The following is a 72,089-nucleotide window of genomic DNA, read 5'->3' on the forward strand; positions in this document are numbered from 1 at the left end:
GACAAGTGTTGTCATCTGAAGATATCCAGAAATATATCTCCTCATAACCATTTCTCCCTGGTATCTCCATCAGTGGGGATTCATTTCTGATGCCTACTGTAAAATAGAGAAGATTAGATTTGTAATATTTTTTTACAAATGTGTAATCAGAATTTAACCATGAGGAAACGTCAGACAAGCTCCACTTAAAGAAAATTCTTTCCATTGGCTAGTCAATAGTCTTTAAAATAACATTATCATGAAAGACTAAAGAAAGGCTGAAGGCTTATTCTAGATTAAAATGATTTAAAGTATATGGCAACTAAAAGTAATCCATGATACTGGACTGTTCTCAGAAGGAAAATGTTAATAGGCTTGGGTTGCTCAAACCCTGCACATTTCAAAGAACCCCCATCTTTAGGATTGGCCCTTGGTTGGTTCCTGAGCCCTTGGAATATTCTGATCCATCAAGGAGTTTTGTACATTAGATACTTTGAGACATATTGTATCATTCTCATCAGATAAATACATCCTTATGTGATTTATGATGAACATCTCTCTTTTGCTTGTATTAGGGTTAGGGACTGGAGCTCAGATAGAAGGGAAAAATGCCTATGTGACTGATTCCCAATCTAGACATTATGCTTGGGTGAACTCCCTGGTTAGCAATATTTCCATGTATTGCCAATATCATTGCTGGAAGAATTAAGTGCATCCCCATGTGACTCCAACAGATGGAAATGACTAAAAGCCTGTGTCTGGATTCTACTGGAGTTTGTCTGATGTGCCTTTCCCCTTGGTGATTTTAAGCTGTGTCCTCATGCGATAATAAATTATTATCATGAACATAACTGCATTTATACATCCTGTGAGTACTCTGAAATCATTGGGCTTAAAGATGGTCATTGGAACTTCTGACACAATTTGAAAAAAAAAATTGGTGTGAAGTATATTATTAGGACAAATGTTGAAACTAGAACATGTAGTGAAAATTAAATAAAGTTCATCAATATTAAAATTCTTGAATTTGACAATTATGTTTTAGTTGCAGAAGGTATTATCTTTGTTCATGGCAAGTGCACATGGAAGTATGTGGGGGCCAAGGGACCTAATGACCACAACCTCCCATGAAATGGCTCAAAAACATGAAGATACAGAAATAGTGAAGAAAATAAAGCAAATGTGTCAAAATATCAGAAATTGGTTAATTGGGGTAAAATGTATACATGAATTATTTGTTTTATTCTTGCTAATTTTCTGTAAGTTTAAAATGATATCAAAATAGAAATCTCAGTATAGCATTGAGTGTATGTGACCTTCATTTATAATTCAGTGTGAAATTCCTGAGTTAAATAGTCACCCCAAGAACTGCATTTAATAAGTAAATATCAGATAAATAAATAATTCAATAATTCAACAAAGTCAAATTATTGTGCAGCTGTGTTACTGCTTCAAGGTGAGAACAGTCACTAAAATGGCCAATGAAAGAATGGAGAATAAAGATGTCACTTATCCAAATGGGTTCCTAGTCTCTCATGTGGTTGGCCAAAGCTAAATTGGGAAGCACTGGGATAGAAACAAGACTCACAGACTAAGCTGGCAGAATACAATGGTGACAATTCAACTATCTAGTGATGCAAACATGCACATAGGTGTTTGGGGGACAAGGACAAGATTACAGAGAAGCAGTGAGTCATAGCGAAGGGGAGTCAGAACAGGTAATTCCAGGGCTCCAAACAAGTTTTAAGCATTTTATAAATCTGTCATACATTAATATACTTAGCAGATATCCAAAGGTGATGAAAGTCAAGGCAAGCCAAGCTTAAAAAAAAATGAGGAAGAAAAAGGTGGGAGATCCCAGAAATTCCAGAAGTATTATAAAAAGCAGTCACTAGCATACCTCAGACACCAAACAATAAGATACAGGGAAGGGAACCTAAGTCAATTCAGTAAACTAAGCTTAGAAAGATACAGAAACCCAGAAGGATTAACAAAATAAGATGTAGAATAAACCTTTAACCTAGACCTTTCTAATGAGAAGTTCACAGCTGCCTAGAGGAGACAGAGGTTGCAGGTAGAAACTGAATGATGGCAGCTGGGAAATCTGGAGTGGTTGAAGAAGAGAATGCCAGCAAGTCATTGCAGTGGTTTTCCTCCAAAATTTGCTAGTGATGCCAAATAAAAGATGTGTGAAGAAAAGTGTGAAAGAAACAAAGAATTGGGATTCATATAAATTGCATTCAAAATTTCTCTCTTCCACTACAACCTATGTGACTTCCATCAGCCCTCATAATAATGCTATTTCAGGGGACTCACTTTAGAATTAAAATTAATTAAGTAAATATGTGAAGTTTTTGGTTCAATCATTATGCATGAAGTAAAATATTGCATTATGTTCTCTCTCTTTTGCTACCACAAATAAAGGATGAGGGGATCCCCTCCCAACTGATAGATGACAGAGGTAGCAGATTGATTTCCAGCTTTATTAGTTAAAATTAAAATCATTTGTGAGAAAGCTTTTTTTATTATTATTTAATGATTTGAAAACTCTGCCTAGTACTAGACTACGTGTGAAGTTTACTTTCCCAGTGAGAGATGGATATACTTATACTAGTGACTTTAAAGCCTACCAGGTGGATTGAATGTAAAAATCGGTTAATGACTCGACTATTGTGCAGAGACTTAAATGTACATTGAGGCTTACACTGTGCAAATTTGAATGCCATAAACTGCTAGGAAGAAACCAAGGTGGAGCTTTCAGCTGTGAGTGCCAAAGAAGGTTATTTATACTTACGCTGGACCATGTTCAGCAAGTTAGGAATCTGACAGAAATGTGAATTGTCTGTTACTTGAATATGTAAACTGCAGACTGAAGTGAGAGAGCAGATAAATAATCATTAAATTAATCTAATCAAAACTGCATTGTCACAGGCAAGATGACAGATGCCTATAGTCCTAGTGGCTCAGCAGGCTGAGGCAGGAAGATGTCAAGTTCAAACCAGCCTCAGCAATTTAGTGAAGCCCTAAGCAGCTCAGCTAGACACTGTCTCTAAATAAAAAAAATTAAAATAAGAAAAGAAAGGACTGAGGATGTGGCTCAGTGCTTAAATATCCCTGGCTTAATTTCCAGTACCAAAACCAAAAAACTGCATTATTATATAAACAAGGTTTTATTGAAATTTTATTTTTCTTATTCTTCCTTAACTCTTCTTTCCATAATTGTGTATTTATAGTCATAAGAAAAATAATAATCCATTATTATTGAAAAACAGTTCTGTGTTGATAAGTTACATTTGTCCAAAGTGTATCATTTGTTTTTGCAGCAACCAAAAAACAAGACCATGTGATGTGTTTATTTTATGGATAATGAACCTGAAGTTAAGTCATGTGAACTGTTAAAGATCACACACCTGATAAGCAAATATCTACATCCTTTTTTCTTTAAAAATTTCGTGGTTCTACTTCATTATTCTATAGTGTAAATGGGTGTGTGTGTGTATGTGTCTGTGTGTGTGTGTGTGTGTGTGTGTGTGTGTTTAATGCTAACAATGTTCCTTAGTCCTGAAATGAATAGAGCCATAAGCTCACATCAAGATTCTAAGAGTACCTGGCATTTGAAGAAAAAAAAAAAGCTTATAAATAAAAGGTTTAGACAGGAGGTAAGGAAAAAAATATTTTCATTTAAAAATTCTCTATTCAATAATAAAATGTTTTTTTTTGCCTTGAACAATTTAGTATCAGTGTATAAAAAGTGAAACTTGTTAATCTGAGGAAAATTTTACAAAATTTAATTGTATCAAGAGAACGTAACAGAACTACTAGGTACGAATATGAAAGGCTGAAAGTAATTAATATTCTTGGTTGAATGCACTTATTAGGAATAAACAAAGGCAAAGAACCTTCCACTCAGGAATTTATGAGAACAATAAAATATTCAAAACATGTTAGAAGAAAGTAACTGGTGAAAATAAAATTAGAAATAATTAACTTGTCAAAACCATTTGTTATGGTTTGGATGTGAGATGTCCCCCAAAAGCTTACTTGTAAGACAATGCAAGAGGGTTCAAAGGAGAAATAATTGGGTTGTTAGAGTCTTAACCCAATCAGTAATTCATCCCCTGATAGGGATTAACTGAGTGGTCACTTGAAGTGGTAGGGAGTAGCTGGAGGAGGTGGGAATTGGGGATGTGGCTTTGAGATATACACATATATATATATATATATATATATATATGTGTATACATACATACATAATTAATTAATTAGTTAATTAATTTTAGTTGTAGATGAACACAATGCCTTTAATTTATTTATTCATTTTATGTGGTGCTGAGGTCTGGCACACGTGAGGCAAGCGCTCTTCAACTGAGTCACAACCCCAGCCCCTGAGGTATATATTTTGTATCTGGTCAATGGAGTCTTTCTCTTACTACTTCTGATCATCATGTGAGCTGCTTCCCTCTGTCACACTCTTCCACCATGATGTTTTGCCTCACCTGGAGCCCTGAGAAATGGAGCCAGGCCTCTATGGACCAAGACCTCTGAAATCCTTAACCCACAAATAAAACCTTCCCTCCTCTACAAGTGTTCTGATCACATTCCTTTAGGCACAGCAGTGAAAAAGCTGACTTAAAACACCATCAAAACAACAAATGTGATCAATTAAACCAATAGTTGGTCTAACAAGTCAGATCATAAAATAATAGATATACACAGGTGGTGAAAGCAAAATAAGCAGTAAGAATTGTCACCGGAGGGGTTTCTGGAGAGGGCACCTGGGCTCAGGACAAATGGAGTCCTTGGCACACATGAGAGAAAACAGTATCAGCACCGGCCGGGCAGACACTGGAAACAGATACACAAATGCAGGCTATCTCAAGAGAGAGAAGTCTTTGGGGGCAAAGCAGGAAATACAGATTTAAGGGAGAATGTAGGTATCTTCAGAGAGATAGACAGCCAGCTCTTGGTCTGGGATGTTAATATTTATACTTGAGTTTTAATATTAAAGTCAGCATCTCCAGCCCATCTGTTTTGAGATTTCAGAAAGTTCACAATATCACTGGGGTAAAGGGTTTCTCCCTCTCCAGCTCCTCATCTCACCAGATATCTCCTCTCTGGGAAAGCTGAATAGGAAGAGTCTGTACTCAGGGAGAAAACCATGATTAAAATCAAGGGGCTTAACAAAAATGTGTCCTTAACCATGAAACTATGATTCTGGAGGAGGGATAAACTAAGAATTTCCTCTTCCCCCTTCACCTCCTCTTTCACCACAACTGTTAGTGAGCAGAAGACCTGAAGATCCATTTCAAACAAAACTGAACCACATAATAATATATGTACTGTTGGAGACCCTTCATGAAATAGCTCATCCAAGTGACCCTACAGAAAAGCTCACTAGCTGACCAGCTACTCATGTGCACAGAGATGGCAATAATGCTTTTCTCCTAAATGTAAGCCAGCACCCAAGTTACTGGACAGCTGAAGAGCTTTTCTAACATTAACAAATGAGATACAAATTTTTTAAAAATGTAAAAAAGGAACTCAAAGAAATTGAAAAAAAATAGGAAGATTTGATGATGGACAGGGGGAATATTGACCTATGCTTATTTTTCTTATCGTATAAATAAATATTAAAATAAACACATATTAAGAGTATTATATTTATATTTAACCCTGAATAAAAGAGTAGAACTAAACCCCCAAAATATCCAAATACTTTTTGCATTTAAACAGCATTTATAAATTTTAGTATTTGTTCATCCGGATGTTATTAATCCTACTTATGAAATATGTCATATTATGGAATATTAGTGGCTTTATATTCTACTTGCCTTAGATATTATTTTAGGTTATTTTATAGTTTATTAGTATTCTTACTCTCACACAATTATTTCTCACATTAGAAACTGATATTTGTCTATTATGTTCTTTTGAATTCCCATACCTATTTCAAGGGGCTCGGCCTTCTTATGTCTCAGTGATAAACTTTTTTGTAAATTTTCTTTAGTTTCTTATTGTAAATGACTTCCAGGATCGACCTTTTCAAGTCTCCAAAATGGTGTTTTCCTCTGCCTTGAAGAAATTCTTCATAAAACTGTTTCATGGTTTGTTTTGTATTTGTTCTTAATCCCTATGGAAAGAGAGTCAGCTGAACTCAGCATTTGCAGTCCTTCAAATTGTATGCGGGTTCCCTATTCAAGGTATTTTCCCCTCACAGGGGGCTCCTTTCTCCTGTTTAAGATTTGCATCTGGACAGCATACTGATTCCCACCAGTCCCAAGATGGCCATAATGATTCTCTTGCTTGATTAACAGGACTCTAGGCCCCTGGCCTCCCTTTTCTTGAAGCATTTACTTCAAAACCTTTAATTTTAAGTTTCTTCCTTCCACTTTGAGATGTAAAAATTTTAAAGGCTTCTTGCCTGTTTTACAACCCAGGCAGGTCTTTCTTAAGGACCTGGGAGCAATCTCTTTGAAATGCAATCATCAAGGAAGAGAGTGTGGTATCTGTTTCTCTGGGAGAGAGTAGGAGTCTAACACTGGGGGTAGAGAACCCTGCTTCATGCTGCACAAGTACCTGCTGACATGAAAAAAAAAAAAAAAAAAAAAAAAAAGAGAGAGAGAGAGAAAGCTTACTTTTCCTTAGAATAAAACCAAGCTTATTTTGTTCCTTAGAATAAAATCAATCCCTCCCCACTTCAGCTCTCGAAAGCTCACCAGACTTCTGTTTCTTAGAGTTGAGCTCTAACTGAGTTTTGGCCTCTCTCTTCTATTGTACTGATCCTGCATAAAGTAGTTTAGTTTTTGCCTTGAGGTGCTATAGCTCAATCCTCCTAAACTTTATTTAGAAAACTTGTGCTGACTTCAGATAAGATGGCAGCTGAATGTGTCTACCTCTCTCACCACTCTCTCACCAGAGCAACGTGCACTGGGCAACCCCTCATATGCACCATTATCAGGCTTTTAGTTTTTGTCTTCTTTTGTCTTTGTTTTCTTCTGGACCTGGGTAACTCAGGATGGAATGCAGGAAGCACTCCACTCCTGCCTCCCTGTCAGTGGGAGGCACAGTCTCTGACCAATTGTAGCCAGAGTGTCCCTGTAGTGACCCTCTTTATATTTAACCCTGAGTAAAAGAGTAGAAATAACCCCAAAATCATTTCTCCAACAGTTTTAGCCTTGCAGTAGAGGGAGGAAGCTCTTCAAGTTTCCTTTCTTCCTTTTTTATTTTTCATCTGTGGGGACACAGGGCATCTCTGAGACAAAGAACTGCATCTGTTTAGGCTCTAGGATGCGCTCAGACTTGGTATACACATTGTTTTTATTCTGTGCCCTTGTAAGCCAGAGGGTGTTTCCTTTCAAATTTTTAAGAAGTGAAAATAGTGTGCTCTTGAGAGGGGCAGCTGATTTACATTCAAATTTACATTAAAGCCAGCAGGAATATTTCAAAGAGGGAGGTGGCTGGAGATTGGAGGTCCCTGGATAGGGGCGGATAATTTCAGTCCCTGTTGAGAACACAGGAGTGGGATAACAAAGGCTTTAAGTAAAGACTGAAAGTGTAGATGAATAAAATGAGATGAATTCAAGAGGCTTTGAGAGACAGATTTGGTGAGGTTCTGTGATTAAGTTTGGTGGGTGAGGGAAAAGGTGGGAATAATTATGTCTACAATTTCTACCTTGGGTTAGGAACAAAACAAGAGCCAGTATGTGGTATATTAGAAAGTTAATTTGTTTCTAATCTTGGAACTGCCTTAACAAATTGTATGACTTTATACAAGTCTATTAAAATCTCAAGCCACTGTTGTTGTTTTTTTTTTTATCCAGTGTATATTGATATTCTCTTTTCAGCAATAAAGAGCAAGTATTGTTGAGGTAAATTAATCACCTTCACAGTGAATAATCTCCTTCAAATCATGGCTGTAAGCATTTATTCAGCACCTATTGTGTGGCCTTTGAGGCTTGAGAATCAAGAGAGACAATGAAAGATACTACATTTATCAAATCAGTGCAAGGTTAATATTTAATTTCCTGGTGCATTTGTAAAACTATAAAGCTAGAATTACTGAAGCTCACAATTTATGTTGTAAACACACAGATGCTGTAGGGAAAATTAACAAAGAATTCATCTTTTACATGAAATTTTCTTATAATACACATAAAAAGGCTTGTTTAAAACTTTTCCATTTATGAAGAGAGTACTTAAAAGATATTAAAAAGCAAACTGCAACAATTTTTCTAAGTTTCATAACTGGTAAAGAGAAGAGGCAGGTTTAAATTCAGATTTATTATATTCTAAAACACATGATCTTGATTGTCTGTACCTTATTAGATATTAGCATTATATAACTTCATTGTAGTTAAAACAGTTGTTGCCTTCCTACATATATATGTAGGAAAATATATATATATATATATATATATATATATATATATATATATATATGCGCCTAGTACCCAAGATTGTAGTAACTATATGCAATTAATATCGTTGAGCATATATTATATTATTATTTCAAGATATTGTTCTGCCATTAAAGTTGTTGAAACCCATACTAGTCCTAAGAAAAACCAAAATCACCCTTTGAAATATATTTTGGAAGAATTAAGTTATGCTGCCATCTAGTGTTCATTTAGCAGCAGCTATTCTTTAGTGTAAAAAAGTAAGTTAAAATTCTTCATTATGTACAAGATGTATAGTAACAAAGCTACTATAGATATAGATTTGTATCACAGAATCCACAAAAAATAAGATTATAGAATATATAATGAAAGAAATATAATAGTATAATTCATTATTTTTAACAGTAGAGTGGGCATCAATTTACATTAACAATGAACAAAATCCTTTAGTAGAATATTCACATCATTTATGTATTCCCAGGTTTTTGTCTTACTATTTAAAGTAACTATTCTTTATCATTAACATCTACTCTAAGTTTTGAAAGATTACTTTAGGCAAATTGGCAGCTGTCCACATATACTGGAGGTGAGAATAAGAGGTGAGAAAAAGAGTTAAGGACAACTGAAAGAAACAGAAAGATTTTCTTGTGAGAGTCATGGGCAGAAGAGGAAGAAGAACAAAAAGGGTTTGTTATTAAGGTCAACTGGATGAAGAATACAGGAGTATTTAACTGCATCTGGGGAAAACTGTGAGGGACAATTTGGTGGTACCCAAGTGATAGGGCACTGAAACTTGGTGTGTGTGTGTGTGTGTGTGTGTGTGTGTGTGTGTGTGATACATAATTTTACTTGCAAATAATCATATCTAAAAATCCTCCAGGCATACTGTATATTGATTCTGGTTTACATGTGACTCTTGTATGGTGTTAGAGATCCATAGTCTTAAAGGCTGGCATTTGATGAACCATACTAATAACACTAAAAACAGGGTGGAAGGATTCAGCCATGCCTTCAGGAACTTGTTTAGGGCATTGCAATTGCTGATAACATATAAGACACTAGGTATTGTGTTGGGTACTGTTCTGCACTCAGCTTCTCTCCTTAGAAGTTTATAATTGCCTGGCAGATAAAGACATGTACATTTTAGGGAATAAGCCAAACTGAAGATAACTCTTTTTTTCCAGAAACCTTCCATTGATTATGCCCCTACTCTGCTGGATCTCCCTGCTAACTTCTTAGCAACATTTTGGGAAAATTCAAAACTCTCTGGAATGTTGGAATATTACAATAAGAATACAATTATATTTATCAGGTTTAAACATTTACATCATAAAGAGACTATTTAAATTAAAACCTCACTTTCATTTAGTTCAAATCTCTTTTCCAAATTCAGTTTATGCTTTTCCTGAGGCACTGGAATGAAAGAGAAGGGGCATTGTGTTTGTTTTTCTCCTACTACCCTAGCTTGATTTTTTCTCCCACCACCTTACCTTGCATCAGCTTAATGAGAGGAGTGTTAGAAGGAATGATAGAAATGACAAACATTTTTCTGATTCGACACTTGTGTTGTTTGTCATTCTCTCTGTTGTGGTGGGTACTTGAGGGTGACTTTCAACCACAGTAAACTCCAGACACTTCACATACCCCCATTCCATATCCTGCTGCATGCAAAAACCCCATGTTTAATTTGTGACTTCAAATATGTCATAACTATTGCATATTCAGCTGTAAGAGAGCAGAAACCACATATTTTGTTACTGCTGAATTTTGAGCACTGACATAGAGCTGTGTGTTTGTGTGTGTGTGTTTGTGTGTGTGTGTGTGTGTGCGCGCGCGCGCGCGCGTAAACAAACACTGAGAATCAGAGATTCACGGAATTTCTTATTGAAAAGAACCTTCAAGTAAAGAACATATCAAATACATTCCAATTAATGTATAAGAAAACAGAATATTTTGATTAGAAAACTTGTAAGTAAGCACATGTTTTAAGACATATCTGGTTTCATATACACACACACACATATATGTGTATATATACATACATTTTTTTTTTGTGTGTGCACTAATTGGTCAAATCTATTTTCCACCACTGTGTGGAGCTTCACTTACAAAACATATCCTGTGGAGTGGGAAACTATCCTACAAGGAAAATTCACAAGGTTCACTGCTACAGTTGCCAAGGAAATATAACCCAAATTAAATTCAGCTTAAAGTTCAGGAACTCCTACAGACAACATACGTGTTGCTGAGATCTCATTTTGGCTTATTTTGATCTGGAAGTTTGCATCAATATATGGAAGGATTTAAAAACTGGACTCTTCCACATACAAGAGTTGAAAGACAGAAATGAAATAGGAGGCATGCAGGGTTGGTCATCATTCTATTGAATTGGCCTGTCTGGGTACAGGACAGCAGCCACAAAACACACAGGGCCATTGAGTGCAGGGATGTGGCTAATCCAAATTGAAATGTGATGTGAGTTTAAAATAGACTCTGAACTCTTCTCCAAAGAAATAGAAATGGCCAACAAATACATGAAAAAATCTGTTCAACATCCCTAGCAATCAGGGAACTGCAAATCCAAAGTACCTTGAGATTTCATCTTACTCCAGGTAAAATGGCAGTCAAGAATACAAATGCTGGTGAGGATGTGTGCAAAAGGGTACACTCATACTCTGCTGGTGAGGCTACAAGTTAGTACAAATAGTTTGGAAAGCAGGATGGAGATTCCTCAAAAGACTAGGAATAGAACTACCCTATTGATACCATTAATGAGTCCTGCCTCTTCACATGTTTAAGTATAACATTAGAGAAGAATACTAAGGTAAGCATATAAATCAGGGTTTATTTAAAAAGGAGTAAAATAGATTTGTCCCAGGAGGGAGAAGGGGCCATAGCTGCTAGGTATCCTGGTATCCCAAGGAGTGAGGTGTTCTGCCATTTTTTTATGTCCTAGGCTTCTTTTGTTCTCCTGCTCTCTTCCCCTTATCTTTCTCCTTCCTGCATGGGTGACTAGGCCCAGGAGATGTTCCGTGGGATGACCAAAAGGTGGGAAACAGGTGGGCTGGAGGGGTTGGAGAGGGGTGTACTTGACAACTCCCTAAAGGGAGTGACAATCTCTAGGATAGGTTACCTTAGCAAGAGGTTGGAGCAGGGGCAGGTTCTTGATAAAGGTGGAGGAAGGGCTCTGAAGGAATTAACATTTCATTTCCTACATTCTCTGAATCTGAACCTTGCTTATCAGCCCAGTTCTGGCTTCAATATGACCCAGCTATTCCACTCCTTGGTATTTATCCAAAAGAACTAAAATCAGCACACTATGGTGATACAGCCACATTATTGTTCATAGCAGGAAAATTCTCAATAGCCAAGTCATGGATCCAGCCCAGGTGACTGTCCACAGATGAATAGATAAAGAAAACACAGTATAGGGCTGGGGATGTGGCTCAAACGGTAGTGCGCTCGCCTGGCATGCGTGGGGCCCGGGTTCGATCCTCAGCACCACATACAAACAAAGATGTTGTGTCCGCCGAAAACGAAAAAAATAAAAAAAAATATTAAAATTCTCTCTCTCTCTCTCTCTCTCTCTCTCTCTCTCTCTCTCTCTCTCTCTCCATCCTCTCTATCTTTAAAAAAAAAAAAAAAAGAAAACACAGTATAGATACAAATGGAGTTTTACTCAGCCATATAAGAGAATGTAATTAATGGTATTTTCTGGTAAATGGATGGAACAGCAGAACATCACGTTAAGTGAAATAAACCGGACTCAAAAAGTCAAGGGTGGAAAGGTTTCTTATATGCGGAAACTACAGCAAAATAAGGCGGAAAACGGGGGATCTCATGAAAACAGAAGGAAGATCAGTGGAGTAGGAGAAAGAGATGGAGGGGAAGGGAGATGGGACCCATAAAAAGAGAAATTGAAGAATGAAATTGACCCAATTATGTTGTGTACGTAAATGAATATAGCACAGTGAATTTTACCTCTATGTATATCTGTAAGTCATTGTTAAAACTATAGATAAGTAGAAGAAAGGCCAGTATATAAGAGGAAGCAAAACAGGGAAGGACAGAGGGAAAGGAAAGACAAACCACTGTGGACTGGAGTAAAGTATATTCCATGTGTATGATCATGTCAAGATCAACATCAACATACGTACCACAATGATGTCCCAATGAAAACATTAGAAATAGATTTTGGATTGTAAACATATTTTCACAATCCAGTGATTATAATTTGAAATAGCATATATATATATATATATATATATATATATATATATATATTAAAATTAAAACCTTTTGTTAAGTTAGTTTTACCTGTTTCTTTTAACTCTTATTAAATAATATAGATTTGATTTTTATGTTCATTTTGGTTCACATTATTATTGCATTAATTGTAGAGACTTACATTACACTGTGTAATGATCAAGTCAGGGTAGCTATTATTTCCATCTCTTCAAACATTTTTAAAAAACTTGATCAACAAAGAATAATTGTACATATTTATAGGGTAAAATATGGAATTTCATTGCATGGATACAAAATGTACAGATCAAACCAAGGTAATTAAAATTATCATCTCTGTATAATTATTTTGTGTTTGGAGACACAGCTCCTCTTTTCTAATTTTTCATAAAATACAGGTTATTTTGTACTATTATCTCTCCACTGTGCTATAGAATGCTAGGAGCTATTATTTTTTGTCTTTTTGCTATTTTAATTGTATGAATTTAAGAACTACAATGTATAGATATATGCAGTGCATAATGATAAAATCAGGGTAGTTAATGTGTTCATCTCTTTAAATAAATAAAAAGTTTTTGATTAACAGGTAATAATTGTATGTGTTTATGGAATATAGAGTGGAATTTCAATACTTGTGTATAGGATATGCTCATCAAATCAGAAAGCATATTTGTTCATATTTTAAAATATGAAACATTAATAAAACTTGTTTTTACCTTTTCTCCTGTTCCATGCATCAATAAATTAATTGTGGCACTAATTACTTTAAATTGAAATTAATAATAATTAATAATTTAATAATAATTAACAATTTAAAAAAATAAACTTGGCCCTCCTCTTTCTTGGTGAGGAAGGGTCCTTGCTACCATTCTTGCATTTGGGTGCCAGATTTTTTAAAAATTGTTTTTATTTGTTCTTTTCAGATATACATGACAGTCGAGTGTATTTTGATATTTTATACATACAAAAAGTATAACTTATCCTAATTAGGATCCCAGTGTTGTGGCTATAAATAATGTGGAGTTTTACTGGTGGTGTATTCATATATGAACATAGGAAAGTATGTCTAACTCAATCTAATGTCTTTCCTAGTTCCATTCCCCACTTTTCCTTCATTCCCCTTTGTCTAATCCAATGATTTTTTTTTATTCTTCCCTCCCCTCTGACTCTATTGTGTATTAGTATCCATATATCAGAAAAAATACTTTGCCTTTGGTTTTTGGGCCTGGTTTATTTTATGTACCATGTCTCCAGTTTCATTCATTGACTGGCAAATGCCATAATTTCATCTTCTTTATGGCTGAGTAATATTTCATTATGTATATATAATCACATTTTCTTTATCCATTCATCTGTTGAAGGGCAACTAGGTTGGATCCATAGTTTGGTATTGTCATTTAAGTTGCTATAAATATTCAGGTGCTGCATCAGTGTAGTATGCTGATTTTAAGTCATTTGCATATATTCCAAGGAGTGGGATAACTGGGTCAAAAGGTGATTCCATTCAAAGTTTTCTGAGGAATCTTCATACTGCTTTCCAGAATGGTTGCACAAATTTGCAGCCCCTCCAGCAATGTATGAATGTACTTCCCCCACCCCATCACCAACATGTATTGTTATTTGGATTTTTGATATTTGTCATTTTGACTGGAATGAGATGAAAATCTCAATGTAGTTTTAATGTACATTTCTCTAATTGCTAGAAATGTTGAACATTTTTCATATATTTTTGATCATTCATATTTCTTCTTCTGTGAATAAGTGCCTGTTCAATTCTTTTGCCCATTTATTGATTGGTTACATTTTCTGAATTATTTGTATAACCTGTGGATGAATGCTGTATCTGAGGTGTAAGTGGTTAAAATCCCTCCCATTCTGTATGCTCTCTGTTCATGTTCTTGAGTGTTTTCTTCACTGTGAAGAATGTTTTAGTTTGATACAATCCAATTTGTTGATTCTTTTTTATTGATTTTTTTAAAAACAAATGACAGCAGAATGCATTACAATTCTCATTACATGTATACAGCACAATTTTTCATATCTCTGGTTGTATATAACGTATGTTGACATCAATTCATGTCTTCACACATGTACTTTGGTTGATGATGTCTATCACATTCCACCATCCTTGCTAATCTCCTGACCCCTCCATTTCCCTCCCACCCATCTTGATTTCACTTCTTGTTCTTTAGGAATCTTGTTGAGGAAGTCTCTTTCTAGACCAACATGATATAGAGTTGGGCCTATATTTTCTTCTAATAGGCACAAGTTCTTTAGTCTAATGGCTAAGACCTTGATCCACTTTGATTTGAATTTAATGCAGGGTGAGAGATAGGGTTTAAATTTAATTCTGCTATATATGGATTTTTAGTTTTCCCACACAATTTGTTGAAGAGGCTCTTTTTTCTCCAATGTATGTTTATGGTGCCTTTGTCTAGAATGTCATAACTGTATATATGCTTGTGGGTCTTTGTTGTCTTCTATTTCATTCTGTTTTCCTTCTTGCCAGTTTATTTGCCGGTTTTGAGATTCCTCAATGCTGGTTTTGTTACTGAAACTCTGAAATATAATTTAAGATCTGGTCTGGTATTGTGATGCCTTCTGCTTCAATTTTTTTTTAAACTAAGGATTGATTTGGCTACTCTGGGCTCCTTATTTTTCCAAATAAATTTCCTGACTGCTTTTTCTATTTTTATGAAAAATACCATTGGAATTTTAATAGGAGTTGCATTAAATCTGTATAGTGTTTTTGGTATTGTGGCCATTTGTCAATATTAATTATGCTTATCCAATAACATGGGGGGATCTTTCCATCTTCTAAGAATTTCGATCTTCCAAAGAATTTCTTTTTTAGTGTGCTTTAGTTATTGTAGAAGTTGATCACCTCTTTTGTTAAATTGATTCCCAAGTATTTGACTTTACTTTTTTTGAGGCTTTTGTGAATGGGATAGTTTATCTCATTTCTCGTTCAGTTAATTCATCATTGTTGTATAGGAACACTACTGGTTTATGGGAGTTAATTTTGTATACTGCTACTTTACTGAATTAGTTTATGAGTCTAAAAGTTTTCTGATGTAGTTTTTTGGGTTTTCTAAATATTGAGTCATATCATTGGCAAATAGGGATAATTTGAGCTCTTCTCTTTCAATTTGTATCCATTTAAGTTTTTTCTTTAGTCTAATTGCTCTGGCTAGGATTTCAGACTTATTTTGAATAGAAGTGGTGAAATAGGGCAACCTTGTCTTGTTGTAGTTATCAGAGAGAATGCTTTCAATTTTTTTCCATTTAGTATGATATTGGCCTTGGGTTTAGCATATATAGCTTTCACAATGTTGAGGTATGTTCCTACTATCCTAGTTTTTCTACTGTTTTGAGCATGAATGGATGCTATTTTTTTTTAAGAGAGAGAGAGAGAGAGAGAGAGAGAGAGAGAGAGAGAGAGAATTTTTTAAAAATTATTTATTTATTTTTTTTTTTCGTTTTCGGGGGACACAACATCTTTGTTTGTATGTGGTGCTGAGGATCAAACCAGGCCGCACGCATGCCAGGCGAGCACGCTACCGCTTGAGCCACATCCCCAGCCCATGGATGCTAAATTTTGTCAAATTTTTTTTTCTGTATCTATTGAGATGATCATGTGAATTCTTGTCTTTGAGTCTACTGATGTGATAAATTACATTTTTTGATTTCTGTATGTTGCACCAACCTTGCACCCCTGGAATGAATCCCACTTAATAATGATGTGTGTGTGTGTGTATATATATATATATATATATATATATATAGAGAGAGAGAGAGAGAGAGAGAGAGAGAGAGAATTTTTTTAATATTTATTTTTTAGTTTTCGGCGGACACAACATCTTTGTTTGTATGTGGTGCTGAGATGCATGACAGGTGAGCACGCTACGGCTTGAGCCACATCCCCAGCCGCTGATGCATATATTTTTAATATCTTTTTGTAGATGGTTTGCTAGGATTTTAAGAATTTTTGCATCAATGTTCATCAGGGAAAGAGTTATTACTTTTATCTAAATGTGTTTTGTTATATAGGATTCAACAAATAATTTGTTATCTCTCAATTCCCCTTCCTCCTACCCATCTCAGTCTCTAGTAATCACTCTTGTTTATTCCAATCAACTTTATTTTTTAAACATTGACATATGTCAGAGAGCATCAGTATTTGTCTTTGTGTATCTGACTTATTTTACTTAATGTCCTCCAGTCTCATCCATTTTACTACAGACAATAGAATATCATCAGTTTTGTTGTTGAATAATATTACACTGTGTTGTGTACGTGTGTGTGTGCATATGCACACATTTACAGTTTCCTTACTAACTCACAGTCAGATGGAACAAAACAGAATGCTCAAGAATAATTCCATGTGACAGTAGAGAATAGGATAGACAGCTGAATACATCAGACACTAGAATGGCAATATGTAAATCAATGGAAGTGTAACTGATGTGATACAGCAATCTGTATACGGGGTAAAAATGGGAGTTCATAACCCACTTGAATCAAACTGTGAAATATGATATATTAAGAACTGTGTAATGTTTTGAACTACCAACAATAAAAAAAAGAATAATTCCATGTATTTAAAGCCAACCTAGTCTCAACAAGGGCATCAGAAATATACACTGGAGAAAAGATGTCCTCTTCAATCAATGGTTACGGAAAAATTAGACATTCCCATGCAGAAGACTAAAACATGACACTATCTTTAACACTATGTAAAAATAAAAAAAATCAATCAAAGACTGAAATATCAGACCTGAAATTTTTAAAAGAACATAAGAAAATATAGGAAAAACACTTTTGAGAAGTCAGTATAGAAAATGATTGATTTTCCCCCTTTGGAAAAGGTCCCCAAAGTGCAGGAGGACAAATAGGAGTATATCAAAGTAACTAACTTCTGCAGAGCAAGGAAACAATCAATAGAGTGAGGAGACAATTAACAGAATGAGAAAAAAAGTTTAGGTTATTCATTTGACAAAAGATTAATATCCAGTATATATAAGGAACTTTAAATACTCCATAACCAAACAGCAAATAATCCCAGTAAGAATGGGAAAAGGATATGAATAGATATTTCTCAAAAGAAGAATTTTAAATAGTCAAAAAATTATGAAAAAAAAATCTGTACTTCATTGGTGGACAGGGATATGCAATGAAATATGAAAACAACAATGAAGTATCATCTCGTCAGTTAGAAGGTTCTTATCAATAAGTCAATGCAATATATTGTACTTATTAATGTTCACATGTGAAATAATCCATTCATCTCAGGGATAAATCCTGTTTGATTATGATGAGTAATCTTTTTGTATATTGTTGGATTCAATTTGCTAGCAACTTGTTCAGAATTTTTGTGTTTGTGTTCATTAGAGGTATTGGTTCATGGTTTTCTTTTGTTGTTGTTGTTGTTGTGTCTTTGTTTGGCTTTAGTATCAGTGTAATGCTGGGTTCATAGAATGAGCTTTGAAGAACTCCCTCCCTTTCAATATTTTCAGAAGTTTGTAAAGAATTGGTGTTAGTTCTTTCTTAAAAGTTTGTTAGAAGTCATCAGTGAAGCCATCTAGTCCTGGGCTTTCCTTTGTTGGGAGACTTACTATTAAGGATTGATTCACTCTCACTACAGATTATCAGTTTGAGTAGATTCTTTGTGTCTTCCTGGTTTCATTTAGGTAGATTATGTGTGTCTACAAATTTATCAGTTTCTTCTAAGTTTACATTTTGTTTGGCTTGTTATTCATAAAACAATGATCTTTTGTACCTCAATGCAATCAGGTATAATGTCTCTCCCTCCCCCCCTCTTTTTTTTTTGTCTTTTATTTTTTTTGGTCTTTTCTCTCAGTGTGGATATAGGTTTCTCAATTTTGTTTATCTTTTCAAATGCCAGCTCTTTGTTTCATTAATCTTTTGTATTGTTTTTGTCTCTATTTCATTCCATTTTCCTCCAATGTTTGTTATTTCTTTCTTCATACTAAATGGTTTGGATTCCTCTGGCTTTATTAGATCGTTAATTTGAAACCTCCCTGTTTTTTTTTTTTAATGTAGGCACATATTGCTATAAATTTCCCTCTTTGTTCTCTTTTTTTGCTATATCCCTTAAGTTTTTGGTATGTTGTATTTTCATTTTCATTTGTTAAGTAAATGTTTAAATTTCCCTTTTTATTTCATCAATCGCTAATTGTTCATCTAGTACCATGTGGTCAAGTCTGGTGAATTTGTATAATTCCTGAAGTGTCTTAAGTCATTTATTTCTAGTTTTATTTCACTGTGATCAGAACAGATACTTTATATCATTTCAGCTTTTTTGAATTTGATAATTCTTTTGTGGTCTAATATAAGGTCCATTTTAGATATTGTCCCATGAGTTGATGAAAAGAGTATGCATTCTGCAGCTACTGGACCAACAGTACTATAAAGGTGTCTTAGGTCCATTTTATTTACAGGGTAGTATAACTATTCTTTTTTCTCATTGCTTTTTTTGTCTGCATGATCTGTCCTTTAATAAAGGTGAAGTGTTTCAGTCTCCCATCATTATCCCATTAGATTCTACCTCTTCCTTTTGGTCAGCTGTTTATATTATATAATTGGGTGCTCTGTCTTTAGATGCTTTATGCATTTTCATATATATGTTTGTTGAATTGATCCTTTGATAATTATATTGTAACATTCCTTTTCCTTTTTATAGTTTTTATCTTTATTTTTTTGATATAAGCATAGCTATACTTTCTTGTTATTGGCTTGTATTTATATGGAATATCTTTTTTTTTCCCATTCTTTCCCATTGTTATGTGTGTTTTTACTGCTGAAATTAGATCATTGTCATTGGCATATTTTGGGGGTCTTTTATTTTTATATCCATTTAGCTTACCTGTATCTTTCACTTGACGAATTTACATTGTTTACACTCAAGAATTTTATTGATAACTGAGAAGTTACGTTTACTATTTTGTTCCATTTATTCTTGTTGTTTTAAATATTCTTTATTTTCTTCTTCTTCTCTTCTTTTTAATCTTTTTGATTTGCTGTCCCCTCCGCCCTCCCCATAGGGTTTGATTTTTTTTTTCTCCTATTTCACTTTTCTATGTTTACTCTTCCAGTGGAATTTAGACTTTTCATGTGTTTCCATGATGGTGTTCATCTTTCTTTTGCTTTCAAATAGAGAATTTTCTTTTGCTTCTGGATGCAAAGCCAGTTCGATGGTAATAAATTCCTTCAGATTTTTCTTGCCTTGAAAAGTCTTGATTTCTTTTTCATTTTTGAAGGATAGATTTTCTAGGTACATTACTCTTGGGTGACAGTTATTTTCTTTCCGAACTTGTCATTCTGTTCCCTCCTGGACTGTAATGTCTCTCTGAGAAACTTGCTGTTAGTTGAATGTGGGATCCCTTAAAAGTGACTTGACACTTTTCTCTTGAAGTTTTTATGATTTGTTATTTGTTCTTTTGAAACTTTAACTCTAATATGTGAGGATTTTTTCTGGTTTGCCTATCTGGGTTCTAATGGGCCTCCTGTACCTGATTTTCCATAGCTTTCCCAAGAGTGGGAAGGTTTTCAGCTATTATTTAACTGAACAGCTTTTCTACAACTTTCTCCTTTCTTTGCCTTTAGGTACTATTAAAATATGAATATTTATTTGTTGAATAGTTCCCCAGAGATCTTGGAATCTGTCTTCAGTTTTTTTTTAAACCTTTTTCTTTTTTAGTCTGACTAGAATATTTTAAAAGACTAATTTTCAAATTCATATTATTCCTTGTTGTTTATTTAGTCTCTTGAGACTTTCAATTTTTTTTGTTTGTATGAGTGAGCTTTTGATTTCCTAGATTTCTCTTTAAGTCTTTCTTAAGACAACCTTTATTTCGTTTCTGATTTTTATTCATATCATTAATATTTTCCTTATTTTCTTCAAGGATTTTATTAATTTTATTTTTGTTGGGGTTTTTATAGAGTGTTGTTATTTTATTCTGAAGAAATCATTTTATCTTATTTTGTCACATTTTTTTGTGACTCTTTGTTGAGATGTACACATCTTGTTGATCAATTATCTCTACCACTTTTATAAAATAGCTTTCTTAGTAACTGACTCCTTCCTGAAGATGTGTCTTGGGATGTTGGTTTGGTATGTGATGTTGGTTTTGGTTCTAGCTCTGCAACATAGACCAGTTTCCCTCTGGCTTCTTTGGGTGCAATCAATGGCATTAGATGCAATGTATATACTGCAGCTAGGTCAGAGAGATCCACCGTCTCTTGCATGCAATAAGTGTATGCTGTAAAGGTCCAGATTAGTGTGATATACCCAGCAGCAGGGGTGATGACACTGTGGCCAGCTCAACAATTGGAATGGTGGCACTAGAAGTGCAGTGGATGTTTCCTTAAGCACCCCTGTAGTAAATGCTGCTTCTGGAAAGGTCCTTTGACAATGAGGATCCTGACAGTGATGGGAGCCCCTTAGTACATTCCCAAAAGTCTTGGTGGTAGTATAAACTAGTCTCTGGCCATAAAGGAGAGGTAGAAATGGGGAACCAGAACACTTGCTCTCTGGTGACATGAGAGCAAGTGTTGACTTGCTCTCATCCCATTGGTGACATGGGCTTATAAGAGCAATCTGCAGAAGGAGGTGCCTGTAGTGACCCACAATGCCTAGTTCACATGCCCACTCTCAATTACAGTCGTAGTGTGGACCTAGACATGGCTGATCATGCCCTAGGTACCATAGGACAAGGGTCCCTTGTCTCTTATTTCTTGAAAGTGATATTCCCAACCCTTCTGTGTCAAGACACTTGTTTCCTTCATTTCAGAGAACTGCATGGGTTTGGGTGCTGTGGCCTCTGCTGCTTCAGTTAGATAGGGTTCATGAAGCTGTAGACCCCTGTGGAAATATGGTGAAATGACTATGGTTTCTCAGATATGGGTATATGCAGAATTTTTTGACCCCTGGGGGTCCAGAATTTGTCCAATGGTTAATTTAGACAGTGATTGTTTTCTTAAGATGGCACCAAATTAAAGCAGCCTGTGTTCTAGAGGGTTGGTGGGGGAAACAATGTGTGTTTCTTATTCAAAGCAAAGCTACTATGTGGACTATATGTTGGTTTCCTAACATATATTGTAAATCTGGATTGTAAATCTATGCCAACTGCAAAATTTTCTGGTAGCTCTGATTGCTGGCATTTGCACTGGTGAGGTTTGTGGAGACTCACCCATAAATCTTTAGTCCTCCCCACAGCTTGGAAGTCTGAGTTAAAGTTGGTGTTGTGCTTTGGTCCTCTTTCTATGCCACTATTCCAGGTCTCTGGATATTATAAAGTTCTAGTCTCTTCCTTGCTGAGTTCTAGCAAACTCCCATGGTCAGTCATCTCAGTACAGCTTTCCACCTGTTATTCTGGCTCTTCTTTATGGAGGATGAGGCAAATATTGGGCATACATATTCAGAGATCTGGGGAACTTAACATGAATTGTATTTCTGATGTATAGTGTTAGCCAAGAAAATAACCTCCAAGAATTATCTGTCTTTAAAGTGGGGTTGTTTCTTTGTTCTCTTTCCCAGGGATTTCCTACTCTCCTCATTTAAGACCTACATCTTTGCCTCTTCCTTAAAGTCACTGTAAATAAATAATGTTGCTCCAACCAAGACTGTTGGCCGTAGCATGTTACAATGTGTACTTTGACTTCAATATCTGAAGATTGCTCCTTACCCAGACAATATCTGAAGATTGCCTCTTGCCCAGATAGACTATCAGAGAACCTTTCTTCCTCAGTGTTTTCAATTCCTGCTTTTAGAAAAGAGACCACAGGAGATTCAGGAAAATCTTTCCCTTGATATAGCAGCATTTCCCATCTCAGACACTGATGGAATTTATACCTACTTGAGACTAATGACATGGAAGGTGTAGGGAATTGGGTGTTAGTTATATGAATTCTTATCACTTCATGTACACATTGAATACTATGTGGATTTTTAAATTATATTTCTTGGTAATGTTTTTTCTTGAAAATAACAGCAATTCAAAACTATCTATTTGTGGTTAAAAAGATAAATAATTGAACTGGAAGGAAATCCAGATTCTATGAAAAAAAAAAAACAACAAAGCAATGTATAAGGCAGGCATACAGCTAAACCTCAAAAAGAGTTAGAACTAGGACTTGGAAATCCATTAAAAGAGTTTCTTAATTTCTTATATTTAAAGAAATAAATATAAGAAATTTCTTTGTTAATTTTATTTCTGTCCAACATTTTGTTGACTCTCTAAAGAGAAAAATATATGACTGCTGATTTTTAGAAAAATTAATAAATGAATAAAGCATTTTTATATTTTCACTCAACAGCAGTAACTATTCTTCTAGCACTTCAAACCTTCATAGTTATTTCTAAATTTCCTGGCTCATTGTTTTTATGTGTAATTTGCCTAACAGTCTTTTTTGTTGTTCTTTGCTATTCCCTTGTTTTTCCATTATAACTATTAACATCCTAATTCAAGGATACTTCCCTGACTTCTTACTTTTTCTTCCACCTCCACACTTTTTCTTCTTTCACTTTATTGGTTGAAATCGAAAATAATTAAAGATTCTTTAATGTCAAAAATTTGATAATTAACTTCACTTGAGACTTCTTTGCATTCATGGATAAAGTTAATATTAAGAGAATACCAAGGGCTGGGAATGTGGCTCAGGCGGTGGCGCGCTCGTCTGGCATGCGTGCGGCCCGGGTTCGATCCTCAGCACCACATACCAACAAAGATGTTGTGTCTGCCGAGAACTAAAAAATAAATATTAAAAAAATTCTCTCTCTCTCTCCTCTCTCACTCTCTCTTTAAAAAAAAAAGAGAATACCAAAACAATAACTGAAAGAAAGAAAAATATTGACTTTTGCAAAAGTAAAAACAAGGAAAAATACTTTGCCTTTGAGTTACATGAGTTTCATTTAAAATGAAGTTATTCATCTTCAGAATTTAGTGCCTTAATGTAATTCAAAGAAAAATGTTGTATTTAAAATTAATTGATTTCAGAATAAAATTACCATGAGAACAATAAAGACAAAGTGTCATTGAATCTCAGGTAAGTATTTTTTTTTAATTTTTACAAACATGCATTCTCCTATAATTTTCATTCACTTTGGCCACAGCTTTGGGGAAGTTGTTTGGTGACAGCTGTCTGTGTTTGAAAAGCTAATGAAAGAGAAAAAAAATATAATTGCTTTTATAAAAGCAGGTAAACTGATATAGACACACAAGAGAAAGGCACCAATTATTTAATTATCTGAAGGTTTAACTGCAAACACAGAAATAATTACAAGTTTTGTGAATAACGTTAATGCTTTTCATCTGTATCTCTATGCATGATTCATCCTCTGTGTTTTCCTTCAATAGGTAAACTGCTTTTTCAATGAAATTTCATTAAGTAATACTTGCTTTAGTTATCACAAAATATAAAGCTAATGATTACAACTGATGTGCTCACTGAATATAGACAATAGAATCAGATATTATAAGATGAAAAGAGCAAATGCATATAATGCTTATATGTCTTTTATCTATTGATATTATTAAGAGAATCCACTTGATGTACAAGATGGGCTCCTTTATGAGTTTGGTTTTAGGTTTACAGGGGTAAGGCTTGTCCCTTCACTTCCCAAAATGTGCATTGGCTGGGCAGATATTTACTTTGTAGGACAGATGTATTAAAGATTTCTAGCTCAAGCCAGAAAACAGAATGATTTGTGGTAAGATGATAAATCTGTTTTTGAGCTTTATTCTAGAAGAATACAGTTCACTTAAGACAAGGGATCACTTGTTGTTCAGATATGTTTACTATTACATAAATTAATATAAAGTTGCTATACAGTTTCAATAGAATGAAAGTTTGTGAAATAACAATCATTCTCATTTCTTAAGACAGGACACAGAAGAAAAAAAGAACATTTTATTATGTTATTGTTATGATCATTTTTATTGAGTGAACTAGGAAAACATGGTTTTGTTTTACATTTCCACATTTGATTTTGAAATATTGTAAGACTCTTTAACATGAGATGTACTTTCATAAATGTTTAAGTGCACAATACAGTTTTGCTGACTACAGGCACAATATTGTACAGAGATATCCACAACTTATTCATATAGAATATCAGAAATTTTACACTGATGGACTTCAATTCTCTGTGTCCTTCTGTCTCTAACCCCTGGCAACCACCAGGCTACCCAGTGTTTCTGTGAGTTTAACTTATGTCTCTTCTAAGTGGAATGATGCAGTATCTACTCTGTGACTGATTTGTTACTTAGAATAATGTTCTCCACACTTTTCCATGTTGTTGTTATAACAGGATTCCCTCCATTTTTAAGACTGAATAATATTGCGCTGTACGAATATATGACATTTTTCTTCATCCATTCATCTGCTGATGTACATTTAGATTGTTTCCTTATTTGTCTCTTGCAAATAGTCATGCAGTGAACATGGGAGAACAGATGCCTCTTCAAGATCCTATGTATTTTTTTGAGATTGACATCTTTTAAAACTGATGGCCACCAAGTCTTTTAATCTCTTAATTTGATAGGGGAAGGAAATATAGTCTTTCTATAGAAAATAAAAATGTTAGCCATTATATTATGTATTTTGGTAAAATTCATAGTATTTATCAAGAATACTTTTTAATATGGATGATTGAGTGAATATGTGCTTAGATCAAAAACATGTAGACCTGAGTATAACTTCCAGCAAACATCCTGCTAATATTTTACTTTGCAAAAGGCTCAGTATTTGCAGTCCACAGATTTTTCACATATAAAATGAAATGACCAGATAAGTTCTATTGATCAAAAAATTCTATATTATTTTATAAATTCTATATTATTTTTCTTAGCTTGTTATTGTCTGTAAATCTGTAAATAAAGTCAAAGACTCATTAAGATAACATGCTTTCCTAGGATTTCAGGAGCTGGTGTGCTTAAAATGGATGCAAAACCCAAATTTAATTCATTTTCATTTGTTGATCTTTCTGCCCATAAACTGAAGATCATCTAACAGGTACCAAAATAACATCAATCCAGGGGAAGAAATCGAATTTCTGTTGTAAGACAGTACCAGTTCCATTGTTCTTTCCCTTTGTTTTTTCAGTTCCTCCTGAGAGGGAGCAGCTCAATAATTATAGCAGCTTAGTGTTCTCCAGATCTTACTTTCCTATAATTGTTCATCTGTGTGAAATCCCCAGCTGTTACTCCCTGGCGGCTCCTTTATTCCAGTCTGTGCTTAGGGATGAGACAAAAAGTGGAAGACATATCCAAAGCCTCCCTCTGCATCCCAGCAGATATCTCTAATGAATCATGTCACTCTTTCTTGCTGAGCCTGCATATGTTCAGCCAATCCTCAGAACATCACTCCAGGAAAGTCAATACCAATCAAGGTTGGCACCGTTTATTGCAGACACTTTATATTAACTCACTCAACACTCATTTCAATACATTTTTGGCATATTTTCTTGAATAATAGACACTGGCAACACACAAGCTGCATTTTCCAAACATCCTTTTAACTAGCATATAGGCATGGGGTTTAAGTTCTGCCAAACAGATGCACCTGCTTAATACATGGATGCAGAGATCACAAACAGGAAGTAGCTATCCTGTGTGTGCCTTCTGGGCCAGCTGAGGTGAAGTTGATAGCTCCTGGTTCCTATTATAGGAGAAATGGAAATGACATTTTTTCCCCTGTTGCAAAGACCCAACAGGGTCTAGGAATTTCCCCTAGATATATAATTCCTGAGCTTAAAGGTCATCTCAACAAATCCATGTAATGTGACTTCCACTAACCACTTTCTTAATGTATAAACCAGGTTGTTTAGTTTTAATTCTCTGCAACTAAGATCCATGAGCTATGCAAATTTAATGTTCACTAGTTACCCATCACATTAGAAATGTGTTTGTGAGTAGTAGAAAATCTGATGAGTAGTGGCTTAAATATGAGTTTTATTTTTCACAGGATGCTCAAGGATATTAACCAGAAACTATTTTCTACATATGATTTTTTTTTAACTTCATTATTACAAATGACTTCTTAATCATGATTTTGTCCACTCATGGGCAGTAGGGGAAGGAGGAGTTGAAAGTTTTATTCTAACATTCCTTCATTTGAGAAGAGATTCATGTCCATGGATATGTGGACATCTCACTAGTTAGATCTGTGTTGCATGTCCTCCCTGAGCCATGGACATTTGCATTTCATTATTCTGTTTTTATAAGGCAGATGTTGCCATTAGAGTCAAATATTTGGATTAAGACATATGAGACCCAGGACATATGCTGGATTGAATGAATATTATCAGTAATGGTAACTCAGAAATTCATTACCACTTATTACCTTGTATTTACAGAGAAAATTATTAAATAAATATGTGTATTTTCATGCATACTAGAGAAGTATGGAAACTTTGAAAAAGGGAGGGCTGGATAGATTTCCCGGCACAACTGGACAACTCTAGGCTTAACAGTGAACATGCGTGTGCTTGTGCAGTGGGCAGCACCTTTCCTGGCACAGAATTTGTTCTATCAATAGAAACTTAATAAGGCTTTTTCAGATAAGAGGGGAGAGACAATGAAGTTATTAGGGAAGTAAGGGTATTTAGAGAAGAGCAAATTGTGCATGAAGACACATTTAGTCAACTCTATTTTAGAAGTTTGAGGAACGATATAGTTCTTATATTAATAAGTTCATTACCACTTAATTAAGTTCATTACCAATTAAGTTATTATCTTGTAGTTACAGAGGAAATTATTAAATAAATATGTGTATTTTCATGCACACTAGAGAAGTATGGAAACTTTGAAAAAGGGAGGTCTGGATAGATTTGAGGGCAGCATGAGCAATTCAATTTCAAGAATTGTGGAGTTGAGGGGAGGGGAGGGGAGGGGGGATAGTAGAGAATAGGACAGACAGCAGAATACATCAGACACTAGAAAGGCAATATGTCAATCAATGGAAGGGAAACTGATGTGATACAGCAATTTGTATACGGGGTAAAAGCGGGAGTTCATAATCCACGTGAATCAACCGTGTAATATGATGTATTAAGAACTATGTAATGTTATGAACGACCAATAAAAAAAAGAAAAAAGAATTGTGGAGTGAACTAAAACTAAAGGATACATGAATTTTTTTATCTTAAAGGCCAGTTTTAATGAAAAATACATTTTTATTATAAGTAGTGACTTTATTATAAATAGTTACTTTATGCCTATCAGAGTGTAGGAGTTCCATTCATTCAATTACCCCCTTTCTTTTCTAAAGTCAGAGTTGAGAAATGGGCAGGTAAATGGATACATGCAATTACATCAAACTTCTGCTTATAATGATCTTCGTATGTTATGCTCACGTCTTAGGCCAAATACCCTCGTAATACTTGATCCCTAAATGAACCTTACTGATTTACTCAGTTACTGGCACAACTCTAGGCTTAACAGTGGACATGAGTGTGCTTGTGCAGTGGGCAGCACCTTTCATACAGGGCAGGCAGAACTGAAGAGGAACAAATGCAAGCTGAGTCACACAACTAATTCGTAATTGCCACTTAACTATTAAATAAGACATTTCACTCGCTTTGTGTTGGTGATAGAGGAAGGCAGGTGGGACTAGAGAACAGAAGGGTAGCTCTGGTGGAAGGCTCTCCCCACAGAAACATTAAGAAAAGGGATTATGCACTCTTGCAGTGATAATTCTTAGGAGTTAAGGCCGGAGGGCTAGGGTAGACAGCAACAAAGCAATTATAGACAACACTACTACTACAGCTAGCAATTCATTGTCATAAGTTAATTTTCAAAGAATAATAATTTATATATTATATAATTTATATATTTATATATTTCAAATAATACTTTATACCATGTTGCTATTATCAAAGCCTTTCCATAATACTTTCAGGAAGAATATTCTTACAGGTGAAAACATTCTCGTGTTGTTATTCAAAAGACAGAAGACAAATAAGAGATTTTTTAAAATTACCAAAAAAAGGTCATTACATCCATCTCCAACTCCCTCTTAATCTAGATTCAATTTATAGTATAATAAAAACAATTTTCTATAATGAACATGGCACATTCCAGATTATTCTTTGTCTCTGTAGTTGTGCTTTTGCTCTTTCCTCTCCCTGAAATGTTTTCCCCCCTCTTTTATCTATCCTTTAAATCTCAGTTAAGCATAATACTCCACTAAAATGACTTTTTTTTGAGTCTTCTGGAAGCAGTAAGAAGCCATTTTCTGTGATTTCAAAGTAGTACTTTTCAGAGTATTTCAAATTGTGTGTCGTATATTTGTTGACTGGAAGATAAACATCTTAGGTTGAGAATCATTAATGTTTAGTAATGCTGGTATCTTCATACCTTGGCACATAATTTGTTCTATCAATAGAAACTTAATAGGCTTTTTCAGTTACAGAGGGGAGAGACAATGAAGTTATTAGGGAAGAAAGGGTATTTAGAGAAGAGCAAATTGTGCGTGAAGACACATTTAGTCAAATCTATTTTAGAAGTTTGAGGAATGATATAGTTCTTAAGCAGTAGATTCTTAACTTTTAAATAGGCATATTAATCTTCAAAAATCTTAAAACTGTCATATTTTGATATTTAAAAAGAAACTTGTTAATAAAAACAAACTTTAAAAAATATTTTCAAAAGCATAATGTAAAAGAAACATAATTTCATAAGCCTGTCATGAACTGATCAGAATCCCTAGCTACATATTTTAGTATTGCAATATTACATCATAAACATGATCAGGCTTTTGATAGTTATAATCAACTCAGCATTGTGGCTCAGAATGTTTCGATTATATATATATTCCTTTATTCAAACACTAGAAATAAATGAAATAAATTATATTTACATTCAAAGTACTTCTCTAGAAACAAGGGTATAATAACACACATATTTTTATTCTTCCTGATTGTAACAATACATAAGTCAATGACTATTTCTTTAGGAGCATCTTTTGAATATACTGTGTGTTTTGTTTAGATTAATTGTAAGCTACATCCTGTTTCTTAAATGGTATCTGTGGAGAAAAATTTGATATTGCTGGCCAGTAAGAAAGTTGAATTAGCGTTTTTTATATGACATTTCTGAAGATATTTTCTTACACAGATTGGTAAGATTGACATCTTTCTGTTCTGTCTGAAATTCATAGGGAAGACATTCTACTTCCATAAAACTCTATTTAGATAAAAACACCAACCATCTATTCTAGTTAGGGAGAACCAAATTCCCACATCCTTAATATTTTGGTTTATGTCTTAACATAGAGGTGCTTGATCTTAATTTATTTTCTGTATTTCAGTTTCATAATTTTGTAGACTTATAGGATTGGAATACTTATTTAAAGATATAAATAAAATGATTAGCCCAGAAATTTTTGCATGAAAATCCTATGGAAACTTCTGTTTTGACTTTCATAAAATATTTAAATTTACTAAAGATATACTGATTCCAATCTTTTCTTTTAAGATTTACAATTTACCAGGACCAAATTGGATGCTTTGTAGTTCATGTTAATTCAAATAAATCAACTACTTGTCACTTAGCAATGCCAAAATAAATGATAAAAATTGGTATCTGCCTACTTAGTCATTGCTAGAACCAATAATTTATTTGAATTTGTGTTTTTTTTTCAGTCACTTAGGCACAATTAATCATTCTCAGACCTGCTCAGTCTTAAAGAGGTTTGACAAATGTTGCACTTAGAAGCAGCTTTGTTTTCCAAATTACATTTTCTCTACATTTTTAAATCATTGAGCACATTTGCATAAAATAGTATCAAATTAAACAACTTCCCAATTTCATTTTAATGGATCTGAAATCTCTTGAAATTGTTAAAATTCAACAAATGTAAAACTATTTGCATTAGCTATGAATTGAGATAACACTGCCTACTTTCTTAAGACACCTCTGTAAAAACCATGCTTTATTCTATTATTCCAATAAAAATCACTGTAAACTATGCCTCAAATATCCTCAACTAACTTTTAGGTTAGTTTCTGTGAGTCACAAGCAGAATCATTTGATTTCATGAAAATTAAAGAGAACATTTTATAGATTTAGGTCATCACATGTATCTGAGCACCACTGTGCAAAATCGTTTTCAGATTAATTATAAGCATCACAAAGAGCTGTAACCTGAAATGTGCTAAAACACCTAACCAAGGTAATTCTTACACCTTTCATTTTTTATTTATTCTTTTTTGTTATTTTTTTCCTTAAGTTTTTATATGGCAGCCATTCACACATCAGATTGTTCTTTAAAATATATGTGTTTAGATATGATAATTTGTTACATTTGATTTCTTTATTCCTTTTCTGTTTCCTCATAATACATTTTATGGCTATTACATACTTAACCATGTTTGAAACTTGTATTTTTTTCTCTCTCTTAAGATAAACCTTTAGGGCTGGGGGTGCAGCTCAGTGGTACAGTGCTTGCCTATCTTGCATATGGCCTTGGATTTGATCTCTGACAGCACAAAAGCAAAGAAAAATAAATAAATTTTATGTTTTGAAAGTAGACAATACTTTTTTCCTTTTACTACCATTCTTATTAAAATATACTGATATTTTATTAACAATAACAGATTGCTTAACTTCATGAGTTTCAGCAGGAAATAAGTATTTGTTTTAATTCTCTAGATTTTCTTTCCAATTCCTTTCTACATTTTTTCCCTTTATCCACCATTGTTATCATCTTTAGTTTAATCTGTTAGGATCATCTGATGCCTGAATATCTCAAGATCTGTTCAGCTTTTTTATAATCCTCAATCTCCTCTTCTCCCTCCAATGTTTTTTGAATAAAATTTTACTCCTATGACCATAATCTACACAATTCTTATCTAATTCCTACCATAACTAATGTAGAACAGTTTCCCTGGTTTGAAACTTACTATAATATAGCTCAATGCAACTTCATGAAGCATCAAACTCAATGTTAAAAGATAAATAAATGGGTGAAATTATTCAAAACACCAGTTTGCTTGGAGTTCTTCCCATTGTTTCCCATCTGCTTCTCTTTGAGCACTTTCCTTGCTTAAGATTCAAGTCTGATCCGAATAGCATCAGTGACTCCTGACTTTTTTCTTCGTCTATATTATTTATATTTATTTTTTTCAAGGTAAAGAACATGACCTCGATTCTGAGAATATTTTCTATTCCTGCCTTTTGTTCTATTCCCCTCACAGATAATGATTTCTCCATTTGTTTCTAGCCTCAGGAAGTGAACCTCTCTGCCTTTCTTCCCATCTCCAATCTGTTGGCTGAATCTTTATTGGGAAAACAGGAAGGCCTTTGAATCTAGAAAGGGAAAGAGATGTGCACCAAGCAGCCTGACCAAACTGGAAATATGTGAAACAAGAAAGAGAGTTATCCTGATAAGTATAAAAAGTTGATACAATATATTAATTCCTTCACTCTGTAGAAAGCTTGATTGGCACCAAGTGCTATGTTATTTTCCCAGGGTTGTCCTCAGAGACCATAAGGTATTTCTGCTTATACAATATTAAGCAGGAATGTGAGCTAATTGTGTTTTAGCTTAGCTATTTTTTAACCTAAATTGCTAACAACATATATAAAGATAAGGATTCGAGTGTAAGGATGAAAAATATAGTCAATCAAAATTGAAACCAAGTTCTGCTGACTCAAAACATTATACTCCGTCTACTTCCTAGTTATGATTACCCACACAGATGAAGTGTGATTGGATGGTTTCTTCGCCATTGCTTCATTTTGATGAACTTTGCAAAAAGTACAAATTGGAGATTGAATATTTTGTGTGGGCATTTTAAAAAATCCTCTCCCTTTCTCCTCTCTCTTTCTCTCTCTCTCTCTCTCTCTCTCTCTCTGTCTCTCTCTCTCTCTCTCACACACACACACACACACACACATACACACATGCACACATGCACACACTTTCCTTATTTCAAAATAGAAATATGAAAAATGATTTTTTGCAATCATTTTTGGGCAGACTTAGTTTCATAATAGACATACATATCATCCAGGCCTCTCAAGTGTGAAACAGGATTATCAACATTGCCTGCTTGTTGTGTTGAATCAAGTATATGCAAAAACCGTGGAAGAACAACTTGTACACAGAGGTGCTTTAGAGGAAGTTAACTATTATTGTTATCATCATCATTATCAGTGGGTTTATATGTCCTTGTTCTAGGTAATGACACAATAGTATTTGAAGAAAATGATATCCTACTCTTTCTTGACTTGATGATTAGGGAAGAACACATCAATGTAGACACAAAATTCTGAGTGTCAATGGAGAGGTGCCCTTTAGGAACACCTGGGCCTGAAATGCAGTGTGCACAGGAAAAATAAGTTTTTTCCTTTATGCTACTGAGATTTTCAGATTCTTTTTACAACATAATCTAGCATTTCTGAATAATAATAAATGACCCTATTGGCAAAGCAATATAGAGTTCTAAGAACTGACTACAGTCTTCAACATGTTCCAGCCATTGGAACTTAGGAACTTCTTTCATGCTCCAATTTCTTATCTATAAAAGAGTCAGACTACTATTTATTGGAAGGAATTAATGTGACAGAAAAGAAATATAAACCTGGTAAAATGCTTCACATGGACTAGCACAATCGTTCTTACTATTTTAAATATTGTGTTTGTTATTGTTATATGACCTTAACATATGTGAGAACCTTTGATAACCAGTAAATGCAATGGAGGATTTAGCTAAAACTTTTCTTGTAGAACTATCTCTCCTGTCCATAGCTGGTGAAGTTGATGAAACTCTAAATTGGAAGACATTTTATGGAGGAAAATTTTACAATAACTTTCAGAATTAAAATAATCATACCTGCTAAATGGTGAAGGAAGAAAAAGAAGTGAATCTTAGTGGCTACAAACAGGGAATTGGTTAACTAAATAATGATGAATTCATGTACTGAAACACTCCCAGGCCCTTTTTAAACTGAGGTTGTCTGTACATACTAATATGGAAAGATTTCTGAGATATATTGGTGAGTAAATAATGTTAGGTGTGTAACAGCTGTATTATAGTACTATTCATATAAACAAACGATATATATGCACAGAATATCTTTGTATGATTCAGGATACACAAACAACTGATAACACCATTTTGGGGGAAAGTCTTTGTGTTTTAGAAAAAAATCACTGAATAAGGGGTGTATTATTCATTATGCTTCTAAAATATATAGGTTTATTTTTTCCCCTTTTTACCGTGTAAGTGAATACCTCGTATGGCGAAACAGATAAAGAGGAAAAATGATGCATTAGATCATCTAATACTGTTATATTGTTAATAAAGGATTACTTAGGAGTAAATGAATTGGATGGCATTGACATGAGTTTTTTGATACACTTGAGGGAGATTCTTACATAAGAAAAAATCATTTAGACTATTTGTTATGTTTAAAACTAAATAACAATATTTTGCTAAAAATGTGTTAGCCTTGTACCTTCAATTTATTCTACTTTTTAAAATTCGATTTATAAGTACGTTGAGCTTCAATAATTATTTCTAAGAGGGTTTTAAATTGTTTACTGCTGTTTCAAACTTAACTATGAATCTTTGAATTTTAAATAGTGAAGTTCTAAATTTATTATATCAGATATTGTAAAGCACCTCAGTTCTCTAGATGGAACAATAAAAAACTTCTTAAGTATCTTTAACTTTTTATAAGTCTAATAGATCAAATTTACATTACTAATTAAAATTTTAGTTAGGCTTCAGCTTAAAGTTTATAGTTGATGTTACTCAATTATCTCTTTTTCCCTCAGGTTGGTGCTGGGGATTGAAGCCAGGACCTTGTACAGGATAAGTACACACTCTGTCACTGAGGCACATTCCCAGCCTTCATTTACTGATTTTACAATTGTCTTTTAAAGACTATCACTCTAATAATCAAACTGTCTTAATGCAAATTCAAAAATACCAATGATTATGTAAAGAAGAATCTTGTGCAAATTAGGCATTTAAGTACCTTCGCTAAGTTCATTACAACTACCTAATAGCAAAATTGGAGCAGGGTTTGTCTTATCCAATTTCTATAACCTCTATACTACACTTTATGCTAAATCATTTAGACTAATTGTTATGTTTAAAACTAAATAACAATATTTTGCTAAAAATGTGTTAACCTTTACAGCTAACACAGGACACTGATAAAAGAGCTGTTTCTATTTAAAATTGGATTTTTTATTAATTTATTTTTACTCATTTATTTTTATGGGTGCGTATTAATTACACAGGATGGTCGGTTTCATTATGGTGAATTCATACATGAATGTGTTACTTGATCGATTTTGTTGACTCAGGCATTTAAAAGTTTAAGGAGTGAGACTAGCTTCAAATGCAGCTGGATATAGAACTTTAAAGATATCTTCAGACTCCAGCTTTAGACTCAAGCTCTTGCATCTCTGCTACCTTTGTGTTGACTCCATTTTTAGCTGCAGAAACAAGCCTTCTCTTGACCTATCATCTAATCAAATTCTGATGTTTAATTTTTTTCTGATATTCCCCAACAAAAGACTTCATCATATCCTATTGCCCTATTATTGACAAAATTTACAAAAATCTACATCTTTGAAATGTAGCCAGGGAGATAAAATGCACTGATTCACATAAATAAATCAAGGTCACACTTCAGAATGAAGGCTTTTATTTTACTAAGTCAAGTGAATTGAGAGTACAAATAGCAGAGGAGGAGGAGGAGAAATAAGAAGAGGGAAAGAAAGTAAAAAAAAAACTGTTAGGTTTGTGGAGTTGGAAATAGGGAGAAGAACTTTTCCTCAGGATTTAAATAGCCAGCAGCTAAGTGTATATGCTTACATTGAGGGATTCTTCCTCAAAAAATTATACATTTTAAGGCTTTGTTTAAAAATAAACAACCATAAATCAACTAAATAGCACTGAAGTTGAATAGTTAATTTTGAGAATTTTAGAAATTTGGATAAATAAAATAAGTACAAGACTATCCTTAATCATATACAAATTCATTTAAAAATTAACTTATGTCCTCAATCCATTTTTGAATGAAATAAGGATGATTTTGTTCTTTTTTTTTTTTTTTGAAAAATCTAGCAGAAATTGTAACCTGGAGCATCTCATAGTTGCAGAACGTAAGAAAGTATTTCAATTCTTCAGGGAAAAGGGGGGAAAAATCAAAACCAAAAACAAGAACAAAGCACCCACAATGATGGAAAGGGGTGTGTCAAAGGGACTTAAGAGGCCAAGTCCAAAGGACTTCTAGTGGCCAAAGCTATAACACTTTGAATGGCATAATAAATACAGTATTAAGGATTGGAAACAAAATCATAATATAAATGTCTGTGAATCCATTCTGATTAAATAAAATGATGGAGTGAATGTATAAATTTTTTTGAGGAGGAATTATAATAATTGATGTAGATACTGTCTTCAAGGTAAGGCATAACTCACCACTCCTTAAAAGAGTAACTCTAAACAAAAGTGGAAAACACCTCTGGGCCAGGTGATTGAGGAGAATACCAGCAGGAATGAGTGCAGTTGGGAGTATGCCCCCTTGGTATGGTGGAGGAGAAGCGTGCCTAACCTCTCGGATTTTCCTCCAAAGAACACATAATGCCAGACTAACCATGTAAAAACAGTAGTCAAGACTCAGTTAAAATGTTCTAAGTAAAAGTACTTAGAAATAAACCAGAGAATCTTTGAAAAATTAAAAGCCTAATTGTTTTTTGTTGCTGTGACTAAAACCCCTGACCAGAACAATGTAGAAGAAGAGAAGTTTATTTTTGGCTCATGGTTTCAGAGGTTCAGTCTGTGATTGGCCAACACCATAGTTATGGACCCTGAGTGAGGCAGTAAATAGTGGAAGGGCATGGCAGACTAAAACAGCTCAAGACATGGCAACCAGGAAGCCGAGAGAGACCTCCCCTTACCAGAGACAAAATATAAACCCTGAAGTCAGCCCCCCCCCAAAATTTGTCATCTTCAGTTCCACTGTATTTGCTTACAGTTACCACTCAATTATATCAGTGGATTAATCCACTCATTGCTACCAACTTTATTAATCTAATCATTTCACCTCTGAATGTTCTTGCAATGTCTAGGATCTAAAATTTGGGGGGACATTATTATGGAACATTTGTTACAATTAGTGAATCCTTAGTGACACACTGTTAGTAACTAAAGTTAATACATTATTCAGATTTCCTTAGTTTTTCCTCTAGCTATTTTTCTGTTCTGGGTTCCCATCTAAGCTACGTTACATTCAATCATCATTTTTTTTTTTTTTAAGAATCTGTCCTCTCAGCTATGAAAATTTGTAAGACTCTTCTTGTTTTTATGATGGTTTTACAATTTTTAGACAGGCTTATTAAAGTTTAATTGCTTTATGAAAGCACTAACTTATCTATTGTATACAACTTGATGAGCTTGGACATATGCATACATACATGATATCACCATCACGTGAATGCAGCAAACATATCCATAACCTACATAAGTTTTCTCAAGTCCTGTGTGGTTTGTGTGCTTAAGAACACTTAACATGAAATCTGCCTTTTTTCTTCCTTCCTTTCTCTCTCTCTCTCTCTCTCTCTCTCTCTCTCTCTCTCTCTCTCTCTCTCTCTCTTTCTTTCTTCTTTCTTTTTTTTCTGGTACCAGGGATTGAACCCAGACACTTAACCACTGAGTCACATCCCCAACCCTTTTTATTTTGAAACAGGGTATTTCTAAGTTACTTAGAGCCTTACTAAATAGCTGAGACTGGCTATGATACTTCTTTTTCAGTCTAGCAAGTCATTGAGATTATAGGTGTGTGCCACCATGCCCCAGGGGCACTCAACCACTGAGCCACATACCCAGCCCTATTTTATTTAGAGATAGAGTTTCACTGAGTTGCTTAGTGCCTCATTGTTGTTGAGGCTGACTTCAAACTCTAGATCCTCCTGCCTCAGCTTCTGAGCTGCTGAGAACAGAGGGGTCTACCACAGCACTCAGCCCCCACTATTTCTTTAATTTTTGAAGGTAAGTCTAGTACAAAACCAGCACATCTCTAGAACCTATTCATCTTGCGTAACTGAAACTTTACTACTAATGAACAATTCCCCATTTCTCCTCCCAACCAGCTTCCTGAAACCACCATTTTACTTCTACATCTAAGTTTTATTATTATATTTTATCATTTTGCTTTGTTCTACTTTTCCTTTGATCTGAGAAGAGGTTAAAAAAATTGATTTCTGCTTCAAAGAGTTTTCCCAAAGTGTATTGGTTCCTTTTCATTATGTGGCATCGTGGACAAACACTGTTCATGACAATTTAGATTCAAAGTAATGTGTGCAATATGTGTTTTTCTGAAATCCAATATATCTGTCTGAACATATGGGTGTGTCGTGTGTGTGTGTGTGTGTGTGTGTGTGTGTGTATGTGTGTGTGTGTTTCCTGATATGAAAGGAATTGGCAGTTTGGCTTCAAGAACAAATGAAAAGAAATCAAAATCGAATTTGTCTTTGATTTGGGTCTAGGCTAATTACTAAGGAAACTTTCAACAATAATGGCTTCAAACACTTAAATACCCTGTGAAACTACAATTAATTAAGGGCTGCTGATTCTACACACTATGCAATGAATAAGGAATGAGGGAAGAATTATCAATCTGGATGTCAAGTTGAGAGAAAATATTCAATAATTCCCTCACTTTTGCAAATGTCTACAAATAAAGAAAGGAGATAAGAATGATGAAAATAATGTTAACTTTAAAAGTGCATACAAAACTTGGAACTTTTTAAATTAAATTTCCTACCTATTTGAAACTGACAGTATGCTTGTAAAGAAAGTGACAGAAGACTGGTTTTATCATTGCTACTGAGAACTTTTGAATGTAAAAGAATTGCTATCAAGATCCATGCTTACAGTTAGTTATTTGTCTTAAAACATGTTATTTTGACATTTGAACATCTGTGCTGTTCTTGAAAATTTAAAACAAAAGCGAGATCATTCAGAAGGCCAGAAACTACATAATACATCAAGAAAACATTTGCTGGTAGCTATTTCATCCCAAACCTTCCTCCTATATGACACACGGATGCCCTCTCTATGGTCAGAGCTCTATCAATAATGAGAACTGTTTGGTGCACTGAGCTTTTAGAAATTCTACAAGTAAAAAAAAAAAAGTATTCTTTCCATGTGCATTGGACCTTCATTTTCGGAAGTACTATACTTTCTATCTTGAACAGTTCCATAGGACGTGTATTGAAGGCTTGGATCTCTGCCTGTGGCATAAAGAGCAGATGGTGGAACCTTCAGGACATAGAGCCTCGTAAAAGGAAGTTAGGTCATTAGGGGTGTGTACTTGGAGGATACACTGGCTCCCCAACCCTTTCCCATCTTGCTCTTTATTCTTGTCTGCCATGAAGTGAATAGTCCTCCTTTGCCACACTCTTCCTTAATGATGCACTGTCCCCCAACAGGTACCAAGTGACCATGAACTAAAACCTCTGAAACTATGAACCAAAACAAACTTTTCCTCTTATAAACTTATTTGCTTAGGTATTTTCTCATAGTGAAGTAATGCTAACACTGGAAATCAAAACTTTGTATTTGTTCAGAATTTTTCTCCAACTTTCTGTGACATTCCTTCCACTCTTTCTATGTGTGTGGAGTGATTGGTTTATTTTACTTAACCCAATGTCCTTCTGGCTTAGCTGTGCAGGATGCCCTCCCCCTTTTTAAGTCTGAAGAACACGCCACATCTCTTTACCCATTATTTAGTAAAGTAGACTTAGATTGTTTCCTTATGTTGACTATTGTAAATAACGTGGGAGTGAACACTGGAAAGCAAATCTCTTTATGGTCCTGATTTTAATTATTTTGGCTATATATCACAAATATGGAATTGCTAATGAACTGTCCATAGCCCAATTGTGCTAAGGAAATGGGATAGGTTGCTGTTCATTCAAACAAATCTGCTGAAAATCTGCATTGTTTAGCATGACTGCCATTGTGCCTAGCAGTAGGAAAAATGATGACCAAACCTGATAAGTTCCTTATTTTGGTGATCAACATTCCAGTTTGGTTCTTAATTTTGCCTCTTCATAGAGCATAAGCTCTTCACCTCTCAAAGGCTATCTAACTTTTCTGGCTGTTTCACATTAGAAGAGAAACCTCTTTCCCATTTATCTTATTTCTGTAAGATTTCCCCATAATCAATCCTACATATTCTCCACCCTTAACTCCTGAGATCATGAAATGAGTTCTCTTTGATGGTGAGTGATAGTCATTAATTTGTGACTTCTGGTGGAATGAGACTGATCTAGAAATGGTTCTAAAAGTTATGGATATCAAAGCTATCATTTATTTTCCACTCTGGACCAATATATAGCAGCTGAACAATGGCTACAGCATTTGATATTTGGAAAAACGGTCCACTGGGATTCACTAGATTTTTTGTTCTCTTTACTGTGACTTTGCTAAAAGAATCATTAGCAGTTTAGGATTCTACCTTCTAATTCTTGGAGGATTATGTTCTCCCAATTGTATAAACTCTCTAGAAGAGGTAGGGTTTGTAAAAGCAATTTTTTATTTGATTATTCGAGTCCTGTTTGGGATCCATGCTATGTCTTAAATACTACTTTCATTAGAAATATAAGAGAATATAAGAGATGTTTTGATTTTTTTTCTACCTTTGTCATAGTGCTTATTTGGCTAGATGAGAAAAGGAAGAAATTCTAACTAACCTCACTACTTTTGAAAGTCAAATAAAATCATTTATGCTATGGTAGCTTGAAAATAATAACTCAAGACATAAATGTAACTTATTAACATAATACAATCGCATTTCTCAATCTGATAATGTAGTCTATATCTATGTAAAGAATATTGAATTGTTACACCTTCTGGAACTATCTAAAATAATAATTAAATTCTCAATTTGTTTAAAGTTTGTAACAACCTTGTTTGTCCTTATAGACTGGACTCTTACATATTCCTAATTGCCAATTATTTTTCCTCTCTTTCTTCCCAGTGCATGTTCGATATAAAACTATGCTTTTAATTAACTTCTGCTCAGTAAATAGATATTCAGATGCACATTTTGTGCATCAGAATCACAATTAAAGCTGTAGGGTTAGTTTTTGCAACATTATTCTAATTAAAATACTTTTAGCCGTATTTGGCATGCATTAAAATGTCAAGTAATTGACAGCCCATAAGTGAAAAATTGATCCAATTATCAAGCCAGCTAGAACTTTTTCCTTCTTTTTTCAACTGCTAAGATTTATTATGGCCATTAGAATTACAGATGTTTATATGTTTGCTTTTAGTAATTGAAATTCATTTAACTTTGCCATGCCCTAAGTGTTGTTCCTGCTCTTCAGTGGGATAGACAATTCCTCAATCTTTGAAGTGCGCATTTAGAAAGACCTCCCAAATCTCTCTTCACATGGAGTGGATAATCATGCTTTCATTGGAGTTTAGAGAATAGATTTTTCTTTTCTTGTCTCCAGATGGTCCTTCTGGTAATGAGTCACAGAGAAACACAGCTTGTCCTAAGATATGGCTTCTATACAATGTTTTATTTTTTAAATTAATAATATAAATCTTTAATGAATTAATTTAAGTCATGGAAATAAAATTTTTTAAAAAATGTAACAAATGTTAACTTTTAATTGTAGCCCTTTTGTTTTCCTTCTTGTGATATAAAAACAAAATGTTTAATCCTTTCAATAAAAGTCAGCTAAATAAAACCCCAAGCCATCAATTCCATCTATGCTTGAAATGTTACTTAATATAGAACAATTACTAATAAAACAAAGAAGAAGAAAAATTAGGAGATTAATATTTACTTAATTATATATATTGAATTTTTGGATCAGTATTGTAAGGGGAGAAATATATATGATTTATAAAAAATCTTTTTCAATAGCTATTATTTAGAAAAAAATGTCATTTGGGGATTTAGCTTATGAATATTAAATTTATCTGGATCTGGATTTAATACTAGAACTGGGATACATATCAAACTGATTTATTTGTTATCAATGTCATTAACATATTATTTCAATGATTGCACTTTATATAATATTGACAAATGTATCTGAGACCTAAAGGAGTCTTCCTTTATGCAAGGTCTGAAAATAGTATCTCTAATGTCAAGGTCTTACTTTACAAGGTCTCATCTTACTACCCAGGGTCTTGCATTTCTAGTTGTGACTCATCCCACCACACCTACAGCTCCACTTGTACATTTTTCTCAGTGTTTTCTTATTTTTTTTTTCTTTTGATGGTGCTGGGGAATGAATCCAGAAACTTGTGCATGTGAGGCAAGAGCTCTATCAGCTGAGCTTGAGACCCAGCCCCTTTTCTGTATTCTTTTCTTTGCCTCTGCATAGTTCCAAGAAGACCAGTCTCAAAACTTGCTTTTATTAAGAAAGTTCTTTATGAATGTATCCCAGAACAGAAACAGTAATTAGTTATTGTAAATTTCACAGAAATGGTCACTGTGAGAGATGTATTTGCACTGAATTCTCATTATTCATGGCAGTGATGTTCTATAAAGTTACTGTGATCACTGAATTGGCAAGTATTGAATCATTGCTTGTTGGTGAAATAAAGATGAGATAATGTTTTGGGAAGCCTCATCTCACATTTTCATTAACCTACCAATATATAAACTTGTTTTATGTACATTTCTGTTTCAGATCAACTTATTAATATATATTGCAGATTAATCAGCATCATTGGATTTGTTTACAAAAGCTCATGACTGAAATCAATTTATCCAACACAGGTATAAGCTTATAAGACATATCATTGCCTTCTTGCATTTAGGGACACTAGAAAACACTACAGCACTAGACTTAGGGGATATTTCACAGAAAATCATCAAGGAAAAGTACAAAAAAAGAACAGCATGGCATTACATGGAACACAAAAGTAACTTTTGTGCAGTGCGAGTGCTAAAGTAAGATGGCAGAGCAATGCCTTTTTCAGCCACTGTTTAGATCATGCACATGATCAACCCCAACTTTTCACTGCACTAAGCATGCTCATGTCCCCAGAAAGCCTTGAGTATTGATTTTGAGTTGATGAATTTTAACAAGCGGTAAAATTCACAAAAATGGAATCTGGGAATAATGAAGACCAACCATGTGTGCCTTAGTTGCTTCAACTCTCTTGTCTTCAATTACATCCTTCCTGCAACCCAAGATGATTTTATACTTGTGAATGTGAGCACAAATTAAATCTCACATTAACACAAATGATCATAACTGTGAAATCAATATCAAATTATTTTGGTTATGGAATGTCTGGACTTATCTGAAACATGTATTTAAAGGCCTCTGAATAAAATGTATGTAGAAATTAATACTCAAATATAAAGTAATAAGCCTAATTATGTCAAGTGATCATTTTAGGGGAAAATACAATGGAAGTAATATATTTTTAGTGTAGGTACTATGATTCCACAATAGATCACAGGACAGAAATGATACCAGCGAATACAGCAATAAAAAGTCTCTGAAAATTATCTAAATTTGAGATGAGGTGGATGGAGATTAGAATTACACAGGTAAGATATAAAAGGGGTCTATTTGAGAGAAATATTTTTAAAGAATCAATTTGAACATTTCTCTTAAGGATTTTTAGATACTAGTCCCATATAAAAAATATTTTTAATTCTAGGTTGTTTATATGTGGCATAGAAGATTTAAAGGAAGTAGAAGAAAAGATCCTTCTGCAAATTCAGGAAAATAATATAAACTGAGACAACAAAAGAAAATAAATTGGTACCTATTACTAGTGAAAAACCACAAAAATACTTAATACATGTGATTTCTACTTAAAAATATAGAAATTGAGGTTTGCCTAAAGGAAAATAAATCACACGTTTTAAAAGCATCTTGATGAATTTCTTGAATTTGTGCTTAAAACTATGTCCTTGGGGGGAGTATAAATGGAACTAGCAGATGTTTTTAAAAATGACTATGACTTAATAAGCTTCTCAAACAAAGCTAACAAAGTTCCCAAGTCCACAATAATTGCTTATTTGTGTGAAAAAGACTCTGAATCGCATGTGCATCTTTCTCTCATCTTTCTCAGCTAAAATGATCCTTCATAGATTGCTAAACATTCATAAGCCTGCCAAATTAGAAAGGAAGTGCTTTTTGCTTTAATTTTCCCATGATTTGTGGGATTTTGCTTTTGTCCATCACTAAATGTGATAGACCATTTTCATGAACCTGCTTTTTCTAAAAAACCTTAATTATGCCACATTCAAACTTGGCAGAGAACACTGCCTTGTTTCCTGTTTAATGAATGCATATGTTCAACTTGTTCTCAAAGAGGTTTCACAATTTGTTTCCTTCAAGAAATTAATATACAAGTAAAATTTACTGACTATTGTAGAATACTCCAAACCTTGTGCATTCTGCTGAGATTAACCAAAGCTGATTTATTTTATAACAGGCATGAACATTAAGATGACCTTAATTCAATTGTTGTTCTGTCCATTGGGAGGAGCCATTGCCTTTAGGAAGAGACAAGAGAATGGTTATGGAAAAGTTCTCTTTTTAGTTTTTTGCATCTGGAGTCAGGTGTTTATGTCTCGGAATCAAAATTCATTCTGGGAAACTTGGATATGTTAGTAATATCTGTTGTTTCCAACCCTATTAATAATAATAATAATAATAATAATAAAGCTCCACAAAGCAGTTCCTTTCTGCAAGGGTGCCAATTCCTAACACAGTACACTGTAAAATAATGCACAAGTTTAATTATTTCAAATATAGAAGAGCTAAACTGAATGATCTGCAGCTGAATTTAATTATGTATTTTCAGAATAACAGAGTAAAAATGTACACTAGAACACCCCAGGACAAATTGTCCTGTACCTTCAATTTTCAGATCTTTTCACCTTTATGAATGTATAGATATTAAATATTTTCTTCTCCAGGTACACTTGAAAGGCACTTAAATAATTGGTCGCAGTAATTATACTGAAAAACATGACAGAAGTTAGAATCAGTCACATACTTATTGATTGTGCAAACTCTGAAAATATTAATTTAGTTTCATTTATTGAAATAGCAGACAATCAGAAATTAAGCACTAATAGGATTATGAAAATGACTTTTTGATCTTTTTCTGGAAAACTATTATAAAAAACAAAATTCAAATGACTGGACAATTGCAAATAAAACATGGGCAATAAGCAGAACCAATAGAGAATAAAAATGTTCCAATAAATTCAATTGCAAAACAGTAAAATCCTCAACATCAAGTTCTACAAGAAATTTAAAAGTATAATAAAAATGTATTAAGGGAATCATGTTCTAGTTGTCTGTCTGTCTAGTTGATTATCTTGGAATAGCAACTAACAAAATACAGTCCATGGCCAGTGTACTTTCTTGTAGTCTTTTTCACTACAGTTAAATAAATCAGTTTTAAAACAAAACAAAACTTTATTCATATTCCAATTAACTAACAATTCACATTTTTCATGCTAATTCATGAGACTCTTTACATTTATTATCACCTTTGACTTCATGAAGAAGCTTAGATGCAGGCTTTATTGTTTTTACTTCATGACCTTGAGTATTCTAGGTACAGAAAACATAAACAATTTAAATGAAGATACATGGGATTTTCAAAGCTAGATTTACATTATCTCAAAGTTTGTACTCTATCCATGTGAAAATATTCCTTTAATTAGTTAAATTCAATCTTTGGTTCTCAAAACTCACATTAATGGCATTCATGTCCAATGAACTTGAACACTGTTGACCATTCCCTCCAGAAATTCTTTCTTCACTTGGCTTCTAGAAAAAATATAGTTTTCTATTTTTTATTCTTATTTTTCTGATTTCTATGAAGGTAAAAATTTTGTATGCTTACTTTCTGCTAGTTTCTCAGTGTATGGTATAGAGTTTAAAGAGAACATAAGTAGTAAAGAAAATAGGTGGTGAAATGACAGTCATTTTTATTTTTACGAAACAATCAAAATACACTTATACATTGTTGAACCTGGAAAAAAATATATGTATATATATATTTTACCCTGGAATGTTGTTTTATAGGAAAGTTTACTTAAGAAACCAAACTTATGTTTTAAACATTATACAATGGATATAAATATAGCAGACAAAGTTGATACGAAAGTATAGAAACAATGTATATTTTTCTCTAAAAGGAAATATTCTTTTGCTCCTAAATACCTTTTGAAAACCTATTATTGTAGATTTTGTGGGTTTTAAATGGACCAGCATTGGCAAGGCCATTTTGGATCAAGAAGGCTGAGAAAGAAATCTGTGAGAGGTCCCATTTGAGTCACAAACTAATGAAAATTGACTGACATAGAAATAACCGGGGAGCATTCCAGGGTGCATCAAATATGAAAGTCCTGATAGGATTTCCTATTGAAACTCACTAGAGCAGGAGAAGGGAGGGAAATAAAGCCATCAACTGCCTGAGCAGCCTGTCATAGAGTTTTGGGATCCTGTCATGAAAATAACAATAAAGCATCTACTAAAATTGGATAGACTGAGTGAGATGAAGGCATAGGACAAAGATTAAAATTCAAAATGTGTTGGGTTAAGTTAACTCTGAGATGTTAATGAACATTTATTTGAATGTATGTATGTGGGTAGTTAGATTGGGATAAATATATAAATATATGCACTGGGGCATCAACAACACAGGATAATGTTGAAAGCCATGTAACTGAAGGAGTGCACCACACCAACTGAGAGCATACAGGAAAAACCACACATAAGGGTATGGTCTGCGATTGAACCCAGGAACAAGTAACCTTCAGAAGATGAACAGAAGGCTATGAAAGAGTAGTCCTTGAAAGATGAAATCCAGTAAAGTGTAGTATTCTAGAAACTAAGGTAACAAAATATTTGATGAGGGATTAGATGCAGAATAATAATACATTACATATTCCACTTTTAGTCACTATTTCAGGATGTAAGGACCTTGGAAGTTGTTAATTTCACCTTTGCACCAATAGAAAATAGAAATAAAACTTGAAAGTTAAAAAATTGTCTTACATTTATTAGAGAATTGAGGTCACAAAGCAAATAGCTTTAAAAATTGTAAAGACAAACAGATTATAAATGTAAAGAAACGATGCAGGAGCCAGTACTGGGACTGGAAAATTTAACCTGTAATAAAATTTGCTGGAGGTTTAATATGGACAAAATTGACCCATACAACTCCAGAAAATACGTGCACTGTGCATGAAGTGGATTAGTGTCAGTTGAAGGAGGACTTTGAATAGTGTAAATTTCTATACTGAAAACTGAAGAGCAACTACTAAAAGTGTAAAAATTGAGTACAATTGATATTCCAAAAGACAAAAGAAAATAGAGCATAAAAAGTACTATTAATAAAACAGAAAAGGCGGAAAAAATGGAAGATTTTGAAGAAAATAAAAAAGAGTAAAGGCAATTAATAACAGTATCAGATGTGGTAGATATTTATCCAGCTATACCCAATAAGCACTTTAAACATTAATAGTCTAAATACTCTGATTCAAGCAGACAGACTGACAGAGTGGATAAAATTCAAACAAAAACAAAGCCAAACTATTTGTTCATCTGTAGATTGAACTAGTTAAATTCAATCTTTTGTTCTCAGAGCCCATAATAATAGAGCTGTGAGAAACAGATTTAAGAAAGGGAAGGCACAGATAGATTTAGGAAAGGAGGGTTGGAGGTGTGGCTCAGTAGTGCAGCGCTTGCCTAGTATATGTGAGACACTGGGTTTAATACGAAGCACCACATAAAAAAGTAATAAGCATATATATGCTTATTAATGTATATATATTATATATATAGTTATTATGTTCATGTACAACTCAGTGTTCATATATAAAGTATATATATACTCAGTGTTCATATATAAAGTTCCTATATGTTCATATATAAAGTTATTATGTTCATATACAACTCAGTGTGTGTGTGTGTGTATGTGTAGATATTTAAATTTAATAATAAGAAAGGAAAGTCATGGAAAATAACAACCATAATCATAATCATAATCATACAAAATTTCCAGTAACTATATAATTTCAGATGAAGCAGACTTCAGAATGAGGAAAATTATCAGGTATGGAAAAAAAGGGGCATTACATAATTATGCACCAGTCATTTCTTTAAAAAAATAAAATAATCCTTATATTGTTTATACCAGATAATAGATTGTCAAAATGGACAGAACTGCATAGAAAAATAGACAAATCCAAAATTATAACTGGGGACTTAATCCCTCAGTAATCGATAGATTCAGCTGGTAAAAATATAAGCAAAATCAATAAAAGTAAACATTAAAACAATATAAAATGTTTTATATTTATCTCATTTTATTTCTCTTTTTGTACTCTTGGTTGATTTTCTTTAAAAAAAAAAAAGAGTCTCTTCTCTTGGCTTCAGGACCAATACTATTCCATGTTTCTTTTCATTTTTCTTTATTTATTTAGAATTATTGTTTTACTTTCTTCTCCTGACATGTTACTTTTCCTCAGAATTTTGCGTTTTCCTCATTGTGCACATTACAAAAATAACCAAGATTTCAACTACTACCCAGTGCTAATGATTCCCACACCAGTATTTATCTCAGGCTTCTCTCTGAATTGCTTATTTAGTCGTGTAAATATTGTTGAGAATATCAATTTACATGCTCCATAGACACTTACAACACAACACAACAAAAAAGAACTCATAATTTTGAGTCCAATTTCAGTGTATAAAGTGAAGATATAAGTAGCTCAACAAAATCAGGAACATTCAAGTTTAAATTTCTTACATTAGGAAAAAAAAACAATAAAAACAAACAGAAAAACATCTTCTCTTTCTGGCTACCAATACTAACTGGTTACCAAGTTAGGATGACTTTTCCATAACATGTCTTCTATTTCCCTATCCCCAAGTACATTTCCCTGAAGATCATCTCGATTTTTTTTTTCCACAAAGATGTTTTCCTATTCTTCTTCCCTTGCATACACTGTTTAAACTCTGCCCAATTAATCTATCTGGGCTAATTATTTATAATATCATCTTCTAGTTAAAATAAATGTTGAACAAATTTCCACTACCTAACTACTAACTGCTAATTTCACGGTGCCAAAATTTAAGGCTTTAACCTATAATTATGAATATCTGTGCTAATCTTTCCTTTGGTTAAAACATGTGTCTAATTTCATTTCATTATGGCCTGATAGAATGCAGGGTATTATCTCTGCTTTTTTGTTTTTAATATGAGTTGCTTTTGTGGCATAAAATATGGTATGTTTTAGAGATGGAGCCATTGTTTCTGAGAAGAAAGTATATTTGCTTGTTGATGGATGAAACATACTATATATAAAGCCTAAATTATCAAAATCTCCAGAACACTATAAAGGCAGTACTAACAGGAAAGTGTATTGAATTGAGTGCATTCATTAAAATAATTAAAAAGTCAACAAATAAATGACTTAACACTAAATCTCAAAGCCCTAGAAAAAGAAGAACATATCAACACCAAAAGCAGAAGACAGGAAATAAATAAAATCAGAGCTGAAATCAAGGAAATGAAAACAAAAGAGACAAATAAAAAATAATGACATAACAATAAGTTTTTTTAAAATAAACAAAACAGATAACCCCTGGCCATGCTAACAAAGAGAAAAAGAGAGAAAACTCAAATTACTAAAATACAAGATGAAGAAGGTCAAAATGGACACATCTGAAATATAGACGATAATTAGAAACTATTTTGAAAATGTACACTCTAATAAATAGAAAATCAACAAATTTCTGGAGACATGTGACCTACTCAAACTAAATGGAGGTCATACATGATTTAAATAGATAATTTTCAAGTAATGAAATAGGAAATGCCATCAAAACCCTACCAACTAAGAAAAGCTGAGGACAAGATGGATTCTCAGCTGAGTTCTACAAGACTTTCAAAGAAGAATTAGCATCAATACTACTCAAAAGTATTCCATGAAATAGAAAAGGAGGGAACTCCTCCAAACTCATTCAATGAGGCTAATATCATGCTGATACCAAAACCAGGCAAAGACCCATCAAGGAAAGAAAACTTCAGACCTAATGAAACCTAGATGCAAAAATTCTCAATAAAATTCTGGCAAATTGCACACAAAAACATATTTTAAAAGATAGTGCACCACAATCAAGTGGGATTAATCCCAGGGATGCAGGGTTGGTTCAACATATGGAAATCAATAGACATAATACATCATATTAATAGACTTAAAAACAAGAATCATGATCATCTCAATAGATGCAGAAGAATAAGCATTTGACAAAATATAGCACCTTCATGTTCAAAACACTAGAAAAACTAGGGATAGTAAGAACAGACCTCAACATTGTAAAAGCTATATATATACTAAACCCAAGACCACCACCATTCTAAATGGAGAAAAATTGAAAGCATTCCCACTAAAATCTGGAACAAGACAAGGATATCCTCTTTCACCACTTCTATTCAACATCATCCTTAAAATTCCAGCCTTAGTAATTAGAAAAAAGAAAGAAATTGAAGGGATACAAATAGGTAAAGAAGAACTCAAACTATCACTATTTGCTGATGACATGATTCTATATCTAGAAGATCCAAAAAATTCCACCAAAAAACTTTCAGAACTAATAAATGAATTCAGCAAACTAGCAGAATATAAAATCAACATCCATAAATCAAACACATTCCTATATGTCAGTGAAGAATCCACTGAAAGAGAAATTAGGAAAACTACTCCATTCACAATATCCTCAAAAAGAATAAAATACCTGGGAATCAATCTAACAAAAGAGGTGAAAGACCTCTACAATGAAAACTACAGAACACTAAAGAAAGAAATTGAAGAAAACCTCAGAAGATGGAAAGATCTCCCATGTTCTTGGATAGGCAGAATTAATATTGTCAAAATGGTCATACTACCAAAAGCATTATCCAGATTTAATGCAATTCCTATTAAAATTCCAATGAAATTCTCCATAGAATTAGAATAATCATTCATAAAATTCATCTGGAAAAATAAGAGACCCAGAATAGCTAAACCAATCCTTAGCAAGAAAAGTGAAGCAGGAGTCATCACAATACCAGACCTTAAACTATACTACAGAGCTATAATAATAAAAACAGCATGATATGGATACTAAAATAGATATGTAGACCAATGGTACAGAATAGAGAACACAGAGACAAATCCATATAAATATTATTATATTCATACTAGACAAAGGTGCCAAAAACATTCACTGGAGAAAAGATAATCTATTTAATAAATGGTGCTGGCAAAACTAGAAACCCATATTTAGCAAAATGAAATTAAACCTCTATCTCTTACCCTGCACAAAAATCAAGTAAAGTGGATCAAAGATTTAAGCACTAGAACAGGGACCCTGCATCTAACAGAAGAAAAAATAGGCCCCAATATTCACCACGTTGGCCTAGGATCTGACTTCCTTAGTAAGACTCCTAAAGCTCAAGAAGTAAAATCAAGAGTTAATAAATGGGATGGATTCAAATTAAAAAGCTTTTTCTCAGCAAAGGAACCATTGATAAAGTGAGGAAAGAGCCTATAGATTGGGAGAATATCTTTGCCACATCCACCTCTAATAAAGCATTAGTCTCTAGGATATATGAATAACTCAAAAAACTTAACACCCAAAAAACAAATAACCCAATCAATAAATGATCTAAGGAACTGAACAGACACTCCACAGAAGAAATAGTATTGATCAACAAATATATGAAACAGTGTTCAACATCTCTAGCAATCAGAGAAATGCAAATCAAAACTACTCTAAAATTTCATTTCATTCCTCTCTGAATGGCAATCATCAGGCAATAATAAATGTTAGAGAGGATGTGGGAAAAAAGGTACACTCATACCATGCTGGTGGGACTGCAAATTGGTGTGACCTCCATGGAAAGCAGTATGAAGATTCCTCAGAAAATTGAGAATGGAACCACTATTTGACCCAGCTATCCCACTCCTTGGTTTATACCCAAAGGACTTAAAATCAGTGTACTATGGTAACACAGTCACATCAATGTTTATAGCAGCTCAATTCACTATACCTAGACTATGGAACCAACCTAGGTGTTCCTCAATAGATGAAAAGATAAAGAAAATGTGATATATATATATATATATCACATTTTCTTTATATATATTATATATATATATTCAATTGAATATTACTCAGCTTTAAAGAAGAGTAAAATTATGGAATTTGTGAGTAAATGGTTGGAGTTGGGGAATATCATGCTAAGTGAAATAAGCCAATCCCGCAAAACCAAAGGCCAAATGTTTTCTCTAATATACAGATGCTAATTCACAATAAGGCAGCGGGCACTAGGGAAGAATAGTGTTACCTTAGATTAGGTAGAGGGAAGTGATAGTAGGGGAAGGGAGGGGATGTGGGGATAGGAAAGATAGAAAATGAAACAGATATTATTACTTTATGTATATATGAGACTGCATGATCAATATGATTCTGCAACGTGTACACTCAGAAAAATGATAAATTATATCTCATCTATGTATGATATATCAAAGTGCATAAATGCATTCTACTGTCATGTGTAACTAATTAAAACAAATTAAAAAATTAAAACAAAAAATATGTCTAATAGGGATTCACTGGACATCTATTTCAGTATATTATCAAACAATTCACTTACCTTTATTGGCAGTCCCAAGTTTCATTTGGGATTTGCCACTTTTAGAATACATCTGCCTAGTGGCTGTAGTTCAATCTTGGTTACACTGTTGGGAGAACAGCTTGATTTTGAGAGCCACAGTTCACTCTGTTAACACAGATTTAAGAGATCAGCATATTATCCAAGTCAAGTTAATGAAATTCTTACTCAGTGCTTTTATTTTTCATTCATTAAGAAAGACTTTTTTTCCATCTGGATAGTTAAGCCAGTGGTTAAATTGGAATACTGGCAGCCATTAACCATCACCAGGAGAGAATAAACATAAAATAAAGCTAGAGAGATTGGGTGCATGCAAAGCCATCTTCATACCTGGGATGGAATTTGGCTCAGTTTTATTTGAATTTCAAAAGAAAAGTTAAATCAGCTCATATTTAAATAATATCTATTGTTTCTCAAAGTTAGCTCAAACTAACTTTGACGACTTTCAAAACCACTTAAACATGCCTACACCCTACTCCTATTTGAAGATTTGATTCAAATTTCATCTCTTCTGTAGAGTCTTCTGTGCATTCTTTAGCCTTATGCATTCTCCTTAGTACCCCACAGCACTCTCACCTATATTCATCATATATCACTTTTCATCTGCTGTCATGCATTATGATTATAGTTCTTTCTGACAGCTAAGACAAAGCAAAAATAATACTTTTTGTGGTAGTTAGTGAATCAGCTGGAATTCAGTTTTTTCCAACTGTGAGGGGTGCCATCTTTAGTAAGATCTAAGATGCTTAATTTATTGAATTTCAGTTTTAATGATGATTAAATAAATTAACATATGATAAAATACATTTAGAATAGAAATGTTTCAAGTGACTAACAAATTTTTATTCAACAATTGATAGTTATTTATGGGACATTATGAACAAAGTACTGAACTAAGAATGACATTGTAATTACCACATAACATGATTTATTCAATCAAACTTTAGCAAATAGCATTTAATATTTCCTCAAATAGAATAAAATGACTAGAGATAAAGGTCTACACCATTTTATGTATCTAAATAATTATTATATTGTCTTTAACACATTCAATAACATATTTAATACAATTTTAGAAGAAAAGTAGAAGTGAATTAATTTAGAGGCATTGTCATCTGATTATTAGTACAATATTAAAAGTAAATGTCATATTTGCTATTATTCTGCTTATTAAAAAAATTTCTGAAATGTTAGAACCAGTAATAACTTAAAATAACAACAACAACAACAACAACAACAAACACCTCTGTAGGCAATGGCTGTTCACAGTATCAAGATATTTATGGCAGGTTGTCATATTACTCAAGTAAATGAAGTTTGGAGAAACTGAGTTTAGTAGTTGAAGGAATCAACAAATTTCAACAGTAATTTTTATATTATATTTCATTGAATTTTATATCAATATAATATTTCCATAACCACTATAGTTTACACGTCTTCATTAAAGTCTTCAATTCTGTGCTGTTATAAATGCTCATAGAAATGACTGTCAGCAGCTCTGAGCTTGTCAAAGAAAATAATTGCCTCAGGGGTGACTTTCATTACCTGAAATCTCTGCAAATAGAATGGGGAAACGCAGCACTGTCCTTACTGTCTTGGTCTATTCAATTTGTTGCAACAAATACATCACAAACTGGGTGGCTTATAAATAACAAATATTTATTTCTCATAATTTTAGTGGCTGTGAGTTCCAAGACCAAGATGCTACAGACTTGGTATCTGGTGAGCCCCTGCTTCCTCTCAGACAGAGACCCCCGTCTTCTCACTGAAACCTCCCATGGTGCAGCTAGTTAGGGTCTCTCACAGGCCTCTTTTATAGGTGCACCAATCTCATGAGAACACTGCCATCAGGGCCTAATCCTAAGAGGTCTCATCTCCTAGTACTATCACCTTGAGAGTCAGGATTTTAACATTAATTGGGAGGAGGATTCCACAAATCCATATCACTTATAAATACACAACAATGCCTATTTGCAGAGTATTCTTGTAATGGCCACAATAAATTAGGAGGCCCCAACAAATGTATGCTTTTATATTTTAGATATCTGGTGTCTTAAGGTACATTCACTTTAGCAAAAAAAAAGTCACTTATTTTACTGACTTAATTTAAAAGAAGTTCCACAAAGTGTTTTTCATTTTAATATATTAGCTACATTTTGAGAGAATAAATAACATTGTCTCTATTAAAATGTTGTGTCATAGAGGTATTATCATAAGTTCAGTTTGACTTTATTTATATAGACCTAATTGTATTTTTATAAACATATATATGTATGTATATATATATGTATATACTATAGCATGATTAAAGTAATAAATGATATATATGCATTGTCACACACACACACACACACACACACACACATTCTCATTTCTTGGGAAACACAGTTTCACTTACAGAAGTGAAACCTGAAGTCAACAAAGTTACTCCAACAGTATTCCCATGTTCTGTGGTCTCAGCCCATAAGCATGAATGGCAGATTTACCTGACAGCTTAAATTTCATAACATTTTTAGGCACTTTCAAAAGTGCTCTTGATAATACATTTGAAAAAGTTATGATGTACTAAGAGCAAGAAGACAGAGTGTACAGAATGGGAGATCCTTGCCACCTACTTTTCACACAGGGTATTAATATCTAGAACATATGGAGAATTCAAACAAGTAAACACCAAAAAGCTAAATAACTCATTTAATAAATATGTGAAAGAATTAAAACAAGACTTATCAAAAGAATAAAATACAAATGGCAAAAATTAGATGAAAAAACATTCAACATCCCTAACTATCAATGGAAAATGCAAAACAACAATTACATTGAGATTTCATCTCATTTCAATCAGAATGGCGATTGTCAAGAATACAAATAATAATAAGTGTTGGGGAGGATGTGGGCAAAAAGGTACACTCATACATTGTTGTATAAGACTATTAAAATTAATAACCATTCTGGAAAACAATATAGAGATTCCTCAAGAAACTAGGAATGTAACCCCTATATAATCCAGTAGTCTAATTACTTAGTATTTATTCAGAAGCACTAAAATCAGCATACTATAGGAAATCAGAAATAGTCACAGCAGTGCAATTTACAATAGCCAAGCTATGGAACCAACCCAGATGCCTGTTAAGAGAGGAGTGGGTAAAGAAAATGTAGTATATGTACACTATTGAGTTTTACTCAGCCATAAAGAAGAATAAAATTATGGCAGTTTTTGGTAAATGGGTGGAACTGGAGAATACAGCTAAGTGAAGTAAGTCAGATCAAGAAAGTAAAGGATCGAATGTCTTTTCTCATATGTGCAAGATAGACAAAAAAAAAGTGAAATAAAGCAGGGAATTGGGGGAATCTCATAAAATAGAAGAGAGACTAGTGAAGTAGAGGAGTGGGATTGAGGCAGAAGGAGGAGGGATGGGAAAAGGGAGAAAGAATGAAATGAATCTGAGCAAACTTTCCTATGTACATAAATGAATATATCACAGTGAATTTCACCTTTATGTATATCCTGAGTGCACCAATTTAAAAAAAAATGTATGGTGAAAAATCAGTATAGTAGAGGAAAGAGAACAAGGATGAGAGGAGGGGGAGAAGGGAAATACTCAAGACTGAATTAGAACAAATTAAATTCCATGATTGTACAATTATATCAGAATTTACACAAATATTATGTATATATGTAATTCACTAATGAAAAAGTTATGGCATATTTAATGTACTCTATTTCAGAAGTCAAGATCATATTACTGATTCAAAAAAAATTGGCTCATATCTCCCTTTAAATGTACTATCAAAATACCCCAAAATATCTAGGTAGACTTTAAGTTACTGTACTCTTAATGACAAATACTATTAGCTAAATGAGAGAAAGTATTTGGAAATATCTTCTTTAACTTTTAGGCACAGAATATTTATTATGATAGTTTGGCCAACTATTTTCACCAAAATATATGTAAGATGTTAATTATAAAATATATATTCCTTAAATATAGATAGGAATTCATTTCAGGAATAGTTTACTGTGCATCATTTGATTCATAGAATTGGGATTAGTAAAAATCACATATTTGTGCAGGTATCACTTATTATTATTTATATAATATTAGTTATTTCACTGACTAATGAACATTACATGTATTTATCATGTAGAAAAGGCTGTTTTTAAATGTGTATTTTTTTGTAATGATGAAGACAAGATAATTGATCTATACATTTCTTCCTATATATTTTTTTGTGATGAAACATTTTAAATCATCCCTTGTAATAATTTTTAAGAACAGAGTACATTAGGTATAGAATGTATACCTAAGAACAAAATTATTAGGTATAGTTACCATGATGTCTTGAACTCATTATTCCTAAACTAAAATTTTGTATCCTTCAATCAAAGATTTCTAAACTCCCGCATCCCTTCAGCCCCTGGTAAACACCATTATTCTGTCTATTATAAATGAGTTCAATTTTAAAGATTCCACATGTAAGTAAGATCAGGTTAAATTTGTCTTTCAGTGCCTAGCTCATTTCACTTTATAGGATGTTCTCCAGATTCAGTCATGTTGTAGCAAATGACATCTTCAACTTTTTCATGGCTTAATAGTATGACATTTTATATAAGTACCATATTTTCTTTATCCATTTATCCATTGACAGATTCTTAGATTGATACTCTATTTTGGCTAATAGGTTGTAGTAACTTACATTTTCATTATCATTATTCAAGGGCTACCTTTTCTCCACATCTTTGTCCAATCTTATTATCTTTTGTCTCTTGATAATGAACTTTTGGACAGTTGTGAGATCACATCTCCTTGTAGTTTTAATCAGCATTTCCCCAGTGATTAGTTATTTGAAGCATCTTTTATTATATCTGCTGGTCATTTCTGCATCTTCTCTTGAGAAATGTCCATTTAGATTTATGATCATTTTTTTTAAATTGGTCTATTTTCTTATTATTGAGTTATTTGAGGTCCCTATATATTTGAGTATGTACCTCCTATCTGATGTATAGTTTTCAAACATTATTTCTGATTTTGTTAATATTGTCATCAGCCTATAATTTTTCCTGACTGTGAAGAAGTTTTGTCTTCTTGTCTATTTTTTTTTCTCTGCTTTGGATTTACACATACAAAAAAATCATTGCCCAAGACCAATGTCACTTTTCACCCTATTTTATTCTTGTAGTTTTATAGTTTAAGGTCTCAATGGAGGTTCTTAATGAATTTTAAATTTAGTTTTGTATGCAGTTTGGGACTGGATGTACTTTCACTCTTCTGGACGGGATATACAGGTGTCCCAATATCATTTGTAAAAGAGGCTGTTCTTTCCCCAGAGTATGTCCTTATTTACTACAGACATGTGAATTTATCCCTTGGCTTTATATTCTGTACCATTGGCCTATGAATCTCTTTTATTCCAATACCATGCTGTTTTGATTACTACAGTTGATAGTATATTTTGAAGTTAGATAAAATGATGCTGCCAGCTTTGTTCTTTTTACTGAAGCTTGTCTTGAATATTCAGGATCTTTTCTGGTGTTTTGTGACTCCATACAAATTTAAGGATTGTTAGTTTTATTTCTGTTGAAAACGATATTGAAATTTATATATAAACAATACTAAATCTGCATATCACTTTGTGTAGTATGAGCATTTTAACAATACTAAAATGTCTTTCAATTTTTTGAGGGTCGTTTTTCATCTATTCATGTGTCTTTAATTTATTTCCCTGATGTTTTAAAATGTTTAGTGTACAAGTCTTTAACCCTGTTTGTTAAAGTTAATTCCAAAGTATTTTTTAGCTACTGTTAAATGAGATTGTTTTCTTTTCTCTTTTTCAGATAGCCTGATGTTAACGCATAGAAAAATAACTAATTTGGTATGCCGATATATCCCATTGGTGTCTTCCTGTTCTGAGATAAGTAAAAGATCTGGCATATCAGCTCCCTTGATTCAAATGTCTCCTTATATCTAGGAAGGAACAATAATTGTCAGAACAATAATTGTTAGAAAGTGAGTAGGCATGTACTACCTTATATGTGGTTGAAAACATACTGGAAAGGTAATTATAAGAAATTATAAGAAAAGTTGAATAGATAGAGAGCAGACATGGTAAATCTTGGATTGTAATATTTCTGAGAAATATAATGTTTGCAAGTCCCTATATATTTCTTGAGTCAGAGTTCCTGAATACCAGAAAATAACAAGTGAACATAACCCTAGAACAAGGGTACATGTGTCCTAATGGTAATGCTGACAATAGAAAAATATGACAGAAAGGAAGAAAAGAAAGAAAGAAAAGAAGAAAAGAAAGAAAGAAAGAAAGAAAGAAAGAAAGGAAGGAAGGAAGGAAGGAAGGAAGGAAGGAAGGAAGGAAGGAAGGAATCTTTGAGAAAACACTGTGGTGTGGGAGATAAGGGTGCAAAGGAAATAAACAAAAAACAAATTAAAAAAGAAAGGAATATATACGTCTAAAAATAATTTACTACAGAATCTAGAAGAAACTGACAGGAACATGATTTGCATCCTCTGCAGAACAGTTTTGTATCTATAAATGCTAGCAAAATAACTAGGAAAAATGAAACAGGATAGATTAAAAAGTTATCATGATAAGAAGAATGCTTTTGGAATGACCTGAAACAGAAATTCGACATGATTATGACAGGTTACAAGAATACAACAAACACAATGAAAACAATAAAGGGTAAAATTTACATTACGAAAATAAAATCACTGATCTAAAGGTCATGTTTGAGAGTTCTTTTAAGATTGCCAAGGATAAGAGATAAACAAGATGAGAGATTATATTAAATTGGAGTTTCATCCCATTTAGAGAAATATCAAAAAAAGTGTCTATTTGGAAATATTTCAAGCAAACAAGCAAAAAATTTTATGCTAATATTCTTAGAGATTTTATAGAACTTTTTGAAGAGAATTACTCTGAATTCTCTTTTGTCTTTCATTTATTTTTCCTTGAAGATCGTTGTCAGATATTTGCTGGTGTTTTTTGAAGGCATTGTGATTTCATGAGTCTTTGTAATATTTATGTCCTTATGTTGGTCTTGGCACACTTGCAGCCACGTTTTCTGGTTTTTATAGGTGTTCTTTGGCAGAATACCCTTTCGCTACTTAGTTTGGCCTATGATTCCAAATGTATCAGTGGAGTTAACTTCTGTGTTCTCTAGTTGGCTTGGCTTCTACCTTTGCTCCCAATTTGTGTGGGATAGTTGCCTAGCTTCTGCTATCCAAAACTACAGGCCAATGTCTGTGCTTAGACTAAGCTGCTAGATAAGCACTAGAGTTGCCTCTGATCTTGTTCATCACATGTCAGAGGTATCACTCACTGTAAATGTAGCAGTTGGACTGGGTTGCAGAAGGGGCTCTGAAGTCACTCAGTGGATGGGGACTTGTGTTAGTCACATTTTCATCACTGTGACAAATATAACTGACAAGAGCAACCAAGAGGAAGAAAAGTATGTTCTGGCTCATGGCCTCAGAGGTCTCAGTCCATGTCTGGCCAACTCCATTGCTCTGGACGTGAAGTTAGGCAGAACATCTTGGCTGAAGGGCATGGTGATGAAAGTCATTCAGCTCACGGCAGCTGTGAAGCAGAGAGTGAAAGGAAGGATCCAAGACAAATATGGTCCAAGATCATGCTACCAGTGACCTACTTCTTCATCTATGCTTGACCTGCCTGCAATTACTACTACCCAGTATCCATTCATCTGTCAATAGATTAATTCAGCAAATAGATTAATCCACTGATGAGGTAAGAGCCTCAATCATTGCCCACAAGCTCCACCTGTGAACCTTCCTTTATTGGAGATCATGCTTTCAAAACTTGAGCTTTTGGGGAGACATTCCAGATCCTAACCTTAATCACTGCTATGTTTTGTAGAAATACATAGTTAAGATTTATCTATCCCAGTAGCTTGAGTATAGTAGGACGGCCTTTTATGACCTAATTAGCCATTTAAAAAATATTATTTCATGAATGTAAAAGGAAACTCCTATAGATCTGAACCCTGAAGAACACTAATAAATTATCCTTTCATAACTTGCAAAAATAATTTCAAGTAAAATTTACTAATAAAATGCATATTCACCATTTTCATTAATATGATTTTTAATGAATTTTTGTCTTAGCAGATTAAGACATAATTACCTTTTTTTGCTAGCTATCTGGGACAGAATCAATTTGTTTTCATCTTCTCTCTCTCTCTCTCTCTTTAGTACATAACTGAATGATCATCAGGTTGAACCCTAAGTTTCATGACTGCAATTAATTACATCCCAATTGACTTCCTGGTCTGTTATCCATTTGCCCTTGCAAACCTGGACCCATAATTTCCCACTGACAGACAAATTGCATTCTCAATTCTATCAATTTAGTGCACGAGATTGAGAGAGAGAGAGAGAGAGAGAAAGAGAGAGAGAGTGAGGGAGAAACTTGTTTGTATTAGAGTTTTCCAGAGAAACAAACCTAAAAGGAGATATGTGTGTGTGTGTGTGTTCAAAAATATATATACCATAAAGATTATATATTTATTATATAATATTATAAATAAAAAGTGGATATTATAATCAATGCATTCCTTAGCTCAGTCAAAATAGGTGCATAAAATTAACCACCAAATGTCCATTCTTTGTCAATGTGGCCCATATCCAAATCTCTTTATACTATACTCAACCTCCAAATGAATACACTAGCAAAATCATAATTGCACATAACATGGTATCTATCTTGCAAGGCCACTAGTCCCTTCTTCAGAAAAGTAGGCAAACTTCTGTTGTAATGTTTACTCTTATCCAAATATCTTAGATATGATCATACAGAATTGATAATATTTAAGTATAATTACAATCAATATATTTTATGTTAATGGATAAGGGAATAAGATAAAATAAATAAGATATCTACATATGCATATTCACACATATAATAAATACACATGGACTTACATAAATGCATTCATAACAAAATAAGGAGGAAGCACTTATCACAACTTTTGGCCTCCTCATTTGTTTACTTGGTCACATTGCTAATAGCTGGTATTCATAACAACCTCAACTACTCACTATGTACTCATTTTGCCTTCATAAAAATAAAGGAAATAAAAGACATAAAATAAAATAATAAAATAAAGATAAAAATGCCAAAGATTAACAAAATGAAAAGTTTTTTTTAGAAAAAAAGAAAACAAGAAGTACAAAAGGATCAGTAGAGACTATTATGAACAAATATATGCTGACAATATGAAATCTTAGAAGAAAAAAAATTCAAATTGTCAGTGTTTGCAAATGACATGATCTTAAATGTAGGAAACTTCAAAGATTTCACAAACAAAATCTGTTGAAATCAATAAATGAATTCAGCAAAGTTTTAGTGTACAAAATTGGCATATAAGGAATCAGTCATGCTGCTATACGCTAAATGCTAGTTATCTGAAATTTAGATGAAGAAAGCAATCAATCTACCAAAAAAAAAAAAAAAGCCCAGAATAAACAAAAAAGCAAAAAGTCACAAATGGATATTTCTCAAAAGAAATAAATTTTTCAAAGAGGTGAAAATTCTCTATAACTGATGGTATAAAACTTCTTGAAAGAAATTTAAGAGAAGTTGGAAAAGAAGAATCTAAAAAAATAGAAATAAATATGTTTGTGGATTAAAGGATCAATATTATTAAAATGTCCATACCACCAATGCTATTTACAATGCTATTTACAGATGCAATGCAATCCCTCTCATAGCACCAAGACATTCTTCATATATCTAGAAAAAACAATCATAAAACTCATGTGAAAGCACAGAAATGCTTCTTAAGCAAAAAGAATGAAGCAGGGGACATTATACTGCCAAATTCTAAATATGCTACAGAGTACTAGTAATCAAGACAGAATGGTATTGGCATGAAAACAGCCTCCTAGACAAATGAAACAGAATAGAAAGTCTAAAAGTAAACCCATGCATCTACAGCTAACTTTATTTGTCCCAGGTGCCAATAACATACATTGGTGAAAGGATAATCTTTTCAATAAGTGATGTTGGCAAAATTGTCTATTCACATGCAGAAGTATGAAATTACACCTTATCTCTCACTGTTAAAAAAATCAACTGAAAATAGGTTAAAGATCCAAATCTAAAACCTGTAACTATGAAAGTATTAGAAGAAAATGTAGGAGAAATTCCTCTGGATGTTGGAATAGGCAAGGATCTTTGGATAAGAACACCAAAACACAAGAAATGAAACAATCAACAGATTGCAGAGATAACCTTTAAAGTATTTATAACTGTGCAGCTGATAAGGGGTTAATATTTCAAATATATAAGTAACTTAAACAACCTAATAGCAAAACACATAATCTAATTTTAAAATGGGCAATAGTCTCAATTGGACATTTCTCAAAAGAAGACATACAAATTATCAACAGTAATATAAAAATTAGTTCAACATCACTAATTATCAGGGAAAGGTAAATCAAAATCTCAATGAAATATCACTTCACTTCAGTAAATATGACTATTATAAAAACAAAATGAAAACAAGTGTTGGTAAAGATTCAGAGAAAGGAGGCCTTGCATTTCCTGTTGTTGGGAATGTAAATTAGTACAGCCATTGTGAAAAACAATATAGAAGACCCTCAAAGAATAAAAATAGAATAACACATTAATTGTCGATCTTATGTCTGGATATATAACCAAAGGAAATGAAATAGCTATGTTCAAAAGACAAAAAAAATTTGTGCTCTCACCTTTACCATTGCATTAAACACAATAGCAAAGAAATGGGAACAGTCTAAATGACCATCAACTGATGAACAGATAAAGAAAATGAGGTATAGATACACAATGGAATACTATTCTTTCATACAAAGAATGGAATCTAACATTTAGGATACATGGGTGGAACTGAAAATCATTGGTAAGTGATACAAGCCAGTCATAGAAAGATGAAGACAGCATGATTTCATTCATAAGTGGAATATAAAAAGTTGAACTCATAGAAGTTGAGAATAGAATGGTGAATACCAGAGGCTGTGAAGAAAAGGAAAGAGGGAAAGGTATGCAAAGGTAGATTAAAGGTACTAAGCTACAGATACGAATAGGAAGTTCCCGTGTGCTATTGAACAGTACAGTGACTCTAGGTAAAGTTAATGTTCTGTATATTTAAAAAATCTAGAAGATAGAATTTTGAATGTTCTTTCTCAACAAAATGGTATTTGAAGAGACAGATTATTTACTCTGACTCAAACATTGCACAATGCGCACATATATCAAAACATCAAATGAGTACTCATAAATATTTAGAATTTTTTATTTTATATGTCAATTTCTAAAATCTAAATTTAAAAATTTTATAAAAATAAAAAAATGTAAAATAAAAAATCAGAAAGCATATATTGTTTGATCTTGGATTATGAAATTATGGCTGATAATTTTTCTTTATTTTATAACCATTTATGATAACACATATTTCTTTTTAATTGGAAGAAATTATTAGTTAATCTTAGTTATTAATATGCTTTAAATTATCTCTTGATTTTAAATTATTTCTTGAGTTTTTAGCATTGAACAATGTAATCTAGACCCTTAGATCTATCATTTGGTGGCTATATAGTCTGGAGATAATTATTTATCTTTATGCTTCATTTTCATCATCTATACAATGGGGATAATAATGCCTAACATGCAATGTTGTGTACATTAAATGTGAGATAATATGTTTACTAATTCCTATGATCTGGGTCAAATTTCTGGAACTATATCAAGTGCTCAAAAATGCTAGCTATCATGCTATCATTCTTTGGCAATTTTTTTCTCAGAAAATCATTAGCTTTAATATGCATCCAAATTAAAGGCAAGAAACTATGAAGAGGATTCCAAATCACAGAATTCTTATAATGTTTTGGTTAAATTACTATAATTTTATGAGTGTCCATCAACAGTTAGCTTTATTCAATGTAGAGAAAAATATAATATGTACCTAGTAGCTTTGAGAAACAAAAGAAGATTAAATTATGGGGAAAAGTCTGAAAATTTCTCTGTGTATTACTTACATTATATATATATGCATTTTTGATTTTTCCATCAAAAATCTTTTGTCCTTCTTTGTGGATCAAAATAAATATATACTATGTGTTGATGTGTTATAGAACATCTTTTCACAAAAATATAGGTTTCAAGTACATTGTGTCCAGTGACCTATGACAAAGGGAGAAGAGAATGGGCTGAGAATCTAGAAAGTGGACGGAGACATTAACAGCAAGTTACAAGAATTTCGTCAAGCACAGTGCTATTGAAAACATATTTTGTCAAGTCAAAGAAGCAAATATATTTCCTTCCTATTAGGAACTATTTAGCAAACCTGTCAATCACTTTTAACATAATTTTATTATTTCTTCATTTTAAACTACACATAATAAATCAGCATTATAGTTTTGCAATTCAATATGAATGGTACATTTGTTTTAGAAATGTATTCACTGGGAAACTCAAAAATATAACATATCACTGGTCTTTTTGCTAAATGTGTGAGCCTTTTTACAAAGGGAAGTGATTAAAATTGAAAGGTACCCTTATAAGCAATTTCACAATGTCATGAATTGGAGATTAACAAAGCGGTCTTCTTAGATTAAATCTAAAGCCTAGTGAGATAAAAAAGCACCTGAATCATCCATTTCTATTCTTCCATCCATAATATGAGGAAATAAATTATGTGTCAACAAATAGTATATATCACAATTGTTTTCTTTATAATGTTCTGTAAAACACAAGATTTTTTTATAATCCTTCTGGAAGTGGATAGAATGTGACTAAGATATCTATCTTAATTTCAGGGAGGTTTTTTTGTATAATGTATTGCATAATGCAGTTTTACAGATTTTCATAAAGTTTTTTGTATACCATTAGAGTAACACAATTGCAGTTTTATTAATCTCTTTTGTAGTTTAAGAAAGAGCTTATGCTTAATAAGTTTCTTGCTCCATATTTTCAAATGCAATGCCATAAATTTAGGTCATATATTTAGGAAAAAAATTGAAATGTAACAGTGCTTTGAAAAGAAAACATAGTTGAGCTCAGGATCCAGAGTTAAGCACTTGAATCTAGGCTCAATTCCTCTCTGTAATCTTGACTGTGGGTGTTTGTTTGTTTGTTTGTTTGTTTGTTTTTTAGGTTTTGTGAATTTTCACTCATAAAAGAAAGTAAAATCAGTTGAGTTAAATTTTTGTTAATTCTTATTGTTGCTGAGGGACTTTTTCTTTTCGTTGATAATAGCTTAATTTTTCCATTGGGAAAGATGTAAAGATAATTGAGAAATTTTCAACTTATTTCCTTTATTATGGAACATGTGGCAGCTGAAATAAATAAATTGGAGAAAATCCATTAATATATCTGTTTTCCAGTTCCTGCATCTTTGGAAAATCAAGAAATTAAGTTTAAATCTCCCTTAGGGGGGTGGCTTGTTTTTATTCTCTACTTTTAAAAATTATCCTCAAATGTATTACAAATGTAATATAATTACACACACACACACACACACACACACACATATGCTGCAAAAACATTTTAACCTTCTTAACTCAATTTCATCTGGATAGGAATCAACTTATGCAAAAGTCTCACCCTGCCAAGTTGTGCACTTTGGGGAGAGGAGTAATAGGGAATAAATATGAAGATTTGGAGCTGGTCCCAAATCTGCTACTAGTAACTATGGGCATTTTTATTCTTTTTCAGTAAAACTGGCACACAATCTTTGTAACCATGCCTTTACACATCTCCAGTAATATAAAATATTATAAATATTATTATATTTTAAAATGTTATATTTAAGTTATAACATATATTTCAAATAAAATATATTTTTAACAAATTTAAAATATGATTTATGTTTTGTCTACATAAGCCACATGTGAACAAATATTTAACTGATATGACATAGATATTCTGGTCTTCATACCTCTAGAAACAGAAGACAAAGGCAATTTTTGAGGTAGTCAGTGTTTCATGTCATATCATACCAAACTAATCTTTTGACCTGTGGTGAAAATCTACTCCATAAACAGTTCTATTTTACAGTAATCTTCTAAACCAAGACTTTTAAAGACACACATTTAGATTTTGAGTACTATGATGTTGACTTAACATAACAAAGAAAATATGAAATATAAAATCATAATGTAAAATGTAAATATAAAATGTTAAAAGTAGTAAAAAACATAAACACACTAAATCTAGAAAAACTTAAAAGGAAGGAATGACACAAGTAAGTTTGGAAAGAAACTCTTTTATTTTATGTCCAATTATATAACTGTTTAGGATAGAGTCACTTCATGATAAGAAAGTAATGAGAAACAGCTTTTTTGTTTTTAACAGAGATCAGAATGACCTATGGAAAAATGTTTGGAAAGAAATACTGAGCAAACTTTTTGTAAAGATAGAAATGCTGAGTTAAAGAAGTATTGAATATAGAGATAATACATTACCCTAGTTAGTGTCCAAAAATGACACAGGACCTGCAATGCCATGGTGAGTTCATCTGGTGACATGTTTAAGAACTTGATAAAGAAGTAGAGTAGATCTATATAGTAGGAGTGACTACAAAAATCTTCTATAAGTAGGAATTAATGAGAGAGTGTTTTCCATTACTTTATGTATTTATACCCAACTGTATGTATTTGTATTCATTTTTTTTTCACGGTTAAAAAAATCTATTTTGACTCATCATGGATCACTTGAAGAAGTTAGTTTCATCTTTAAGAGAAAAAGGGAAACAAAGCTCCATCTGAATTCTTGGCTTTATTTAGCGGTTTTCTAACTCTTTGTCATCTAGTTCCTTTAATAGTGGTAGCACTGCTGAGAATTCCCAGGGATGTTTCCAGATGATGTTGTTCACTAATATAATATTATCAACATTATAGTTTCAGTTAAGTAGGTTGGAAGTTAAACCATATGACAAGAGTTTAATTTCTAGTACCCCCAACTTCATTTCATGAACTGGTAAGAAGTTTTGCACTGATATTCCTCATCGTTTTGGCAGAAAAGCATATGTAAATTTTTTTATGTTGTTGTTGCCTATGATTTTATTTTATATTAAGCATATCCAATTTTCTATACTTCAATCATTTTTATTAAAAATTTCAAAGATATTTCCCCCATTATTATTTTTTTTAATTCTAGAGCTCTTGATGTACTCTAGTTAATCAAATAGAACTAGTAGAAGACAATAGCCACCTTAAGCCCTATTTAACTTTGTTTTATGTTAGTGCAAAGTATGTAGCGCCAAAAATACTGAAAAATGCTAATGTCTGCACAATAGAAAGAAATGTTTGTTTTTTATGAAGAATTTAAAGAACTAATGTTTAATTTTTAGATCAAGTTGTAACATTTTGTTTTGCTGGTTATAAGTTATTATAAAGTAAAGCTTAAATTTCTACTAAATCCAAAATTGTTATGGATTTTAATGTTCATGAGGACAATATGTAATTAACTGTGAAAAAAATCAAATAAATGGTACAGTATTTACATTACAATTATTCCTTAGATAATTTGCATTTTCCAGCAAATCCAGGTAATTATTCATGGTGGCAGAAAGGATTATTTTAGAAATTTATTTTTTCATATTATGTCTTGATTTAATTTGTACTGCTAGAGAAAACTAATTAAAGGTATTTAATTCTTTTGAGAGGGAATAAAAGGGTTTACAAAGTCATTAAAGGTGCAGTTGTATTTTCATCTACATTACTTCTAAAATCAAATATATTGAATATTATTATGTTGACATTTTTGTTACTTATCTTAATGTTAAGTATCTAGGATGTTCTCTTATGTGAAATTTTTAATTTGAGTCTCTCATTTTCATTTTACCATGATGTTAACAAATAATCTAATTTGGACATGTCTGTCCTAATAATTAACTTTTCTTTTCATAATCTTAGTGTTATATAATAGTTTTTAAAAATACATATAATCTGTATCACTTTCAACACTCTCTTACTCCATGTGCTTTGACATTTCTTGCTTTCACTATATTGGTGAGCAAGGGTTAGTTAGGATCATTGGTTCTTCCTCTTTTTTTTTTTTTTTTTTGAGGGCTTCAATGATTATGGTCAATGTCTAGGACAATAGACATTCAATAAAGACATTTTTAACTCTGTGGTTGGTACAATTTTAAAGGCATTATGTACATTATTCTTTAGATTTATGTAAATCTTGTTAGAAAGGTCAGTAGTAATATTAATTTTAAAAAAAGAAAAAATTGAGGTTATGTAACTCACACAAAGTCAGACTGGTAAGCATTGTCTTCAGTCCTTTTTCCATAACCGCTAAACTTCTTCTAATAAACTAAATTATGTATGGGAGCCAAAGGAATAGACAAAGAAGATGGTAATCTTGTTTATAAGATCCTAGATCTACATAGCTATACCTAGGGTGACAATACACTCAACACAGAGGCTTCAAACTTAATAAAGATTTTAGTGCTTCAATTTATCAGCATCTGGCAACTGTGGACTCAATTATAAGGTCTCTCCGGAATTACAAATTTCCAAGTAAACTAATGGAAGACAGAATATAAGGAACTCATAGAATGTATAAAGAAATAAGAAGAGAAATTTTGGACTACCTGTGAACAAATATAGAAATGATTCTATTTTCAGCCTTCCCAGGAAGGACAAGTTCCATTTTAGATTTATGAAGATGATTGGATTGACCTAACATGCATGTGATGATGTCAAAAGAAAAAAAAAAAAAAGAAAGCTAAAAATGCTCAACTTCTGTGACTCTCAGAAATGTAGTGATGGCTTGGTGAGTCTTCACATGAATGTAGTTCCCACATGAAAATTTTTAATATGAATACATTGCAATGAGTGACAATACAAGGTCATTGTTTTGTGTGGTGTGTGTGTGTGTGTATGTGTGTGTGTGTGTATACATATGTGTGTATATATATATATATATATATATATATATATATATTTTACAAGTCATGTATATAGAACATGGAGAGGAAAATATAAATTTTCAAATAAATTGCAGATAATTTTTATCTAGTGAGTTCAAGATGATAATTTATTTATCAATATTAATCAAATAACTTAGAAATACAGATGATTATATACCTTCTGTTTGATTCACATAAAGAAAGTCATATTATGCACATCTGCACATTAAAATACTTAGCCAAATGTCAATTTGGGTTACATCTATTATGAGAATGAGAAAAAAATTAGAGGAAAAAATTTTCAGTTTCCTTCTATGCTTTGGTTTGCTTTAATTTTTAAAAATAAAAGGTGTATTCTTTTAGAAATTTTTTAAAAGTTGAAGTTAATTTTATATGAAATATTGCCAGCCTAGATTTAAAATGCTGAATCATAATTCTACCTCATCATCTCTTCCCCATTATACCCACCCACTTAATCAGAGTCTAACAGGAATCTTTATTTTATCAAGCTTTCATATATTCTTTTCATGAACACTAAATTAGAAAATTAGTACTTTATAGGTCAGTTCTGGTACAGATCTAGGAGTAAAAAAATTGTATTACATAAAAGGGTGAATAATGTAGTCATTATTGGGGCAGAATGTAAGGTGTTGAATGGGGAAATTTTGTGGAAAGATGAATGAAATAGACACTAATATGTTAATAACTAAAAGCTGTATCTGAGTATCTTCCATTAATTAATTCAGAAATAAAAATTTAAAAAATCTTACATTTAAGTACTTTTATTTTTTAACCTTGATCTTGTACAGGTGGTAAAATTACTCTGAAATATTAAGTCAAAGGAGTAGCACTTTGAGTTATGCTGCAATGTAAACACTAGGATATATTTTCTTTTATCTCTCTTTATTTCTCTAGTAGTCAGGTATGTTTTACATTGTCCATCCTACCTATAATATCTTTAAAGCGTTTTCTGTAAGTGATGATAAGTATATTTTATCCCTGTTAATTTGCCAGAATCTGATATTTTTGTTCTTTTCAATATATGGAGGAATTCATTGCTTTCAATAAATCAGAACTTGGCTGATTTTCTCTGGACAGCTGGCATTTGTGTTTATAGCCTTAAAGGGAACATGCTAACATCTGCATTTGATGAATAACTCTATGTGTATTGTAGTTTCCTCAACAGAAATTGTTCTGAGGTTCAGCGAGCTAGTGATAAATAATTAATGAACACAGAAGCAATAGTCTCAGTTTATTGCCAGACTTGGAGGAAACGCACAGAACAAGCTGTAAACCAGGTCTTGTGCTTCTGTCTTCTCTTTGACTAGTCATTTACTTGATTGCAGATTGTGCCACTCAGAAAACCTCCAGGCTTATCACATATCTTCATTTTATCTTGTCTTCAATTCATTTTGTCAAATGAGTGTCATGAATATTGAAAGCTTCTGTCCTTCAAATGCCACTGAGACATGACTTGTAGAAGCAACAGCTTGGCATAGAGGTGCTAGGTATGAATACATCTACCGTTTTATTTTTCACTGTAGGAAATTTTATAATTTTATTAAGAGAAAATGAAAATTTAAAAATTACTGTGATTAAAGTGAGCATTATTTGCGACTTCTATAAAAATCTTAGAACCAAAGCACGACTGTAACTAGAAACACAACATTCCCACAGATTTCTGTAAATTGGCTCTAAGTTCTTATATGAACATAGTAGTAAAAAATTAATATTGGCTATTACAGATACAGTGATGCAAGCAAGATGAAGATAATTTATTATAAGATGAAATCTGCTAATTGACCCAATGTACTAATATATTTTATAAATATAACCAGCAAAAAGTGTTCTTCTATGACCTTTAATATAAGGCATTCTTAATTAGAAATAAATTTTCATATTAAGTATATTTTTATAATTTGTCTTATTGTGAAAGTTGAACTCAAGCAATCCCTGAGAATTACAGACATTGAGACCATAGAAAATATCTCCCTGAAAGATACAGCATGTCTTAATGCCAGGCAGAATACATTGTAGATATTATCTCATGTAGCTCTCTATTACCAGCAGAACACATATTTTTTTTTCTATTTTATAAATGAAAATAATAAGGCTAAGAGATTATATTGACTTTTCCCTAGTTCTCATGTTTCATGAGTACCATAATCAGGATTCATAACTATAATTATCTTCCTTTAAACTTCATGTTTATTCCACTCTGCTCTCTTGTAGAATAACTGCAATGCCCTTGTCCAGTATCAATACCATATACTAGATGACACAAGATTGTTTGTAAGCATCATATTACTCTGAAGTACATTATAATTCTTTTGTCCATAGCATATGAGATAAAAATGTTTTGCATATAATGCTGCTACTGTTATAGTTTAGAACATAATTTCTGATAATTTTCATAGTTAGATCAATAACTAATTCTCCCCTATGTGTCTTTTAAAAATTATTTATATTAATTATTTATATTAATTTACAAATAAAATTAAATATATTGTGTACAAAATGTTGTTTGAAATACATCCACAGTTTGGAATGGATGAATTAAATCATCTCACATACTGACCATTTTTGTTCATGGCAAAATCACTTAAACTCTACTCTTTTAGCTACTTTCAACAAGTAATTGGTATTAACTATAGTCATCTTGTTGTTCTTATTTTTCCTATCAAACTGAAATTTTGCTGTCCTATTTTGTATATTCTTTCTGCCTATCCTCATCCTTCCATTTATCAGCCTTCAAAGTATTTGTGTACTTTACCATCCCTGTCATTATAATTGAATTTATAATGAGTGC

This window comes from Urocitellus parryii, chromosome 5 (assembly GCF_045843805.1).
Source record: "Urocitellus parryii isolate mUroPar1 chromosome 5, mUroPar1.hap1, whole genome shotgun sequence".
Taxonomy (NCBI): Eukaryota; Metazoa; Chordata; class Mammalia; order Rodentia; family Sciuridae; genus Urocitellus; species Urocitellus parryii.